General features: G+C 32.9%; 1 protein-coding gene across 3 annotated transcripts; it reads left to right on the top strand.

Annotated features, from left to right (window-relative positions):
- Positions 1-37,473: 37,473 nt before the first annotated feature.
- On the top strand, positions 37,474-44,484 carry LOC110634139 (cadmium/zinc-transporting ATPase HMA3). 3 transcript variants are annotated; one of them, XM_058139125.1, is made up of 10 exons: positions 37,474-37,770; positions 38,008-38,249; positions 39,130-39,387; positions 40,265-40,362; positions 40,868-41,123; positions 41,201-41,338; positions 41,621-41,948; positions 42,033-42,235; positions 42,320-42,525; positions 42,760-44,484. In XM_058139125.1, the coding sequence occupies exons 2-10, from the start codon at positions 38,027-38,029 to the stop codon at positions 44,272-44,274; spliced, it is 3,225 nt and encodes a 1,074-aa protein (XP_057995108.1). In that variant the 5' UTR covers positions 37,474-37,770; positions 38,008-38,026; the 3' UTR covers positions 44,275-44,484. The 3 variants fall into 3 exon arrangements, with proteins under 3 accessions (XP_057995108.1, XP_057995110.1, XP_057995109.1); XM_058139127.1 differs by lacking the exon at positions 37,474-37,770 and adding an exon at positions 37,804-37,821; XM_058139126.1 differs by lacking the exon at positions 37,474-37,770 and adding an exon at positions 37,806-37,926.
- Positions 44,485-72,089: the final 27,605 nt, after the last annotated feature.

Here is a 72,089-nt window from a genome sequence, read left to right as displayed (position 1 = left end):
TACACCTCTCATTATACTGCTATTTTAATTCAAAGCATGTCAAAATGACACTTTTTAACATTAAAAAAAAAACATGTTTAATGCATTTTATTTTCCTTGCTTTCTTTTCTCCCCATTCACATGTTTTCATGCTTATGATAGTTATATCATCTTTCAATTGGAACATTTAACATTTTCATCTGACCAGGTTTATCATTAGTTCTTTTATCTTTGACTATTAGAAGGCCTTGAGAGTGTGTGGCAACTTCAAAAGTTGATTGTGAGCTACTGTGACTGGTGAGGAAGTAATGGGGCATCTTTAGTATGATTTTCAATCTTTATGTTGCATATAATTTCTAACAGAGAGATAAAAAAAAAAAAAAAAATCCTATTCTTAGAGTTTTCATCTATAAGTTCAAGTTTTTAGATTGAGACGTTTCTTAATATAGTACTGGAGCTTCTCAAACTAAAAAATTCAGAGTTCGAATCCTATAGCTATCCTCATTTATTAGTTGAATATTGTAATATAAGATAACGTGGGTATGTGATTGTTCATGTTTCAAGCTTAGAGAGTTTTTGCATGCGGGGTATAGTAAAAAGATATAAAATTATCCTTTAAACTCTCATTTACAAGCTTAAACTATTGGGTTGAGTGAATCCATGATAATTTTCAACAATAGAATTAGACATGCTTATATATTGAAGAATTGAGAAGGTAGAGGTGTAGAGGCATATTCAACAATTTTACGTGGTGGCCCATAAATTTTTGTATCATGCAATACATAATTATTCCTTGATATGCTGATATTAAATTGTTTATTGTGTTGCAGTGAATATGTTTTAAATTTCTTTGTCTTTGATCTCAAACTCAATGTTATTTGTGTCATGGATGGTGTAATATTTCATTATTGGTGTCTTATATAGTAATTTGTTTTCATATAAAGTAAAATTACACAATTACAAAAAGTAAAGTGAATTAATATAAATTTATAACTAATCTTATAAGATTTTTATAAAATAATTATTTTTTTAAAATAATTAATTATGAAAAATTTATTAACTTAATAAAAAAAATAAAATTTTCTCATATAAAAAGACATAATATATTTTTTAAAATTTAATAAATAATATTTAACAAATCCTAAACCTACTCTTATAAATTTTTTTAATAAAATTTATGACATATAATTTATTTATTAGATTTTTAAAAAATTATTAAATTTGTTTTCTTAAACAAGAAATTTTACTTTTTTTTTTGTTAAGTTTATAAATTTTTTATGACTAACTATTTTATGAAGAAAAAAAATTAGTTTATCAAAATTTCATTGCATGAATTATAAAATTTTATTAATTGTTTTGCAAGATACTTGTACATTTCATCTCTTACCATCCTTGCATCCTGGTTTGACACATCTTAATCAGGAATGGATATGATCATAAGCAGCTCAAGTTTATGTTTTAACCAATCATGATCAGAATTAATTTACAAAATTCATAAATGTATGATTATGTGTGTGAAAATCATAAATTATAAGAGTGGAAATTAAAATTAATTAATACTAGGAAAAAAATAAGTTTACTGAACTCTCTATGTAGGATCTATATGGCTGTGCCTATCTCATAGTTAATAATATATAACTACTAATAAAGCCCTTAACCCTAAAGTTGCAATTAAGCCCTTCATAAAACTTTTACTTTTAATACAATTGGAGTAACAAGCGCTACAATATTGAAATAACCCACGATATACTGTTAGGAAAAACTCGAAGGACCTTCAACAAAAGGGTACCTATACTTAAAATCAATATAAGTGAATAAGTAGATAATTCCTACGACTGCTAGATAACTCTCTCTAAGAAAAATATATATATGAAATAATAAATTAATTATAAAGTTAGGACCATTATATATGATGTTGTATATATTATTTATTATATTATATATTATCTTGATGTTATTTATTATTTTAATATCAAGTATAAATTGATATTTAAAAAGTGTTGCTGAAGTGTATATTTATCATAATGCTAACTTCAATATCATCCAATTTAAAAGGTGAACAGACCAAGATGAGGCCAAAGCAGGACATATCAGATTGTTGGAGCTTCGTTTTCCAATCTCAAATTCAAGTTTTCAGAGAGAGATTTGCTATGAAATGTCTCTCTCGCTCCCCAATCTTTGTGATGATGCTTAGCAGTGATAACCTTTCCAAGGATGGAGATAATATGATGGATTCAATCCTTTGTCCTACTATTCCCACAATTTCAAGAGTCATGTACCATGGTGTTTTTGAATTTGAATCTTCCTAATAATTCTCCCACCTTGGTGCATGCTGCCATGCCCTAATTAAATCATGGAGAGGCTAAAACCATTGTGGAATCGATTGTAGGTAGGATTTATGTCCTTAACTTTCTTGCTTTATCATGGAAAGGCCAATGATAACTTCTCATGGTAACTCTCCTCAGGCCTTCATGACAACTTATGTAAATGGAAGGCCAGCAAGCTGAGTCCATTTAACTCTGCTGAGTTAACTCAGCCTCACCCAAAACTTGAAGATAAATTGCTCAATTTTCACCACTCTTACTCAAATGATAATTTCACAACTCACTCCAACCCACTGAGTCAACTCAACTGAGACACCCACCATGGAATGAGCAAAAATAAAGATTTTTTTTTTCCCAAGGGTCCTAATAGACTTTTTTTTTTTTGTTACAAAAGAGATTAAAACAAAAAACTAAACAGATCTAAAGTAAGCAACACCCACAAGATCATGCATAAGCCATGGAACCAAATCTGCAGGAGGAGTATCCAGCACTTCAACACCAAAATCATGAGTATGAAGATGCCCTGCTACCCAATCTGCAGCGTAATTCGCATCACGCAACACATGATAGAAAGTAACATTCCAATCAGGAGTTAAAAGGAATTGAATTGCAGAAATAATTGATAAAACAGCACCTAGAGGCTGAAGAACTCCCGCAAGAATTTGCACAGCAATAAGATTATCGCTCTCAATAATTATATCATTCAGCCCAAGACTTTTGGCAAGCTTCATACCTTCAAGGATAGACCATAATTCAGCTCCCAAAACTGAAGTCTTCCCAAACATAGCCTTGAACCCCTTAATCCATTGGCCATTCGAGTCTCAAATAAGCCCTCCGCCACAAGCTATACCACCCGAATTTGGAAGAGAACCATCAGTATTTAATTTAAACACGTTATCAAGGGGACAAGTCCAACTCACGGTCATTATTGTCTTCATACATGAATCAATTTTTTCGGGTAAATGAGATACCACAGAATACCAATCTTGTGCTTTGCAAGTCATGACATGAATCATAGAGTCAAGGCTCAAATCATTCTCCCCAAAAAAAGAACAATTTCGCCTACCCCATATAGACCAACATATGAAGCCAAAAAGAAAAGGCCAGTGCATATTCTGCACTTCACGGTCACATTTACTCAAATTTTGAATAACCCAGTTCCGGAGATCAGTATTTGAAGAGAAGAACTCAGCCCAGTCATTCCTCGGAACAAAGTGCTTCCAAATATAAGAAGCCACAACACAATCTCTCAAAACATGAAGCCCTGATTCCACCCCAGACAAACAAATATCACAAGAATCCACCACACATAAATGCCTTCGAAGTCTCTCATGATTTGTTAATAAGCGATCATTAATCGCTAGCTACAAGAAATACTTGATTCTCTCCGGGCCCTTCCACTTCCAAACCCAATGCCAGTTACTGTCATTAGAGAACTCAATATTCCCCAAAAGGTGTTGATAAGTGGATTTAATTGTAAACTGGCCTGAACTTGAAGATGCCCAAAAAAGTGAGTCTTCCACCTGAGAAGACAAAGGAGGAGGAATAGCTGTTAAATAGAGAATACTAGAGGCTGGCAGGAACTGACCAAACTTTCCCCAATCCCACTGACCTGCAGCTGTAACATAGCTAGCAACAGTCTCATTCAATAAATCCTTAGGGATTGGTTGAATGGCAATTCGTTGAAGAATTAATCCATCAGGCAGCCAGGCATCCAACCAAAATCTAGCCAATTTGCCATTGCCTAATGACCAACACACCCCATTCTGAAATGAAGACCATATCCAAACTATATTCCTCCACAAATTCAAACAGTTATAAGCTCGTGAACATTGAGGAAGAGGATCATCACCCACCTTGTACTTTGACCTGATGACTTGGACCCATAAAGCATGAGGATTTGTGGAAATTTCCCATGCTAACTTCAATAAGAAAGCATTATTAAGCATTGAGAGATTGCAGAAACCCAGGCCTCCCATGTCTTTGGGAAGTTGAACACGCTCCCAACTCACCAAAGCTATCTTCTTTTTTTCGGTAGAAGCACCCTAGATAAATTGGCGGCATAATTTATCTACATCATGACACACAACTTGTGGAATGCAAGTAATCTGTATGCTGTCAATAGGAATTGCTGCAAGCATCGAACAAGCTAAAGTCACCCTACCTTCAAGAGATAATTTTTTTACATCCTAGCTGTTTAACTTCTTTTTGACCTTGTCCACAATGTATTGATAAGTGGCCTTAGTAACTCGAGAGTGAAGAAGAGGGACTCCAAGACACCTCCCTAAATCATCCGTTTCTCTTACACCAAGCACGTTACACAAGTTGCGTCGAAGACTATTACTCACATTCTTAGAAAAAAAAAATGAGTTTTTGAATAATTTACTTTTTGACCAGAGCTAAGACAAAAACTCTCCAGAACCTGACGAATAACATGCACTTGATCTACTGAGGCCTCGGCAAACAGAATAAGATTATCAGCAAAAAAAAAATGAGACAAAGAAGGACCCCCTCTATTAAGAAAAATTGGGCACTAGGAATGGTCCCCAGTAGCCTCCAAAATGCCATGAGCTAATCTTTCCATGCATAGAACAAAAAGGTAAGGAGATAGGGGATCCCCTTGTCTCAACCCTAAGGAAGTAGAAAAACTATCTGTTAAACCCCCATTCCACACAACCCTCATCTCCGCACCAGAAATACATCTCATGACTATTTCAACAAAAGAACTAGGAAGGCCCACATCTAACAAGGTATCTCTAAGAAACTCCCATCTGATTCTGTAATAAGCTTTTTCAAGATCAACCTTCAGCACCATGTGGTCCTAACAGACATTTTAATATGGAGAAGCAATATCGAATGAGCTCCCTTTGTAGAGTACCACCCTCTTTGGTTCTTTTGTGAGAAGTAGCGCTAAATCCAATGGTCATTCCACAGTCATCAGTTCTTTTGTTCATAACATCCATAACCTAGTCATTGCTCGCCTTAACGTTAGCAGACCATGCAAGCTCCATCTTCACACAAGAATTATGGCGTCGCTGTTGGCAATTCCTGTTATTGGCTTGGGATGCTGACTATGATTACCAATTTGTATTTTGTTTCTTCAGCTTAGCTTCTTGTGTAGATCTAATAATCATAGGCTTTTTTTTTTTTTTGGTTTTTTCTTTAGGTGGAACACACACAGGATTTAGGGATTAAGGCTGTGCACAGTTCTTGGAGAAACCGAACTGAACTGAAGAACCATACCAAACTGAATTTATTTTGATACTTTGATTCGATTCTGGATCTTCACTAAAAATTGAACCGGAACCGTACCAAAACCATACCGAACCGAAATTGAACTTAGAACCGAATTTATACATATATTTTTTTACATGTATTATATACTTTCAATATAATTATATATATTTATATATGTATATATAATTATGAACTAAATGCAATCTAATATTATATTTTATTTTTTTATATTTTCTTAATAATTTTAGTTATAAATATACTATTATCTTTTATATATATATATATATATATATATATATATATATATATATATATATATATTAATTCTTAATTATATTTGTATCTTATAGTTAAATATTATATGATTAATAAATAGTTAAAATATATATTATATGATATACTATTATATTATATAATATATTTAATCTTAAGTTATATATGCACTTTATGATTAAGGATTATATAATTTAAGTATAGCTAAAAGATATATTATATGATATATTATGTATTAATAACTTAATTCAAAACTTGAATGCTAATTCAAGTATAACTTTTTAAGGAAATAATTACAAAAAATTATTTTAAGAACCAAGAAGTAAAACTGTAATCGTACCGAACTGAATAACAGAGAACTATACCGAATTGAAAACGAAACAATGAAGAACCAAAGCAGAACCATACTAAAATTTCGAAATTTCGGTTTGATTCCAGTTCTTTGACAAATCCCGAACTGAATTAGAATTGAACACCCCTATTAGGGATAAGACTCAACATCTTGGTAAAACCATCGTAATTTTACTAGAACTCCTCATTCCATATAAATTCCTCACACACACATTCTACAATCAACGTGAGATAAAGACCAGCCTCTAGGCACGTCCATGCAAGCACAGATCTCAACCATAGCGTCACACACCGGTCACTCTAAATCGCTCACCCCTCATGAAGCCTTTTTTTTTTTTTAAATCTTTAGGTAAAACACATGCATATGCATCAAGAAAAAAAAAATACTATACTGCCAAATTCATTGACTGGGGGAAACATTTTTCTACTGTTGTCTGCCTTGGAACATATTCTACATTGTGACCAATAGAAGGCCTCCATGTGGACAGAATATCACTTCAATTAATTAAACCCAGAAATCAAATTATTCAAATTAGCAATTCTCAAAATACAACTTCTGCACTATTTCATTTCATAAAAAGACTCTCAAAGGATTTGGTTCAAGGGTGAAGCGTTCTGGAATCGTTCTAGAATGCAATACCATATCGCAATACTCACCGAGCGAGCATCGCCAGCATCGCTATAGCCAGGAGGTTGCCGTTACAACTGCGGAGAGGCTAGGCGTGTCCATCACTCTGGTGTTCTGAAGCTCTTGTTCTTATGTGAATTGGATCTAGATCTCGAAGTAGAAGGTCCATACCATATGAGCTGCCGCTGTTTTCACAAATATTACACCTCTATCATCACTCTTATTTACAAATCTGCCATTCTCCATTTTGATCAGTTTTTGTTCTGGGGCGTTCTTGTTTTCTTTTGGGGTTTTGATCTTTTGTTTTGTGTTCTTAGTTTGGCTTTGCATTTGTTGAATTTGAGTGTGTTTGGTTTGGTTTATACAAAGAAATTAGTGTTTAATTAAATTTATAAATTAAAAAAATTATTTAAAATTACTCATAAGTAAAGTTATTTTATTTATTATTTATTTATTTATTATATTATCATAATAATTTTTAAAAATATCATTACTATTCTCTTTTCAATACTCACAACAATCAATAATATATATTTTTTAGTAAGAATCATTTAATTAAATATTTAAATTATTTAAAAATTAATTTTAAATAATTATATTAAATAAATAATTATTTATTTATTTTTAAATTAATTTATAAAAAATATATTTTAAATTAAAAATAAATATCCAAATCAAATACCTCCTTTGCATATTGATTTTATGTTATGAGTTATTATTATTATTATTATTTTATATTTTGATTAAAATAATAAATAATTTTTTAATACTTAAAATATCAAAATCAATATTTTGTTATATTTTTTAATTTTTGTCAAATATTAAACCTATTTAAAAATTAAAAAAATATATAAGTTAATTTAAATAAAAAGTTTAAAAGTTTAAAAACATTTTTCAACTTTACTCCAAACAAAATTAATTCAGTACGAAATGATTTATGTAGGGGCCAGAACCTTTAAGGAGCTACAGGGGCCACGGCACCCCACAATAGGGATAGCTTTGAATGGCCCAATATTTTTCTTTTAAAACAGGCCCATATTAAAATTAAGGGGTAACATGTTGGGCCACTGCTGAATGAAAATAGGCCCATTGTATGTTCGGCCTGGCATCTCTTTGCTGGTTAAACCTAGTAAAAAAAGAAGTCTCCGACAATCATTGTCTGTGATCTAGGAAGCCTTCCCCCACTTCCTCCGCCCACCCCCCCTCCCATCAATGGGTTGGCACTGCCCTTGGATTTATGATTTTGCTTTGAAATAATTTCAGAGCAATTACGATCTGATTTTGATTTGGTACTAAAAATTATCAATTTATAATAAATTTTAGATATTATTTATTTAATTTCTAATGTAAAAAATTAAAAGAACTCCATATATATATATAAATAAAAGAAAACAATCTTTGAATCGGGCGATTTAAACTGGCCGGTTTTGATCCTGATTCAAAGGAAGAGGACCCATAACTAACTCTCTATATGATAGTTCTAAACCAATTCATAAATTAAAATTATTGACTGAGTCTGATTTCGGTCTAATTTATGGATAGAACCGGCTCATGACGTTCGACAAAAAAAACCCAACTCATGACTAGAGGGACTTTATTTTTTTTTATTATTTTTTAATCAAAGATAATAGGGAAGCAGGAGCTACAATGGCATATTGGCCGATATACAAAGAGCGCTTACTCAAAAGGGTTGGAAAAAAAAAAAGATGGATTATGACGAACCCTAGAAGCTAAGGAATGAGTTCCTTTTATTGCAATTCCTTGTAGTGAAAGAAAATGAGATATCTTTAAAGGAAGACGACAAAACTTTGATATCTCCTATAACCGGGTGAATGCTGAGAGGAATACATCCAACCTTGATAGCATTTATCATAATTTGAGAATCGCCTTCTATCACCAAACTATGGAAGTCCTTCGCTTTAGTTAGCAGAACTGCTTTGTGGCAAGCTAGGCATTCAAGGACAAGGAGTGTTTTACATAGCCACCCCCTAGGAAGATTCTGATGATTTCTGGTGATTGTAGTAACTGATCCCAAGTTCTCATCTTAAGGGTGAGCACTATTCAATTTGAACCGAATAAAACGAACAACACCATCCTAATTAATTAATTTAGTTCAATTTTTATAGTAATTCGGTTCAATTTTGAAATTTAAGAATTTTTTTTTTGGTTTAATTCAATTAATCCACTTTTTTATACATTTCGATTTAATTAAATTCGATTTGAACTGAATACTCAGCCCTACTTACTATTACTTGCATTATTGCCAAAGGAAATCATGATAAGGTTGAACGTTGATAGCTATTGGACTAGTGGTCCAGCAATTAAATGCCTAATTTATAATTTCAAATCTTGACGATTCATTTTTCATTTACGTATTTTCAAATTATATATATAAATAAATAAATAAATAAATAAATAAATATATATATATATATATATATATATATATATATATATATATATATATATATATATATTAATACCAAAAATATGATGTAAACATCTTCAAATGGCAATAGCTTTGTTGTTTTGGAATGGAAAATAAGTAATTTCATCCTAAATAGGGAAAAACAGTATTATTGTTGGATTTGACCAAAATTGCAAATCATTTCATGTGATTGGCACAAAAAATCCCAAATGGAAGAGTTGTCAAATTTTTTTGAATCAAAATGAAATCATCATGTTGCCAGTATCATCACCATCATTAGACAAGGCTTTAACTCTTATCGAATTGCATGTTGAATTCAAGATAAACAAATTTAGTGGAAAATGTTGAATTTAGTGCAATTTTTGAGGACGATGCACGTAAAGTTAAGACTCTATGGGTTATGACGCATGCCACCCATGAGTTTATGTGCGATAATTTGGACATATATTCCAATGGTGGTGCCCTATGACATTAAAAATCACAACAACATTATCCCTTTTGGTGCTTGTTTTTTTCTTGTGTATTATTGCTCATCATAGCATTAGCACTTCCACCTTCAACCTCAAGCTTGCATATTCTTAGTTCTTATATATACAAAATTCAAATGACAAATCATCTTCAAAATCATTGCCTCCCATTTTTGGCCATGAGAATATTTCTAATAATAATAATAATAATAATAATAATAATAAATCATGATTAAATCTTGAATCTTCTACTTGAAGAAATTAGTCCATAATCTTTATTATTATTATTATTATTATTATTATTATTTTGACTAAATTAGCTCAGTTTTTAATAAATTTGGAATGGTATAATTAAATTAATAAGTTTTAGATTAGTGATATTAAAATTATCTCAAATATTATTAGACTACAAATTTAAACTCTGATCGAAATTTAATTTAAAAAAAAAGAATACAATTAAATTTTTGTATCAATAAATTGAGTCATTGACAATCAATAATGGAGTCACTTTAGACACAAATAAAAAATAAAAAAAATAATCTTTCTAAGTAAAAGATTTAAAATTTAATTGAATATCTTCTAAAAAATGAGAGATAAATCTATCTTTATCCAATTAAGAATAATATCATGGTGAATTTTATAATTAGATTTTGTTAATTTATTATAGTTTTAAAATATAAATATATGAGTCTTATTTATTTTATATATGATCCTCATCATATATTGTAATAAATCGAACCTAAAAGTTAATTATTTTGCTAGTGTTTTGAGATGGGATGAGGCAATATATGTATAATAATGTCTTATGCCTATCTATCCCAAAGATTGTGCTTATTTAATATCAGAATAGATTAATTAGTAATCACACTTTTAATCAAATGGTTAATTAATATGAGCTCTCTTCCATGATTGTGATTAATTACTGGTGTGAGCCTGAGCCATTGTGTACATATAATTTTTTTAAAGAAAGTGAAAAATAGAGTTTTCATTAAGTAAAAATAGAATACAAATAAGAAGAACAAAATTTCATACTACTATAATTTTATATTAAAATAAATTTAAGATATATAAAATTTAATAATAATTATCTTGATTTGAAAAATCTAATTATGTTAATAGAGTATTTAAGTTGGCTATTAATAATTAGCATACTTTATCTACCACTGTTTAATTCTATAGCCTTTCTACAAATTTCTAAATTTTCTATTCTTTCTTCTCTCTATTCCATTCTTTCTTCTCTCTTCTTTTATTTTTTTTTTTTTCACAATTCTGCAATTTTTCTTACTTTTCCTTTATTCTCTTCACTTTTTATTGATTTTTTATCATCAATTTCTTCCTTTTATTTTCTTTTCTTCCCAAATTTCTTCATTTTCTTCCTAAATCTTTAATTTTTTTTCTTCTTTTTCGTTCATTTTCTTCACTTTTCTTTCACATTCTTCCTTTTCATTTCATTTTCTATTATTAGTTTCTTTTTTTTTTCTTTCATTTTCTCTTATCATTTTCTTCATTTTTATTATTTACCTTTTATTTTCTATTTTCATTAATATAATTTTCCCTCAATTCATTTTTCACCATAAGTTTTTTTTGTAATAATACTTTTTACTCTCATTATAATGTATCTATAATAATTATTAGTGAAAATTTATGTATCAATTAAAATTTATAAATCAATTATAATATTAAAATTTTAGATTTTAATATTAAAATCTAGTATTAAAATTAAAAATTTATAATATTATTAAATGACAAGCAAATCAGTAATGGATTATAAATTAGTTGCAAAAAGCAACGGAAGTCCATTGTTAAATTTGTTACAAATAGCAACGGATTATTTTTTTTAATCAAATTTTCTATTTTTTTAAAAATATTTAAATTAATAAAGAAAAATATTGTTCATTGCTATTAGCTACGAAATTATTTGTTGCTAAATTCGTTGCTTAAGTGAATTAGCAATAAAATTTATTGCAACGGACAAAAATTAATTACAAACTCGTTGTTAAATTATTTAATAATGAATTTTTATGAATTAATAATAGAAAAAATCCATTGCTAATCTACGTTTTTTTTTGTAATGTTAGATGATAGGGATCATTAAACTAACTTTTAATACTACGGATTATTAAGTCATTTAAATTGAGTATGAATATTTATAATTGAATTACATGTTAGACGTGTTTGAGTAAAAAAAAAAAATTGCCACTTATAAATAAACTCATTTTTTGAGCTTATATATATTTTATATTTTATTTATTGAGTTATTATTTTTATATGGCTCCTAACCCTTGGATCATCGATCTTTCAATATACATGCAATGCGTGACTACAAGTTTACAAAAAGAAATTAACTTAATTAAAGTTAAATTCTCAGATTAATTAGTTTTTTTTATTAATAATATTAAAATTATTTCGTGAAATTATGATTTTTCAACTTAGATGATCAAAATATAATTTTACTTAACATTTAATATAAATGATAAATCAGCTTTCTCTTTTCTTCTTTTCATTCTATTTTTCTCATTCATATTTTTTTTATTAGTGGCTGCCATAAATTGATTTTATTTATTTATTTTGTTATTTTTATTATTCATTTTTCTAATAATTTTTTAAATTTGTATTCTTTTGGAGCAGATTTAGATTTCTCTTTATATTTATGTATTATTTTTTTTATAGTTTTTATCATTAATTATTATTTTTTCAATTAAAAAATAATTCGGTTATTATCGGTTACCAATTCTTGAGAATATACAAATGTGAAATTTCTACATAGGATAAAGATAGGATGAGTGAGAGACATATAAGTAGAAATAATCCATACACTCATTGCCTTAAAGTTTTGAGTTGTATTTGGTGTCAAATTCATGAGTGTATTCTTTCATAAGGCCTATTAAGAAGGAATCTTCCCAAGTGTCGAATCCGATCATTGTCCTTTGTACCAAATAAACTACACTTATTTAAATAATTATCAAGCTTTACATACACTTACTCTACTACCAAATCCAAAACCTCCAACCAATCAAAGTTTTAATTAGTCTCTCTTGTATTAAAGTTGCATGATCTCCATCTCCAATCTCCATTACTGTTTGAGTCCTAAAGTCCTGCCAAAAATCATCTCAAGCTTTTGTCAACAATGAGACTTAATTTGCTGGCATTGTTGTTGTTCTTCTTCTTTATCTTGATTCTAAAATTTTTATTCATGCATGATCTTGTTTTGAGAGAATCTTTGCTGGCATATACTTTATATTTTTTTTTCCTGGAAAGTATATGTGTTGTGAGAAAATCACAAATGGTGGGAAAATGGTAGGGCTACAATCATGATAGCTTTTAAGAAAGCCAAACATTAGTGGAGTCCATGATATATAAAGCTTTTTATAAATGTATCAATTATTGTGTTAAGGATACAAAAAAGCTTATAAGAATTTCAGTGACATCTTTGCTGTATATCATGGATCTTTGGGTCAATCAAATTCCATTTTCACACTATTATATTTCTCCACTTTGCATTGTGGAGTTTTTTTTAGTATAATCATTTCTAATTGGTATTTAAATTTGAGACATTACAGTTTTAGAGATAACTTCATTATTAATAAAATAAAATTCATTAGTGATAGTAATTAAATTTTAATAAAAATAAAATATATTTATATTTGTTCACACTTTAGTTAAATATATTTTTACTGAAGGAGCATGTTGAAGAAATTAAAATATATTGATGTATTATTGAATTTTTATTTAAATATTAAAAAATTCTTATCAACACTAATTAGGCTTGTTATATAGTGAGGAAAAGAAGAGAAAAAAAGATAGGAAAAGGAAAAAATTGAAATAAATAAATTTCCTTATTTTTTTGGGAAGAAAAAAAAGAAAAATTAAAAATTTAATTTCTATATTTTATAAGGAAAAAAGTTGTGAGAATTTATGTGAAAAATGCTCAAAAAGTATTTTGAATTATTTTCTACTCAAATTGGATAGAAAAAAAATAGAAAGTAATGTTAATTTTTCTGTTTTCCCTTTATGCCTTCACATGCATTTTCAAAAATCAATATTTATTTTATTTTATTTTAATTTTATAAATTATTTTATTATAATTTTTAATTTCAAATAAAAAATATACATAATTAAAATATTTATTTTAATATATAGCAAACATGTGAGAATAAATTAATATAATTTTATTACAAATATAATTATAATATAGATAAATATATTATATAAAAAAATTTGTAAAATTATATTATAAAATTGTTTCATACTATTCAATATAATTATTTTTAATGTAATTTTATTCATTAAATATGAACATAATAATAGAAATATAATAATTTTATCATCTACTTTTTAATATAATAATTTTATCTTTTAATTTTTCTTTTCATTAAAATATGAAAAATACACAAATCACTTTATTTTCTTTTCTTTTCTTTATGAAAAAGATTTATAAGTAAAATAATAATTTTTCTTTCTATAAAGATTTTGCTTTTCTTATAATTCTACTCATTTTTTTTTTAAATTCTTTTTACAAAATAGGCTGTAAAATACATATTTAATCAATTAAAATTTATTAAGACAAGAATGAATTAATTAATTAATTAATTATATATAAATGATTTTATTTTTTTAAAATTAAATAATTTTTGACATATATAATAATAGTTTTTGAGAACATGAACCTAGCCTAAACTCCTAAGCTTTGTTTAATTTTTCTTGGTAGAAGACAAGAAGAAAATCTCTAGGAAAGTAATTAAGTAGTACAATGTGCAGTACAAAGGATTGCATTCAGACTAGCTAGCACATTACAAAAATAAAATGTTTAGCAAAAGTATCTTTAGAAATGTTGGAATTAGAGATATGCCAATGGAATCTTTATTTATGGGATTGATGTGGTTAAAATGACAATTGATAATCTCACTTTAAAAAAAATATATATTTTTTTAGGGATATACTTAGATATTCTTAATTAGTGGCTTTGTATCATCATAATAGAAATATAAATCTATATGTATAGATAGGGTATTGCTTATTCTCCCTTAAATAATAGAGAATCATATTCATTTTTTGAGTGGTGAACATGCACCCAATTGTTGACATAAACATATTAAACTTTGTTCTTATTCCTCATATATATATATACATTTATTGGCTTTACAAAATGATTTATAGAGCTCTTCAAGTAAAAATATTAATTAAACTTCAAATTTGATTGTCCTCCTCTTTTTAATTTAATATTTCAATATAAACTAAAATAGACTAAATCTATTATTTTTTTAAATTTAATGAGTAATTTCATGTGAACCAATTAATTAGATTTTTATAAAAAAAATTATTAGATTTTCTATTTGATATTAATATTGAATTTTACTTTTTTTTTAAAAAAAATTGATAGAGAAATTATTAGGTGCTCTTAGTACATTTATAGTGTCTGTTATAATTATGTGAGGTTTATTTTCTATATTATAAGAAGGATATATATTTTTTAAGAGACTGAGCGTTATTTTCTTGTGCTCCAAGAATATCTTGTAATTCTCATTTTAATTGTTTTTAAAAAATTTAAAAATTATTTAGTTATTTTAAAAATTTATAATTAAAATATATTAAATTTGATAAAAAAATAAGTTTTAAGTTATAAATTTAAATTAATACTTTTCTCAACAATAATTCAAATTTTAAATTTTTTATTCAAGTGGTAATTGATTGATAATTTTTGGTGTGTTAGCTATCCTTATCATATGATATTGACAATATATTTGAGTCAAATATCCAAATTCATATACACATCATGAGATACACATTTGGGTATCAAAATGTAGGGTGAGAATTGATGGGGCATGTAAGGAATTAGAATAAAGAATTTCAGAAATAATAATAATAATAATAATAATAATAATGTAAAATTATATTATTTAAAATCAATAATTTATATTAAAAATAAAAGTAAATTTCTTATTTTAAATTTTAACAAAAACTTAAATCTATTTGACCCAATTCGATTATCTAATATGAATGTATTAAATAAGAATAGCACAGGATTGAATTTATTCATTTATTTATTTAAAGAATGGAGATGAAAAAAGTGAGAAAATATTTCATTTTAATATACATTTTCTATAATTTCTAATTTTGATCACCTGTTAGCTGGTAGAACCATGTGACTGTCATGGGCTGCCTTGTTAGCTAGTAGAACCTTGTTACTATCATGTGAGTTGACTCAAAATTTGGCATGTTAGAAATAATAATAATAATAATAATAATAATAATAATAATAATAATAATAATAATAATAATAATAATAATAATAAATTAAAAGAATAGAATTTATTAATAAAATTTAAATTGAAGAGTCAAATTGTTACTAAAAAATAAATTAGAAATTAATTTTTGGATTTTGTTATACCATATGGACTTTAATTTACTTTAAATAATTACTTTTGTAAAAACATTTATTTTATTTAGAATTATATTTTTACATGAATAATAATTATAGATTCTTTTATTATAATTTTTAAGAAAAAACTATATTTTTAAATGATCTCATATAATTTATTTTGATAATACCTAATCGTATATAAATTGTTTACAAATAAATTTATAATTTATAAGTTTTCTCAAAAAAAAAAAAAATGTTTAAAAATTATATTTTCAAATTAAATTTTCATTTCAACTAAATTATTTAATTTTTTAAGAAATTAAGTTAAATTGGAATTATAATTTTTAAGAATATGTAAAAAAATATAAATAAATTACACATTTAAATGATTGATGTATGATTATGTATTGTCAAAATAAATTATATTAAGTGGTGTAAATTTTTTTTTTTTTGAAAATCATGTTAAATAATAAGAAAAATATTACTATAAGTAAAATAATTTTTTAAAATTATATGTCATAATAAAAAAAATTAAGAATTTAGTAAAACTTATGTTTTTAACTATTTTTTACTATATGAGAAGTATATTACTATCTATTAACTATTTTTTAGTATTTTATATTTAAATAATTATAAATATAAAATATTTCATATATTTATAAAATATATAATTATTTAAATATAAAATAAATAATTATTTAATATAAAATTTCAATATAGTTAACAATTAACTGTCAATTTAGATAGTAATAATTAATTTATTAAACAATTTAAACTTTAGAAATTAAATTATTATTTATTTTAAAAAAATAAAGAGTAACATGTGATTTTTTATAGTAAAAATTAATTAAAAAAATTTTAAAAATATTACATCACCATAAAAAGGGAATCTTTGACCATGTGATGCAAACAGGAGACATGGGGAAGAGGTCTCCACTATGTCCCTTCCAAAAAAGCAGGCAGTGGAGCAAATAAGAATAATAATAATAATAATATCAGAGTAGTACTACAAATACATGCAAATTCTACTATAAATTATTTGAATCAAGTGTTGTTTGAAATTGAGTCAAAGAGACATCATATGCTCCAATTGCATGCAAAATCTTGTAGAAGATCCTATAAAGTTTGTGTATTTAAATTGCATGTTCCTTCTAAAGAGTGCCCAATTTTATGTCTGAAGTCATTGTAGTTAATGTGGCTTACCATTGGAAAACAAGCTCACACTTTTTGAATATCTCATGTTTTGAAGTGGTAGGGAGATTTGTTCCCATTTTAGTACTTCACAAAGTGGAAAAGAATAAATTTTGATTATTTTTAATTCACTTTACTCTTTTGTTTGACAATTTAAAAATTTATTAACTCTCTCCTGGGTGTATGTATATATATATATATATATATATATATATATATATATATATATATATATATATTATTCCTGTAATAAATTTAGACTTTAATAATATTTTTTTAATATTATTTAATATATAATATTAAACTAATAAATAATATATATAACATCACGCATAATAACGTTAACATTGTAAATTAATGTAAAAGTATTGCTAGAAATTTTAGGTTATAAAATTTATATATATAACCAGGTATGTGTTGATAATTTTTATTAATAATGTATTTAAAATTTTTAATAATATATAAGGTATATTATTAATGTCTAAATTTATTATGGAGTGACATAGTTTTAATATATTGTAATTAAGCCACATAATTTTAATTTTTATATCCCCATTTAAATTTGAATAAATTGTATCGAAAAACTAACATTAACCACTCCTCTAATGATATTCAATGAATTTTTTTTAGATGTAAGTATGATCCTTTAATTTATAGATGATAATGTATATTGGTTTATAAAATATAAAAATAAAACATATGTTAAGAAATATCAAAATATAAAACTTACTAAAATGTCATTACTTCCTTTAATATGTTCTAGGGGAAATTATAATTCAAATAAGATTATGAGGTTAAGCTTATAACAAAAAAAAAAAAAAAGGATCCTAAGCTTTAACTCCATTTACAAAGAGGTAAAATTACCTAAACATTGTAAAAAAAGTTAGGGTAAATTATAATTTAATTCTTAAAATTTAGTAAAACTTACAGATTAATCTCTGTATTTTTAAAATCCTTCTATTTAGGCCTTGACATTTAAATAAACATACAGATTACTCCATCCGTCTAATTATCTGCCCAATTTATCATCAATTATACAAAAAATGTCAAAATAATATTATAAATTTATGATATAAATTTTATTACAAAATAGTCCTCATATTTTATAGTATTTATTATTTTGATTATAATTTTATTGTCACGACCCAATTCCATGGGTTGGATTGACACTAGGACTTGGGCCAGCATAAATTCCCCGAGGCCCGTAGTAAGCCTCACTATTCTCAAACCCATAACTAGGACCAAAATCAAGGCCCAACATGCTAACAAAATAAAATAAAATGTTATAATTTATTTTGGGCCAACCCAACCCGATTTTTATCAGGAAACTAAAATAGGGGAGTGCAGCTCAACCCTAATACCTATCATGTACAATCTATTTAATATTATTAATTTTTTATTAATTAATACAATATACACATAAACCAATATCATAGCGGAGCTTTAGTTATTAAAAAAATAAATAGAAACAATAAACTATTAACTAAAAAGCACAACCTGCGGAGAAAAATACAGGTTATACTCGAATAAATAAACTTGCTCCTCCTGCAACCTGGAAAAAATATTTGAATAGGAATAAGCGTTCGACTCAAAGAGTTTAGATATTGATTATAGATGCAATTTTTATAACTATTTAAAACTAGTGCAATCCTATTATAAAATGCACATCCAACACATAAAATAAATAATTCACCCAATATTCACGCAAGAAGTTAATTTGGAGCTACTTACACACCTAGTGTATCACATCAAGATATATATATGTATATGGTAGTTGATCCCCTATACAGGTCTCTTTATCCAATACCTGCCAGTAAGGTCAACTCAAGTCGGACTTTCGCTTAATAATCCAAGTGCGGGGGTCAGTGAGATTAATTCAAAGCTGTACTCACCCCGACTTATCCATATATAAGGATCGAGTTCTAGTGAGTCAAGCTCCAACTGCGACTACCCGTCCTACCCATATCCTTATACACACCATACTTACACTAACATACACACACAGCTCCAAATTATCCTCAGAGCAGCAATCACAAATAAATAACAATAATTAAATATACAGTAACTAAAATATCCCTAATATATTAACTATTTATGTGCATAATAGATTATTTATAGAATGCATGAGCATACCAGTATATAATTAATATTAAAATTACAAAAATAATCAATATCCAACTCACAGGCTAGTCAACTGGACTGCAGCTGGTCCGGCTGGAAGGAGAAGACGGCCGGCATCAATCACCTAAATATAAACACTGACCTCTATCAAAAGACTGACAAAATTAAGTAATTAATTCAAACTATAGAATTAAAATAAATCCTAAACTCTTGCCGAAATTTCAATAGAGTCTCCCCTACAACTAGACCTAACCTCCTACAAGAAAAATGCAACAATAGCAATAAACAGGGCCTCATGCCTACAACAATAATTATAATGCCTATTCGGGGCCTACAAGAATTCTAATCTAGGTCCAATTCTCTAAACTCTAGCTTGAGTCTCTAACTCCTCTACAATCCAAATAATTATTTTCAGCACTTCAAAAATCATGAAAATATTCTTGGAGGTCCTCCACATTGTCTTTGTATTAATTAAAGTCATTTTACTAAATATTTCTAAGCCATAAATATTTTAAAGATTTAACAAGCTAACATAAGCAAAGAACATACTATACAATTTGAATTAGGGACTACCTTTATAAATTCTACTACCTGAAACACATCTAGAACTTCTAAAAATGCTGGAAATAACTGTAAACATGACCCTTTTCCGAGACAACCTGCCGGACACCCAAACCAGGTCAAAAACTCGGTCCCGAGTTCAAGTGAGTTATCACTGATCCGATCGTACCTAAACAGAGCTAAAAAATTATTAACAATTATCACATAATTATATTTAATTTATAGGCATAAAAAAGGATCAAAAATCTCACCAAGCAATCTGAACTGTTCAATGATCGCCTTTTTCAAACGATATTCGATCAGAGTAGGGTCAGTTTCATCTCGAAGATCGCCATGTGCTAAGTCCATCGGTGGTCTGAAATTGTCAATTTGATGATCGAATCACAGAAAATCTAATCGAAAAGTGGCAAAACCCATGTTTTATCTCTCCTCGTTTTGCATGAATCTAGTGGCTGCTGGTGGTGAGGCTGGTCGAAAAAGCTTTCCCAGTCAGAGAGGAATCGATTGGGACTGGTGGTATCACCGGGCACTGGCCAAAACGGCCAAATTTTGACCGGAGAAATTCTTTCTCTCTCTTCTCTCTTTCTCTCTCTCTGTCCCTTGTTGCCATGAGCCACTGCCGTCTGGTGGTCGACCGGGTGTGGAGGAATCCGTCAATGCCTCGACGGTGTTGCTACTGGTTGGCCAGAAGGGAAAACAAGAGAGAGAAAAGGGGGGGGGGATTTGTGCAGTTTTGAATTTTTTTTTTTTAAACTTTTAATTACACTTTCAATTCCTAAACTTTTTGGGTATATTCAAATAAGTTTAAAATTCTTTTCAATTGGGTCCCAAAATACAAATATGTGTATAATTAAATAATAAAGAAAATACAACAACAACAACAACAACAACAACAACAACAACAACAACAACAACAACAACAACAACAACAACAACAACAACAACAACAACAACAACAACAACAATAATAATAATAATAATAATAATAATAATAATAATAATAATAATAATAATAATAATCATCATCATCATCATCATCATCAAATTAATAACAATTAATCAAATCTTAAAACCAAGGTTAATAATAATGCAATACTATATTTTGTTAATTGTTTTAAATATTAATATTTAAAACTAATCATTTCAATTGAAATTGGACTATTAAATAATTTTATAAAATATGTGCAAAAATAACATTAAATATATAAAAATGAAAGTTTTACAAAAATTATAAATTAATTAGATAATATTAAAATAATATTTAGATACTATATAAAACTATAAAATTTATATTTTAAAATTCAAGTTATTACATTTATCATTTTATTTTATCAATATTCTAAGTACATTATATATTTGAAATAAAAGAATTTAATTGAAAATTTTATTATTATATTATATTATTTTAAAATAAACAAAAAAAAAAAGAAAAATCTGGATATTTTTATGTCTATATACATTCAGGTAAGGACAAATATATAGTTTATTAGAATGTTAACAACTAAATAAGTTGGTTTTAAAAATATATGTACTAATATGTAGATTTTACTCCAAAGACTAAATTATAATTTACTCTAACATTGTTTAAATAATTTTCTCTCTTTGCTAATGGCACATAATGTAACATCCTCCCGGTAGCAACTCCGTACATTCTACTGTTCCGTTGACCGATGTCGGTCCGGACAGCTAGAACGACCAGAAAAATATTTAAACTAAAGTGAGGGACCATAATTAACTCAAATGTTAATAAGAAAAATTTAGTAAAAATTTTAGAAATAAAATACAACTAAGTCAAATGAGCCGGTGCCCAAGCGAAGGGTAACCAGAGGGAAGTTGCGGTTCTCGCAACGAGGAGCCCTAGACCCGGGGGAAAAATTTTAAAATAATTTTTGGGACTCCAGAGAAGGGTTATTGAGGTTCCTATGGCATTAGAATGCCAAGAAAATATTTAGAAAAATTTTTCAATCGGTACAGACAATTTTGACCCGTTAAGCCAAACGGAGGGCATTTTGGTCATTTCACCTTCAGAGACGATTTTTGGCCGACTTGTCCAGTTGAGTAAATAATTATTATGACATAAAATATGAATAAACATTACTAAAAATGAAATTGGAAATGAGTAGTGGATAAAAGAAAAGGAAAATGAAATAAAAAGCAATTTATGACATCTTGATGATGTCATTTAAAAGCCATAACCAATCACAATTAAGTAACCATTTGACTAATTAATAAAAGAGATAAATAAAGACCAAGGAAGACCAAAAAAAAGCAGCCATCTTCTTCTTCAAAACGTGATCCTCTCCTCCATAACCCTCCATGGAAGTTTTCTTTAATTACTTCCATTTTCCCATGAATTTGCACTATAAAACCCTAAGTCCCTTCACTAAAAACTTGTCTCTACCTCTTGGGAAGTGTTTGGCAGCCTAGAAAGTGAAGGAAAGTGAAGTTTAATCTTGGAAAATTCTGCCATTAAAGAGGTTAGTGCTATACTTTCACTCTCACTCCTTTAATCCTTGTTAGAGCATCATTTTAAGACAAGAAATTGTAAGAATTTGAAGTAAATCATATGTGTTAGGGTATCTTCAATTTTTGGCAGCCCTAAGAAAGGATGAGTTTGATTGTTTTAATGAACTTAGAGTGGCTAGAAATGATGTTTAAGGTATGAATATGCATGGATGTTGAACTAGTATGCTAATTAAGGTTTATGTGTAATTTGAATTGGACATTAGGGTTTTGAGAAGTGAAAAATTGACTTGGCTTAGGAAATTGTTAGAGCACATTTTAATGGTCAATTAGTGACCATTTTAGGTAAGTTGACCACAATTTGGACTGAAAAATAGTATGGCAAAGTGAAGATGTAGGCTGCCCTAGGACAACAGCAGAGGGACTGAAATTTCAGTCCACTTGGACTGCCATAACTTGGGCTGTGTTAGTCCAATTGGTGTTTGGCCAATTGGACATGAAACTAGGCTTATAATGACACATTTTTGCTGAAGAAACCATGCCCAAAAGACCAAAGCAAGAGGACCAAAACTTGGCCCCAATCCGGATACCCTGCAACTGATTCTGCAGAATGACCAAATGAACAGTAACTGTTCATTTGGCCATAACTCACTGTAGATATGGTCAATTGACCTGAAATTTTTACAGCAACAAGTTAAGACATAGACAAACAACTTTCATGAAGAAACCTACCCCAAATTATGACCAGAACCTAACCCAAATGGCAGTGGCAGTCACTGTTCATGTTACTGTAGATATGGTAATTTCTGCAGAAATGAAATCCGGCCAGCTGTGGTTTTTGGACCATATCTGGAGCTACATAACTCCAAATGGAGTGATTCAAAAAAGGAAATTCAACTAGACAAAATAAGGAACAACTTTCATGTTTGCCATTTCCTCAAATTCCCACTGCAACAGTGCCCAATGGAACAGTAAATTTGGGCTACAAAAACTGAAAATTCTGCTTCCCTTGGTTTAAGCTTAGAAATGGTATTAATGCTTAATGCCAACAAGTTTTCAATACAAAATGTGGTATGTTAGGAGTGTTAAAACCAATGCACATATTTTCTATCCAAAAGTCAACATTTTTGTTGACCAATGAGGTGAATAGTGACACCAAAACTTGAAATTCAAAATTTGAAATTAGAAATGCATCTAGGGGACTTTAAATTGCAATTGGCAATTAATACTAGCAAATGTAAAACTCAAAATGTGGGAGCTTGGTGTAATTAGAATCAACATATTCCTTAAGTATGAAAAAGTCAACATTTTGGTTGACTAGTAAGGTGAATAGTAATCAAAATGAGTAACAAACTAAGATGAAGACCTAGAACCAATTCTAAGCTTAAATGCTTAGAATTGTATGGCAAATGTGGACTATGTATCTTAGTCAAAATTGTTAAAAGGAAATTAAGACCATAAATTTGAAATCCATGAAATATTCATGGATTACTTGAAACATGAAAAATAAGTCACCTGATTGATGTGAATAGATAGTTAGGGCTTATATGCCCATCACAAATGAAATTCATGAAATATTAATAACTCAACTTGAAATATAAAATTGTGACTACATAAGTAGATTCTTAAATGTATAAATGAGAAAGGAAAAAGTTTTGAATACAATGGTACAGGTGAACCATTGTTTAGAATTGTGATCAATATGAATAACATAATGAATGAATAAATGAACTATATAAATGTATGAATGAGACATTAGTTCTCATTATTGTAGAGAGGAGAAATAATTTGAGTACAATGGTATATGAATACCATTATTGTGAATTGTGATCAATAGAAATGATGTAAGGAATGTATGAATATTATGATGAATGTATAAATTATGAAATTTATCGTGAAATAATAAAGACATAAAACACAACATATTAATATTTAATGATATTATGTGCCCTTATATTGCCTAGACATGTGTGTCAGATTGGATAGTTTGGCATGCCAATAAGGTATTGTTTTAGCAGTACTGCGAAAGGCTTTATGCCTGTATTTATGGCTTTATGCCGCATTCATGGCATTATGCCAGCATTCATGGCTTTTATGCCTGATTATGTGTATCATGGCTTGTTAGCCATACTGACTGCATACGTGGTTGACGTTCTGCGTCCCATGGTATGACGGCCCGAGGCACCGCGGTGTCCAGTGCCAACGACCCGTTATCCAGTTTAGTCAGCCTGTCGTAGGTTACTTGGGCAGTGTAATTTATTGAAATAAATTAAGACTATTAGTAATTAAAAATATTAGAAATCAAACAAATGAGTTAATAAGACTTCAAAGGATTAGTTAGAATTATGAAATGATCCAAACCACATAAAAATTGTTAAGTAAAATGATAAAAGAGTTGCAAAAAAATAGGTATAACTTAACTAAATATTTTAAATGTACCTTCTATTGCCATATGAATATAAATTGAGTATTTTTATTAATTCTGTATATCGTACATTATCATTGTGAATTTCGGAATTAAACGCTTCCAAAGCGAAACAAATGAGAACAAAAGATAATTAACATTAGACACATTGTATTAAATTAAATTTTTTCTTAAGTATTCAAATTATGCTTCGTTCTTTCTTTATTTGTATATATTATTTCTTGTTATATTATTGCACCACTAAGCAGAAATGCTTAGCGCGATGGAATTGCTTCCTCGCGCAGGTACTGAAGGTAAAAAAAAAACCAGTAGACTATCGACTGAGATTTTTGGAGTCCAGATCTGCAGAAGTGTTAGAAGAGTTCAAGATTGTCACCTCCTTAGCAATGCATGTTGATAGGGCTCATTTTATACATGTTATGTATATTGTTCATTTCTAGCACATTGTAAATTATTTGTATATCTTGTACAAAATAAACTCATGTAATTAACCTATGAATTATGGGAGCTACTCAAAGTAAGTATTTTAATATGTAAATTAAAGCAGTTTGAAAATTTTACTTATGTGATTTGAGCATGAATGAGATTGTATGGATTCGAAGACAGATTTGAAATATATAGATAATGCATGGAAATGAATATGAAATTGAGATATATGAATGAGATGTGAATTATGAGAAAATTATGATAATGATTGATGAGATAATTATGATTAGCATGGATAAAACTTTATTCTGAAAATATTGTTGAAACTTTCAAACAGGTAAATAGTAAAATACGTCAACTGATAATAAAATAGGGGAAACTCCGCTGGTTTCTCCGTCGAAAAATATAATTAATATTAAAAGATAATGAGATCAAATTATGAAAGGAATAAAGTAAGATAAGATAGGGTGCTCCGGCACCGAATGTAGCACACTTTGCTCGGCTACACTGTAGTCGGGTGAGGGGTGTTACACATAAGCCCAAGATACTTTTTAATTAAAAAGTTAACTTCATGATCCACTTGAAAAATGTGTGATACCACAGGTAGGTTTTTGTAATTTCTCTAATTTTTTAATTATGTTGACAAGACATTTAAAATTATAATGTATTCGAATACAAATATTATGTATTCATGTACATGCTTAGGTTTGTTTTAATCGAGTATTTCACACTTATGTAATAAAAGGAAAAATAAACAAAGCTCAAATCACCCCTTAAATCTTTAAGCCAAAAATAAGTTTTTCAGCACAATTAGTCATCACCATTTTGTTTAGATTCAAACTATTCATTTTGCCTTTGCATTGTATATAGATTAATTAATTTATTTTAATAATATAAGTTAATATATATTTTATTATATTTATATTTTCATAACGTTATGGTAATTACAACTTCGCCTGGATATGGCAGATGAAACTTCCCTGCAGGATTTGAGCCTTTCATTAATGACCACCTTGCATTGACATGACACAGGGCTTGACCTAATTGGCTAAGGGGTAATATATCATCCTTAACTCATTTGCTCCAGCATTTACTCGTCTCCTTTTTCATTTACTGTCTCTTAGTCTTAGTCTTCCTCACCACTCTTGCTAATTTAGTGATCGGAATGTCAAGTAGGAAAGATTCACTTTGCTCTCTAACTCTCTCTCTGCCTTATAGATAACCCATCCCACCTCCAAAGGTCAGAAGGATCTAAAGCTCCTGTAAGAAAATGGCATTTTCTACTTCATGCTTCTTTAAATCCTTGCCATATGACATGAACTAATTTGCCTATATCAGTAATATCTACATGTTCTTTTAATGAATTTTAGTACAAAAGGTTAGGAATTCAAACTCTGATAGCTCTATCTCTGTTTAGTATTTTCAATGCGGCATAGACAATTGTTCAATAGTTCGTTAAAGACTTTTTAATAGTTGTTTATAGACCTAGCCCTTATCTAAGGACATTCTTTTGCAAAGCTTTAATATGTTATTGTTGTAAAATGGTGAATGATAAATTTCACTCTTGGTCTTTGAATTTAAGACGATGTAATATTGATATCCTTAAACTTTAATTTGTAATACAAAATCTTTTGATAATAATTTAGTGAAACCTGAATAAAGCTGGTTTATTAACTTGAGACAATTATAAAATAATCGTAGGCATTTATAATAAGGAAATCAATTATTATAGGTTGAAAGAATTTTTATGTTCACTAAATTAATGTTAAAAAAAATTCTATACTACAAATTGAAGTTTAAGGACGGTATTGCTACATTGCCTTAAATCCAATAACAATGAATGAAATTTACCCAATAGTAAAAGTAAATGTATCTTCTTAACAGATCGCCCCAAAACTTTAAGGGCTGCTATAACTTAATTTTAGCCTACTAAATTTTTTCAATGGCTATTGAATTTAGGGTTGGCTAAGGGTTGATTCTAATCCGACTTCGGAACTGAATTGGCAATTTTGGTTTAAAGTTTTGGGGACTAAAATTAAGCCATCAAGGTTCTCTTTACTTTTGATTCAGTTCTAATTCAATTTTCATCGATCCAATTTTGATTGACAAATTTAATTAAATTTATCACTAAATTAAAGTTTTATTACTTTTGGTAACTTTTATTTTAATTTTAAAACTTATCCAATTGTATGTCATGTGAATTTTTTTTTTAATATCTTTAGTGGGAATTTGATTAATTAAAATTAAAATTTATTTTTTATTAAATTATGATAAATTGAATTTGTAATTATTATGAAAATTAATGTGAAATTCAATTATTATCAGAATAATTATTTGCCTTGTTAAAAATTTAATCAAATTGAATTTTACCCATTGATGCATATTTTACAATTTTACAACTTATGAGTTTTCCTTTTAAAACTTAGGAATCTCCTTAAATTTAAAATACTCTTCAAGATTTGACAACCACTTCATTCAATCTTTCGTATAGAATTCAACCTCCACTAAAATAAGTAATATTTTGTTGACAAGTTTTAAATTAATGATATTATAATTATTTTTAAAATTATAAAATATTAAATTTGAGTCATAATTACAATAAAAAATTATATTTTTTAATAACAAAATAAGTAATTTTTTCCTTTATAAAAAAAATAAGTGATATTTTAAAAATTAAGAACTTGACTTAATTCAGTAACTGAACATATATACTCACCTGATAAATTCAGATTTGAATTTCTATTTTTCTAGTCTTTATACTAAAAAGAAATTGATATGTCTAGTGCAATACCTACCATATCCACTATCCAAAATAATTTAGTTTTTGAAAGAATCTATCTTCCCATAGTTATCTTCATTATAGAAAAGGTTACTTGCAAATATCTCTCTCTCTCTCTATTTTTTATAGTTAAAAAAAGGGATTCATAATTGAAAGTTACATATATTATCAAATTATACCCATAAAACCCCACTCTAGTTCCTCTTTAACATTAATAATCTCTAGTGATTTGCACTCACCTTTATTTTGTAACCATATTTAGTGTAAATATAATATAGTGAAGTTGATTTGAGATATCACATTCTTGCATTAAGAAGCACAATTGACTTGAGAAATATTGGAAGAAAGTTTTGTGTGAGATTTCAGATTTGAGCACTCTCATTATTGGGATGTCTCACACTGAGAAAATATAAAGAAGAAAGGATAATATAAATAATTGAATTGTAAAATTAAGGTTCTATTTATTTTGTGAAAAATTATATATATGGAAAATATTTTTCATGGTTTTGTTGTTTGGCTGCAAAAACTAATAGTATGCATTTATTTATATATGTATAAGTGTTTTCACATTTCAATAAGATTATCAAAGTCTACAAAAATGAAAAATAATTTTCTTTTTTATTATTTTCTCTTTTAAGAAAGGAAGTTATTTTCCTTCAAAATAAATTTGTTTTTTCTTTAGCCAGGAAAATATTTTCTATTGAATCATTTTCCTAAGTGTCCTAAATGGTAGAAAATATAAAAAATATTTTTTATAAAATAAATGAAGCCTAAATTAATATTCATTTTGATGTCTAAAAGAATTTAATTAAATTATTTATATAAATATATATTAAAATAAATTAAATGGTATATTTTGATGAATTTAAGAAGATAAAACTTGGGAAAAGGGAAAGACTCCTTAATTGTCTATCATAAAAACCCACACGTCTCTTCTTGATATTTATCATGAAAATCCCCATTGAAAAAGAAAGTGGGAAAGTTTTGTTGCAATAAAAGACACCTCCTCTTATTAAGGATATTAAAACCCATTCTTGGATCTTTATATGTAAGTTTTTAATTTTAACTTAATAATTTTTTAATATGATATCATAACTTCTCAACCAATTTTAATAAAATTAACTATTTAATTCTTATATTTTAAAAAAATATACTATTCAGTTTCTGTATTTTACTTCTGTTAAGATATTTAGTCCCTTCATCAAATTTTCTATTAGTCAACATTTGTCAAACTACTATTTATTTTCTATATTTTATTGAAAATAATTAGTTAGTCCCTGTATTTTAAAAAATAATGCTATTTAGTTTTTTCATTTTAATAGAACTAATTAGTTAGTTCATTTATTTTGAAAATACAATATTTTAAAAATATATTCTTAAATGAAAATAAAAATTTTATTGTGTGAAGAATAAATATGAATTTATATATATATATATATATATTAGTATTTTCATCAAATCTCTTACACATCATTTTTGTATTTTCTCTATTAAAAACTAATTTTAGATATAAAAAATAAAAGAGGCGTGAGACTAAAAAATTAACATAATCAAATTACAGGGACAAGATAATGTGTTCTTTAAAATATAAGAACTAACTAAATAATTTTACTAAAATAAAAAAATTAAATAATAATTTAACTTATATTAAAATATTTGATAAATAAAAAATTTGACAAAAAATTAAATAATTAAAAAAAAGGGCTAAATAGTGCATTACTATACCTTGGAGAAGGTTGTCAATTATGTGTAGCAATTGATTTATGAAGTAATTCCAAATTCCAAGTTGGCAGCCATATGTATGATAATAATCCAAAAGGAATAGCTTTAGGCAGATTGGGTGTCTGTTTCACATTGCCGCAAATTTAATAAATGTTGTAACCTTCCCCAGTTCAGCACTTGGAATTTGCTTGACTATGCAACTCTGTCATTAATTATTTCATTCCCTTTCTTTTATACAATTATTAAAATTTAAATTTGAAATTTCATAGCAATAATAACGATTTTAATATCACTAAATTAATTAAATTATAAAATTTAATAATTAAAAATTTTAAAAAAGTAAATTTTAGTGGCCTATATATATAAATAATTGATTGACTATTATATTATAGAAAGCTCACGAAATAAAGAAGTGCATTAAATTTCGTGAATTTTATTTGAGTAATTTTGAGAGTAAAAAAAATAATTAATTATTGTATAATTATTTTTTTTATAGTAAATTTATTAGTAAAATAAATTTATGCTGAATCATGTTAAATTTTATATTTTTTTAGTTTTGTGGATGTGATTTTCACATCAGCATGTCATAAAATTTTTTTTGCCCTTCTTTTAAATTTTTATTTAATCATATCTATTTAACTTTTTTTTAATTACTAAATTTATATAAATATAATGCTAAAAATAATTACTATATATATATATATATATATATATATATATATATATATATATACATTTAATGTGAATAATGTTTATACATTGCACATAGATCTAACACATGCATGTTAAAAAAGGATATAATATATTTAATTAATTCACTTTGTTCTCCTTATCTCTTATTAATAATACTATTGTTATTTATTTTATTATTTATTTTATCAATAAAATCTTAATCTAATGATAAAATTAGTTAAAAATTATTCTTTGAAACTAAAATATTGAAAACATTGTATTTATTACAATTTCCCATAAAAAATGATTTTTTTTTTACTATATTTAAAATGGAACCAGAAAACGTATCATATCTCTTCAACCAAATCTTACCACACTTTTAAAAGAGAATATTTTACTTATCATCCCATTCACACACTATATATAACCTAATTACATCAATCTCAAATTATTATACATAAAATTTATATTCTCATTAAAAAAAATACTATTAATTGGACACCATAATAAATATAGACTTTAATGACATGTCTCATTTACTGATAAAAATTTAAAATTTATTATTAATAAGAATTATCAGTAAATACTTAATGATATGTATAAATCCGTTAAACTAAAGTTTTTAATATCATTTTTATACTAATTTACAATACTATTATACATGATAATATATATATATTACTCATTACTTTATATGTTATTTTAATATTTAAATATGTAATTTTGATGTTATTTATTACTTTAATATCATGTATAAAATGATATTAAAAAGTGTTTGTAAAGCCTAAATTTATTTTGGAGTGTGAATTGCATGCCACTGAACCAGTTTGTTAAGTTGTTGATCTCCACCCTCTTTATTTTTTTAATTAATTAGTTAATTATATGATTATTTTAAATGAAAAAAGATATGCCAATGAAGTGGGATTCTTCAACTAATGCAGGCGAATGCAAAAAATTAGCCAAAATGACCCAACAAGAAAAGTTTATTGGGTAAATCTCTCTTAATTTTAGGTCTTACAACAACATTATCTTTTTTTTTTTTTTTTGAAATTCAACATTTCACAGTGCAAGAAACGACTCAAATACTAATGAGTTAACTCATTAGTATATTCTTAACTTTCATTTATAATACGAAATTTTCTGAAAATTAATTTAAATAATAATAAAATCATTATTATATGAGATAATTAATTTCTTCATTATTTTGCTCATGTGATATGTCTTTTTTTAAAAAATTAAAATGAATTTATAGCACTTTACTTATTCACCTTCTTCCTCATTAACTTTTTAGGTGTGTGCAATTGATCGATTCAATTTCAAAATGAATCGAGTTGTAAAATTCGATTAACAAAAGGTATATTTTAGTGAACTGAACTAATAATTACCTTTTTTTTTTACCAAGTTGCTTTTAGCACCGATTTCCTTTATCTCTTAAAATTGACTTTGTAAAAGTGACCGATTTAAGAACATTTAAATCTATAAGGTAATTCTCCTCTATAGGCATAGATTCTAACCTAGAATTGAACTTCCTAGAATTGAACTTCCATCCTCTAGGTTTTTAAGGCCTTGAAACATAATTAGGAATGTTAGGCTAGAAGGCTTTTGATTGTTAAAGATCCTAAAGAAAAGAAACACTTAAAGGGGTAATGAAACTTTCAATTGTTGAAAGTCTAACTTTCAACGGCCGAAAGTTCTTTCTAAAGACCCCAATTTAGATAGTAGGTTGCACAGCCTAGCCATATAATCCCTTCCTAAGACACATCTTCATGCAACTTTCTGTTGCTGAATTTAGAAAAACCTAGAACACACTTAGTGCTAAACCAATTCAAAAACATGCCTCTCTTTCACAAGGTTTTGGCAGTAGAAAGTCCACTATTGACTACTGAACCTAGAGATTTTAGAGAAACTACATAAATTTTCTATAGTTACAAAAAGGCCCAAAACTTCAAATAAAACCTTAAATTGCCTTCCTAAGAGGTTTAACAACAACTCAACATATCTAGTAACCAAAGAGAGCATAGAAAGCTCGTATCTTCCCAAGAATTCCAAATACTTAAATTTCCTTACACAAGATATTCCAACCTAAAATCAAGGGTCAAATACTTTTTACTTTCCTTCATCATTATTAAAAATCAAGTATCTTAAAAAAAAACTCCCAACATTATTCCTTGTTGCAAAACTACTGAACCATAACATGTACATACTAACTTATCATTTAATTCAAATTTCTACCCAAACACCAATTCAACTCAAACATTATCAAACCCACACCCAACCCCCTACCCCCTCCGAAATCAATAAGCAAAGCCTTAAATCATCAAATTCCAACCTCTAGAACACATGCAAAAACTCAATTAAAACCTATAGCCTATAAATTACAAAACCCAAATTGCAAGCAACAAAGATTACCCTAAACCTTTAATTAAACACAAAAAGAAGAGACTTAAAAGAAGGGAAAGGAAGATCTACCTCTTGGTTCTTGAATCCATGCACACTTGAATAAATTGCATGTAAGGGCTCCATTCATTCGATTTGAGCTGGGTATTCTTGGGAAGTTAGGATTATGAGAGGAGGGCAGAAGAGATAGGGGTCAGGTGAGAGAAAATTAAGTTTTTCTTCAAAATTTTCAATTGTAATAGCCCATTTATAACCTTTACTTAAAAGGGAGTTTCGATTATTGAAACTTCATTTTTGACACTGAAAGTCCCTCTATTTATTTTTCTTCTTCTCACCTCCCTACACCCAAATTTATTAAAGCCCACCAAGCCTTAAACCTTAAAGGTCTCAAAGCTAATTTTTAAGGTCTTATAAGCTATGCACAACACCTCATACCCTTATTGCCAACTTGAAACACTGGTTTCACAACCCTTTATTCTTTTAGAGATTCTGTCAATGGTAGGGATTCGATGATGGCTTTTTTGTGGGTTTTACAATAAAAATGAAGTTTTGTGAAACCAAAGTTCCCTTTAACATTTTATGACACTTGACAAGCAAATTCAATGCATCCACATCAAGAATAGATATCAATCAATGAATTACTTATCCTAATATTGTCCTTAAACTCTTGGTTAATCAATGAATTACTTATTTTAATATTGTCCCTAAACTCTTAGCTCAACACATATCAATATATCCATAAAACTACACCAAACTCACATAAATATACAAAGGTAGACAAAGCTACATTTCTTTAAACCATTCCAATTCTTGCTCATATTTCTTAACGAATCAATCAATGAAAGCTGTCCAAGAATTGCATCCCTTTCAAGCATTTCATTGAACAACTCAATTGCATTTCCTATCTCCCCATACCTCATGTATCCATCCATAATTGTGTTCCAATACACTTAAATCTTGTTTTTTAGCTTATCAAAGCACAATCTTGCTAGTTCTGCCTAACCACACCTTTACATACATGGGAAGTGCCCACCATCATATTGCACATATTAAAGCACAATTTTGTGCATATGAGTGAATCAAAAGGCCAAAAAGAATGCTTTTAGAGGGAAATCCAAATAGCTAGATAAAAAGTTGTGAATGTAATGTGGTTGGGTTCAACATTAGAGAGAAGCATTGGGGTGAATTGTGAGGCTTCTTTGAGTATTTGGCTGTTATGGTAGTGGTTGGAAATAGAGTTGGTCCATGCAATAGTGAGGTCAATGTGTTTATTGGATTGTTGTTTAAGGGGAAAATTCAGTCATAAAATGGGATATAAGTTACGGTTAGGTGTGATTTTGATATTGGGTTAGGTGTGACAATGGCAATATTGGTTTGGTGTTGGAATATGGAAGGAGTTAGATGGTGTTGGGTGCAAATGCAAGGGCAACTATTAAGTCAGTGATAAAGAAATAAAAAAGAGAGAAGATTGGAGTGACTATTGAATTAGGTTGATTGGGTTCCAATTCCTGGAACTCAGGACCTAAGATTGGACCATAGGGTCCTTGATGATGTTTTGGGTTTGATTCTAATTGCAGTTTAATTTTGCTTTTTGTTTGATCTTGATTGTGATCCAATCCAATGATTGAATTTTTTTTTTCCATTTTTCCCTTCCAGTTGGCCTTGAATGGAATCGATAAGTTCCTGTTCGGTTCAAAATAAGAGAGAAACGATATGGTTTTGATCAAGGGTTAGACTAGGCTGATTCTAGTATGGTTTGGCTCTGAATTGGACCATGGTTGTGCCTAAACTGACAGTGAATGAAGAAGAGAGTGAGTTCGATGGGGCACAATAAAATATATTTTTTTAAAGTACCTACCACATCAACAGATTAACAAAAAAACTAATTATCTTAAGTAACAAGAGTTTTATTGTTACTCAAATTGATATTCATGAAAATATGAGTTACAAATTAAAGTTTAAAAGTGATTTTGTCATAAAGTCCAAAATTTGAAGACGACCAAATTTACCCTATGCTCATTGAATATTGATAATGTTATTGTGGTTGTGTTACACAAAAATTAGTGGGTGGTAACTATAATATTTGGGAGAAAATAATTGGTAATTTAAGAAACAAGAAAAAGTATAATTTAGTACCCTATACTTTGGCATTCAATTCAAGGATTGAAGAAAGTTTCATTGCAAATCAATAATTACAATACCGCATTGTTAGTACTTTGGGGATTAAGTGGCTAAAACCATTAACCGCGTTAATTGTGTTATCGTGTTATGCTGATATTAGCACAATGTTTGATGTGGTATGATGACATTAATGCCATGGCAATGCTACATAGGCAAATCTTTGAATTGCAAAAGGCTGAAAGTAGAAGTCCCTATATTGCAAATAAAGTAAAGTTCTAATCTTAAATGCTAAAAGCATAAAATTTTGAAAGTAAATGAAAAAATTAGGAAAGAGAAAGGAAATAAATAAATAAATAAATAAATAAAAAGTTAGGAAAGCAAAGGGTGGCATGAGAGGGATAGAGATATATATCTGTGTATGTGAGAGAGAGAGAGAGAGGGAGAAAGGCATGGGAGAGTCACTCTATATCTTTCTCTCATCTTCATATCTCTCATGTTGTCTCTCTCTCCCATTCATCCCTAATTTCCTATTTACCTTTCTCTCTCTCTCTCTCTCTCTCTCATCAAGTCACTATGTTCTATCAATTAGCCAAAGTGAAAGAGAGAGGAGGAAAGTTTGATAAAAATTAAGAGATAAAGGAAGAGAGTTAGAGAGAGAGGCAAATAGAAGATATAGAGGTATAGTAGAGAAAGAAAGAGAGATACGGACACTCTCCCTTGCGTCTCTTCCTATATCTCTTTCTACCACTCTATCTTTTTGTATCTCTCTCACACCATATCTCTTCCACTCTCACCCTCTCTCTCTCTGTCTCTCGCATCTATCTCTCAATTTTTATCTAACTCTCCTCCTCTCTTTTTCATTTTGGCTAATTAACAGATAAAAAATTACAAGAGAGAGGAATAAAGAGAAAGAAAGATAGAGTAACTTGCTGTGAGGGGAGAGAGAGAGATAAATAAGAAAAGAGAGAGGCGTGGGAGGGAGAGATAAAGTGAGAGAGAGAGAGAGAGAGAGAAAGTAACTCTCCCATGCCTTTCTCCCTATCTCTCTCTCTTCGTGTGTATCTCTCTCTCTCTCCTCCCATGCCACCTCTCTTTCCTAACCTTTTTTTTTCAAATTTCTTCCCTTTCTCTTTTCCAATTTTTTTCCATGTACTTTCAAAATTTTTATGCTTTTAGCATTCAGAGTTAGAACTTTATTTTATTTGCAATTTAGGGACTTTTACTTTCAACCTTTTGCAATTTAGGGATTTACTTCTATGGTATTGACCTCATTATGCCACATCAGCATGGTTAATGGTGTTAGCCACTTAATCCCCAAAATGCTAATGATGTGGTAGTATAATTCTTGATTTGCAATGGCTTTCTACAATTCTTGAATTGAAAAATTGCAAAAGTATATAATACTAAATTATACTTTTCCCTAAAAAATTTATTGAAGATAAAGATAAAGTTAATTAATTTGCGGTAAATACAACAAAATTTATGAAACATCATCAGCAGCAAGAAAAAGGTTCAGAAAAGCTACTTTGATGTATTAGGACTTTGCTGCTCCTCTGAAGTTCCTTTGATTGAGAATATCCTCAAGTCTCTTGATGGTGTTAAAGAATTCTCAATTATCGTCCCAATAAGAACAGTTGTGGTTGTCCATGATAATCTTCTCATCTCTCAGCTTCAAATTGGTAATCTCCTTCTTAATTACGGACACTCTCCGTTGCCTCTCTCCCTATATCTCTTTCTACCTCTCTATCTCTTTGTATCTCTCTCACACCATATCTCTTCCACTCTCACCCTCTCTCTCTCTCTCTCTCTGTGTCTCTCCCATCTATCTCTCAATTTTTATCTAACTCTCCTCCTCTCTTTTTCATTTTGGCTAATTGACAGATAAAAAATTACAAAAGAGAGGAAGAAAGAGAAAGAAAGATAGAGAAACTTGTTGTGAGGGGAGAGAGAGAGATAAATAAGAAAAGACAGAGGTGTGGGAGGGAGAGATAAAGAGAGAGAGAGAGAGACAAAGTAACTCTCCCATGCCTTTCTCCCTATCTCTCTCTCCTCCCATGCCACCCTCTCTTTCCTAACTTTTTTTTTTCAAATTTCTTCCCTATCTTTCTTTTTTCCAAATTTTTCCATGTACTTTCAAAATTTTTATGCTTTTAGCATTCAGAGTTAGAATTTTATTTTATTTACAATTTAGGGACTTTTACTTTCAACCTTTTGCAATTTAGGGATTTACTTCTATGGTATTGACCTCATTATGCCACATCAGTACGGTTAACGGTGTTAGCCACTTAATCCCCAAAATGCTAATGACGCAGTAGTATAATTATTGATTTGCAATGGCTTTCTACAATTCTTGAATTGAAAAAGTACAAAAGTATATAATACTAAATTATACTTTTCCCTAAAAAATTTATTGAAGACAAAGATAAAGTTAATTAATTGGCGGTAAATACAACAAAATTTGTGAATTCTAAACCCAATAAAGGGAAAAAAAAAAAAATCCTGATTGAGCACATATGCCTATAAATATAAGAAACAAGCGTTGATGTGGATTCACATGTGGATTTCAATTGTGCACTCTGATTCTCCACTATACTTGTGTCTCGTCCACAATAGAAAGATGAATCCATTCCCACAAACAAAATCAGCAACTTTTGCCGTATTTAAAAAAAAAAAAAATTATATCTTGATTTCTTGAATTTTTTAGATTCTTTTGGGCTGCAGGTCATTCCAGCCTACCCCCTACTTGTATATAGCTTCCTATTTAGCCACCATTCCTCCACAATCTACTTCAAAAGCAAAACTTCAGAAAGAAGTTGGAAATTAAGCTCTCCCTATTGTTAGAATGTAGTTTGCTTCTCCAACTCTCTTTTGGGCTCTATTCTATATATGTGCAATGTATTTTGCATGTTCTTGCTAGCTTTCCCTCATTTAACTCTTTCTTGATTTTCTTTTACTTTTACTTCCTTTCTTTCTTTCCTTCCTTTTTGGCATGTTTTCCATGTGTGCTCCTCTCTCTTATCTTTCTCAGAATGAGCTGTTTGCTGAGATATTGATGATCAAATTTCTTTGCTTTGGTTGCAGAGATTAAGAGGAAAAGAAAATGGCTGCCCAGGACAAAAGAACGGCAGCAAACATCATCAGCAGCAAGAAAAAGGTTCAGAAAAGCTACTTTGATGTGTTAGGACTTTGCTGCTCCTCTGAAGTTCCTTTGATTGAGAATATCCTCAAGTCTCTTGATGGTGTTAAAGAATTCTCAATTATCGTCCCAACAAGAACAGTTGTAGTTGTCCATGATAATCTTCTCATCTCTCAGCTTCAAATTGGTAATCTCCATAGCCCATTTGTCTCTCAAAATCCTTTCTCTGTATTTTCTTTCCTCTTCCAAATACCACCTTAAATTGATGTTATCGTTTCAATGGATTTATATACTTAGAAAATTCAAGTTTTAATCATCTTGATGATGGTGTTTCTGATTCTAAATTACTTCAATAATTATAAAAGGAAAAAAATGTACAAAAAAAAAAAAATAATAATAAGATAAAGGTGGATCAAGATGATATGTCAAAGTCATTAGGTGGGGTCTTGCCTTTGGTGGTTGTAATTAGTGAATTAGATGCCTTTCAGCTACCACTACAGCATGTATAATTTCCAGCAAACCTAACTTCAAAGTCCAAAACTGTTAATTTTTACGATAATATTTTTATTTGGATGGAGAGCTAATTGAGGAAAATAGAAGGTTAAATATAATTATAAATTTTTTCTTTAATTATGCTAATCTTTTATTCTCTGATGAACATCTATTTATAATAAATAGATTGATTTCTTGTTGCTGATCCTATTTTATATTAACCCATTTAGCTTTTTTTTTTCTATCATATAATTGATAGAAATTTCTGGAGTTATATGACCTTTATACATGATGAATAGATTTCCCATGTAATTATAAGTTGTTCTCAATAATTGTGTGTGAACAATACTAAAGTTTCAGAAAAAAAAAATGAAAAACATTATTAAAGTTCATTATCTTGTGATGACAATGAAGGCACTCTACTCGAAAAGAGACCGAAAAGCATAAAACCCTGTTTTACTTTTGAATTTTTGTCCTAATAAATTAAAAATATAGTCTTATTTCTTATATTTATATTTTTGGCTTTTGTGCATTGATTATCATTAATTAAAATCCAATTAATTTGTTTATTCCAGTAAAGGCCCTGAATCAAGCACGACTGGAAGCAAATATTAGAGTGAATGGAAACACCAGTTACCAGAAGAAATGGCCAAGTCCATTTGCTGTGGGTAGTGGTGTTTTGCTTTTGCTATCTTTGTTGAAGTATGTTTATCATCCTCTTCATTGGCTGGCTCTGGGATCTGTGGCCATTGGAATCCCTCCCATCTTCTTGAAAGCCATTGCTTCTATCAGGAATTTTAGGTTTGATATCAGCATTCTTGTTCTCATTGCAGGTAATTATATTATACTAATTAAAATAATTAATATTCTCCCTTTTTTAAATAATTTTTTAATTGGGTTTTCATCATTTATTTTTTTTTATTTTTTTCGTTTTATCGTTCGTCCTGTTGCAAAGCAACTTCCTTTGTTTGTCCTTCCCTTTCATGCCTTCACAATCACTTACAGTTGGGGTTGGGTTGCCTTTCTTGAATCAGCTGATCCATCTTCCCTTACTAGAAAAAAATTCATTTTCATTACGTGAAGAAAAAAAAAAGCAAAAAAAAAAAAAGGGAAAATTCTAGAAACTGAGTGAATTTATCATATTTGTTCATAATTTAGTCGAATTTGAAAAACAAAATTGTCTATATTAAATTACATTAGGCATTGAATTTTCTTTTTCTGCCAGAGAGAGAGAGAGAGAGAGAGAGAGAGGTAGAATTGGCTTTTGTATTAAAGTTCATTGTCCACTAGGCTGGCAGAATTTTGTTTTGTTAGGAGTATGACCTGAATTTGCTTTCTTTCCACATAAGATTTCAATAACCATTTGGCACTTCTTCAAGTTGGTCAGCCAATGCTTTGCCATTACATGTCAGAGGCCACGATTTTCATACCAACACATCTTACCTAATTAAAATACAAATCTGAAAGCAGATCACAAATTGAATTTTTCCTTCATAATTTGATCTCAGTTGCTTCTATTGAGTGTCATTTTGATATTAATTTTATGATTTAAGTTTAATTTTTGAAAGGACTTTTAGAGAGTTGCTCGTTGTTATTATATACCATTTATATTCATATTGATTGAAAATTTAATTATTAGCCAACAATTGTTATAATTGTATATAATAAATTTTAAATTGTCTTACCCAATCATGTATTACTTCTTGACAGTGATGGGGACAATAGCTATGAATGATTATATTGAAGCAGGAACCATTGTCTTTCTCTTTACTATTGCAGAATGGCTTGAGTTAAGGGCAAGCCACAAGGTATATTTCAGCAATCTATAAAGTGTGCCAACAACATACGCTTATGGTAGTCATGTGATGTTTGTTCTAGACAAGTATGTATGGGAACATGTGGAAATAGCCATTCAGCTTGTACATTTCTAATAGTGTAGGATATAGGCCCACTATACTTCCAAGGGGAGAACTCAAGTTAAATTCTTGGAGAATACATTATTGGGAGGGTAGCCATGAACCATGAAGTGATTAGTTTTTTGTAGACCATAAAATATACATAGAGGGATACCCTTATACATCAAAAAAGAGAGAAGGAAATAATAGGTTGTTTCAATGTTAAGCTACTAAAATAGGGACTACCAAGTCCTAGTCGGAACCAGTTGTACCAAAAAAATGTACTGCTAAAGTATATAATTGGAGTTCTCTTTACCATATAGACAAATTGATTTAAAATAAGATAAATAGAGTTAAAATTCATAAATTATATTTGCAAAATTGGGATCTTTAATTCTGAAATACAATATGGTTTCAGGCTAATGCAGCAATGTCATCATTGATGAGCATAGCTCCTCAGAAAGCAATCATAGCTGAAACAGGAGAAGAAGTGGATGCTGATGAGGTAAAGTTAAACACTATTCTCGCAGTTAAAGCTGGCGAGATCATACCAATTGATGGAATTGTTGTAGATGGCAATTGTGAAGTGGATGAGAGAAGTCTAACTGGAGAATCATTCCCAGTTCCTAAACAAAAGGATTCTACCGTGTGGGCTGGCACTATCAACCTTAATGGTAATACCAGACTCTCTCTGCTCACCGCTTTTGAATATTTTAAGGTTTTTCAGGCTCATGGTATTCATAATTTTTAGGTTACGTTAGTGTTAAAACTACTGCTCTAGCTGAAGATTGTGTGGTAGCTAAAATGGTGAAGCTGGTTGAAGAAGCTCAAACCAGCAAGTCTAAAACTCAAAGATTCATAGACAAAATTGCACAGTATTACACTCCAGGTTAGTCATTTACTTCCTTAGATGTATTTTTGGTTCTTGTGGCAATGTAGTATTCAAGTACCTTCCATGCAGCAAGTCTAAAACATTCTCTCAAATTATTCATGTTCAATTTAGAATTAATACTCGAGTTAAGGTCTTGAGTTCGAGTTCATTAGAAGTTAAATGAATAAAAGAACTTCTTTGTGTTACCTTCACATGCCATTTAATATACTTTTTTTTATTTTTATTGTTTCCTTCAGAAAACAGAGTTCTCATTTAATTGTTATGTGTTGTATTTGGCAGCGGTGATAATCTTATCAGTTAGCTTCGTAGTAGTTCCTCTGGCACTAAGAGTTCATAACCGTAATCACTGGTTTCACTTAGCATTGGTGGTCTTAGTAAGTGCATGCCCATGTGGTCTTATCCTCTCCACGCCCATAGCAACTTTCTGCGCACTTACGAAGGCTGCAACATCTGGTGTTTTGATCAAAGGTGGAGACTATCTCGAAAGACTTGCCAAGATCAAGGTAATGGCTTTCGACAAGACTGGAACTATCACAAGAGGCGAATTCATTGTGGAAGATTTCCAATCTCTTTGTGAAGATGTGAGCCTTGACGCATTGCTTTACTGGTAAGGACTGCTGCCTTCTTTTCACTTTTTTTTTTCTCCTGGAAACTGGGATGTAATTTATATCTGTGTTTGAAAATTTTGTAGGGTTTCATGCATTGAGAGCAAGTCAAGTCATCCAATGGCAGATGCGCTTGTCGACTATGGAAGGACTCGTTCAGTAGAGCCAAACCCTGAGAATGTGGTGGATTTTCAGAATTTTCCTGGAGAAGGCATCCATGGGAAAATTGATGGGAAAAAAATTTACATTGGAAACAGAAAGATTGCTCTAAGAGCTGGGTGTGGAACAGGTATAAGTAGTTCTTTTGCTAAGAAACTATTTACAAATTGTTCATTCATGGTGTTCATAAATCTATGGTATTTTGAATTTGTAGTTCCAGTGCCAGAAGAAGGGGATATGAAGAGAGGAAAGACCATTGGATATGTGTACTATGGTGCAACCCCTGCTGGAATTTTCAGCCTCTCTGATGCCTGTAGGACTGGTGTTGCAGAGGCGATCACTGAGCTGAAGTCATTTGGCATTAGAACTGCTATGCTAACAGGAGATTGTCAAGCAGCAGCAATGCATGCTCAAGAACAGGTGCACCTAATTTTCATCTTATTTGCTTGTCATTGTTAATTGATCACTCTATCAGTGTAAAATTAGCCTTATATAATCTGCGGTTAATTACACTAAATAAATGCTGCTAATTCAAGCTTTCTACTATACATATAAATCTACAAAAACCTTATTTTATTAATAAATGAATAGAAAGGTATTTGTCCATCGTTATTGATATGCTTACGAAAGATTTCAATGATGCTATGTTTGCAGCTAGGACATGCTCTTGAAGTAGTCCAGGCAGAGCTCCTACCAGAAGACAAGGCCAGGATTATCAAAACATTTAAGAAGGAAGGGCCAACTGCAATGATTGGAGATGGATTGAATGATGCCCCTGCATTGGCTACAGCTGATATTGGTATCTCAATGGGAATTTCAGGTTCAGCACTTGCAACAGAGACAGGGCATGTCATTCTTATGTCAAACGACATCAGAAAAGTACCCAAAGCAATCCAGCTTGCGAGAAAAGCTCATAGGAAAGTAATTGAGAATGTCATTCTGTCAATATCTATCAAGTCTGCTATCCTCGCCTTGGGATTTGCTGGTCATCCTCTTATTTGGGCTGCTGTCCTTGCCGATGTTGGCACCTGTCTGTTAGTGATCTTTAACAGCATGTTGCTTTTGCGGGGAAACCATAAACAAGGTAGAAAATGCTGCAAATTATCGGCTGCAGAAAATACTAAAAAATGTGAAAATAAAAATTCATCTCATCATCACAAGCCTTGCTGCTCTAAAGAAAAGGTTGCGAAAGCGTGTCAACCTCAAGAGTTGCATACCTGTGCTTCAAAATGTGAATCGGATGATCTAAACAAGAACATATCTTGTGGGAAGAAGTGCACAAATTTGGCTAACAGGCAGCAGCAGAATGAAGTGATGCATTGTGGTAATGGAAGCTGCAATACAGTCGACTTAGAGGCGAACAATCCACACCAACATGCTTGCTGCCAATCATCAGCTGCAGAAAATACTGAGAAATGTGATGTTAAAAATTCATCTCATCATCACAAGCCTTGCTGCTCTAACCAAAAGGTCGCAAAAGTGTGTCAACGTCAAGAATTGCAAATCTGTGCTTCAAGATGTGAATCGAATGATCTAAACAAGAACATATCATGTGGGAAGAAGTGCACAAATTCAGCTAACAGGCAGCAGAATGAAGTGAAGCATTGTGGCCTTGGAAGCTGCAATACAGTTGACGTGGAGGCTAACAATCCACACAAACATGCTTGTTCAGGCTCTCATAATTTGAGCTTGGGCACGACAAATAAATGCACAAGTTCAGCAGAAATGCAAGGAAAATTCATTGAAGGAGATGGACTGCATAAGGAAGAACATTCTCACCATAGGCATTGTGATCAAATCACTCATCATTGTACCTCTAACCATTCAAACCATTCTTCTGACATAGAAGGTGTCCAAAAGATGACCAAAAATGGTCATTGCCACTCCAACCTCTGTGATGTTTCTTCAGAAAACGCTATTGAATCAGGTTTCAATCACAGGCCTCACCATTTCGATCATGTTGTCAAGAATTGTTGCAACAGCCACACTGGCATTGATATTCAGCAGGGCATGAACTGCAGTGAAGCAACAACCATTCAAGCTTGTATGAGCCTGGAGAAGAGAGAAAATGGGGGTTGTTGCAAGAGCTATATGAAGGAATGTTGCAGTAAGGATGGACGATTTTCAACTGGTTTTGGTGGAGGCTTGTCAGAAATTATCACTGAATAGAAGATTTATAGCTGATTAATTCTAAAGAAGATCAACAATATCTTTAGATGGTTATATTTGCAAAGGAAGAATTCAGGAAATTTTTGTGAAATGAAAATGGGACGAGCCTATCATCTATAGTCAATGAATCAAATGAAGATGTTTGAATGATTAAAATTGTATGTATATAATATTAATATACTGCAAATGGGTCATAACCCATTTAAGTTTTTGTTTTTCTAGTTTCTTCTCCCTGCATGGTTTTAGGCTTATGCTGGGCTTAGCAATCCTATACTTATCAGGCTAACAGTTCAGTGGCCTAGTATTTCAAGATTTAAATTCTGACTTGTTTACCCTAATCATAATAAAAAAAGAAAATTATTTAGGTAGAGAGATTTGGGGATCGTGGACTCGAATTAACTCTGCCCGATTGAGAATTATATCTTCAGTTAGGCAATGATTAAAAAATATGAAGCAATGACAATATATAAGAAGGCTATACTTTCTTTCCTCACCATTACTTTGAAAAATTTGCATTAACAATTCCCTTAAAAATTTCCTTCTTCTATGGAAACTTTTCTTTGCTTCAAACAAAAGGGAAAGGTTTCTCCTGTAATTTTCAGTGATTTTCGGCACTAGGGTGAGAACCTTGTCTGTATTATTATTATTATTATTATTATTATTATTATTATTATTATTTCGCCGCAAAAAAATGTAAAACATAAAATTATGCTATATATATATACACACACACGTAAACGGCATTTTAAATAAGAGTTGGAATAGTGACATTTTTGTAATAATGTTTTTGGTAAATGTCATTTAAAATTTAAAAGTAACATTAAGGTCTTGCTTAGTATAAATGAATTTCAAAAAATAATTTTGTTAAATTTATTTGTAAATTTAATATTTAAATATTTAATTTAAATGAATTTTTTTTTTATAATTTTTAATAATCAATTCTATGAAATTTATTATAATTAAATCAAATTCTATCAAATTAATAGAACTTACAAATAAATTCCAAACTTAAAATTATATATATTTTAAGTGATAAATATTACCCTCTAAATATTACCCTCATTGTATATCATTTTATTTTATTTTTTCTTTTCATTTACGTTCTCTCGTTACAAATAATTATTGATACAGATAAGAACATAGATGCAAACACATACATATATAGACATAGACATATACAAAGACACAAATATTGACAGACACGGAGATATAGATATAGACATACACAGATATACAAACAGATTTAGACATAGACTCAAGCAAAAATAGACAGAAACACATTTACATATATATACAGATAAACATAGACATTGACTAAGCAAATACAGACATATACAAAAATACAAATGGACAAACTCAAACACAAACATAGGCAAAAAGATTGATGCAGATTGTCGCAAGGGATTTTGCGGTCGCCTGAACGAACCCTCACCGAAGTGGGAAAGAGTGAGGAGTCGCCACCTTAGTTTTGAGGGAAACTAAAGAAAACCGTTTGAGAAGTTAAATTGAAATGAAACCACATCAAGACAGAGATTCTAGGTTCGGGGTCCGTAAACGGGTGAGGAAGGTGTTAGGCACCCCACCTCGTCCCTCAATAAGGGCAAGTAGATTTAACTTCGCGTTCTTCATAAATTAGTTAGGAGGGCTTGGATGGAAATGTTAATCCTTTTGTCAAAAGGAATATTTGATTTTTCACTAAATTTGGATTACCCATATACATAAGTAAATGAGACAACATTAGTGAACTGACGTCGCACATCATGTTTGGTTTTGGGATTATTTTGCGTACAGGTTAACATTTGGTGTGAGAATCAGATAAGAACTCTCATCCGATCTCTTTTAAATATTTATTAAAATTCTGAGTGGAGATCGGATAAGAACCCTCCTCCGATCTCTTTTGAAGCATTTAAAATTTAGGATTGAGAATCGGATAAGAACTCTCCTCCGATCTCTTTTAAATATCTATTGGAATTTTAAGTTGAGAATCGGATAAGAACTCTCCTTCGATCTCTTTTAGGTACTTATTAAAATTTTGAGCTGAGAATCGGATAAGAACTCTCTTCCGATCTTTGTTAAATATTTATTAAAATTTTGAGTTGAGACCGGATAAGAACTCTCCTCCGATCTCTTTAATACTTTGATGGGGATAGGATAAGGACTTTCCGACCTCCTAAAATTTTACATATCGTGGGAGCCAAAGGTCGAGGGTTTTGGCATTCGAAGATTCCGAGGGCCAGAAAGAAGGTTCTTTTTAACCCTTTGACACCTCAGGATTAGACAGGGGACATTAAACCGAACTTCATAGACCTCCTATGTGGTTGCCATGCCAATACCTTTCGACGGGCAATACTCGATCTATTTTCTTTATTTAACTGAGATTCGGTTTTATTTCGCTTTATGGCGTTTAACCCAATCACATTTCGTACTAGCCTAGTAGTTCAACTTATCCATTTCCCTGACTTATTGCTCAGACCTTCTATTATTTTAAAGGAGCACTTAAAATACCGTTGTTTACAGTTTATCCAACTACTTGCAGGTTGCTCGGGGCTAGAACTCTTGCATTTAGAGGTAACAAGGAATGATAAAAAAACAAACTGATCGACTCAAGAATGAACTCGGGAATAACTTTCTTCGTGAAATGTAAACTTGGTAAAAATTATAAACGTAAAAGCAATAGAAGTACGTGAAATGAAAAGAACACTCGATAAAGCTACGATATAAACACTTACCTGTAGGGAGCCAAATCTACTGAACCGACAACGAAATCACCAGACGTGAAAGGACGGCGAGCTGATGGCCCGATGACTAAAGTTCACCGTGAAATGAAGGATATTTTGCTAAAATGGAGTGAAAATGAAGATGACCAAGATAGACAGCGAGAGTATCACAGGATAATGAACGGCCTGAAAATAGAGTTTCAGTATTCAAAAATCCCCTTTTGCAAGAAAATACTTTAGAAAACTAGTTTCAAAAGTCTTTCCACTAGCAGAGTAACAAACTGAATTAATTCTCAGAGTTCTTCCACTATAATTACCACCTCTTCAATATTTTTCCGTCCGTCCCTTGAACAGTTTTTCATGCAGGTATTTATAGGGACCGGGTGCTTCCCCCTGAAGGGTCAGGATCTATCTTGAGGGAGATGGAGGGTCAGGATTTCAAAGGACATGATCGGATGCTTGAGAATTAAAGCGAATCAAAATGAACGGCCGAGATCATTCTCAGGATACCTGTCCTTTTCTTCTTCTGATCTGACGGTCCAAAACTTTGTTGACCTGGGCGATCCGAGGGCTGGGAATAAAAGGCGCCGGTCTTGTCGTCTTCCTCTTTGATCCAACGGCTCTGGACTCGTCCTTGCAAGTGAGACCAACGGTGGAGATTGGGATGTACAGGACTGTCATGACATACTCTGGCATCTGTCAGCATTGTGGGCGATTCTCAGGCGTGCGGTGGAGATTTCGTCTGCGATGCTTTAACTACCTTGGCTCTGATTCTGACGACGGTTATTGGGATTTGTCTTATTCTCTTTGCCTTCCGATCTTCCCTCTTTTTGATCTCTCTTACATGCTCTGTTTCCAATCTTTCATGCTGGTCTCCCATCTTCCGATCTATTATTCCAATCTTTTCCTTACTCAGGTCCGGTCCGGTCAAAGCATTAATTCCTCCTCGATTCCCGAAGCGTCCGCTTCGTTTTCTGCTTAGCAATAAATGCCTGATTCTCCCCTATATATACCCCTGTCATAAGAAACTTTCCTCATTCGGTTTTCCTCTCTTCCTTCTTACTTTCCCGTTCTAACTGTTCCGGCAATAGTTCCGGCCATGATTGTGGCTTTTGATCCCTTTCCGATGGACTTCCTTATTCCCCGATTGAAAATTTATGATCCCGGTGAACGGGAAATTATGATAACTACACTTAATGACCGTGAGAGAACTGGACTAACTTACCAATCTGGATCGAGGACCTCGATCTTATTGACCTCGAATCGTTCGACTGATACAAACGGCGAACTGATTTCGGGCGAGAAGACTGCTAATATTCCTCTCAACACCGGTGACTGCCCCTTGGCGTTCATCTGGCTCCTCTCTGCACTGGGTGTTCCGACAGCGGATCGGTTTCGAGCGGTAACATCGATGACGACGTCTCTCATCTTCATGGGAGTCATAGTCACCCCATCTGAGCTGTACATCTATCCGATGTCAACAGCCAGTCTCCTGGTCAAACACATCTTTTGACTCAGCCACGAGACTAGGCTTTGACATAGGCCTTTTAGATAGGATGTTCCACCGGTCTCTAGAGATCGCCCAAATGATGTAGTCAGACCTTTAATGTAATCCGATCCCTAGAGATCGCCCAAATGATGTAATCCGATCTTTTGGAAATAAAAATTTTATTTTGTCAATTATCATCTTATTATTATTGCATTGATTATTTTCCGATCTCTGATGTGTTTATCCGATCTGGTTCCTAACTGAACAACCCTTAACTGATCCGCAATTCGAAATATTTATCTTAATATGCCGATCTCTAATTAGCCGTTCTCTTTATGGAATTCGGAATGTTCGAGAGACGTGTCAGAACAGCTGGCGAATCCCGTTAACCGATGCATTGCCTGGGATATCGTGAGCATTAAATGCTCGGACGAGTATAAATAGGGGTTAGCCAGTTTCTTACTTATGCCATTTTTTGTCTCTCGCAAGCAATTCCAAAACTCTCCCGATTTTCAAGCTCTTCCGACTCCGTTCAAGCTCCGGTAAGGGTTTTAATCCTTCTTTTAGCTTTAAGTTCTTTGTTTTCCTTAAAAATGAGCGGCGCCGAAGGTCAGAGAGTGGCAAGCCCACCTTCCGTCCATGTTTCATGGTCGTCTGATGAAGTAGAGGTGGTTGGGCCAAGCGCACGACCAGAACCTTCTAGGGTCTCCGTTCCAGCTCGGGGGCGAACCGCACCATCGAGGCTTGTACCTTCTTCAGGGAGGGAGAATCTTCCTATGGACGAGCTGCCATCAATCTTGCAAGAAACCGATCTGCAGTCATTTAGCCAGGAGTACAATATTGAGCCTGATTCATATGAACTTATCCGGTGTCACGGCGATCACCGAGCCGATCACTTCTTTGAAGAGAATGACATGGTTATGGTATACGAGGAACAGTTAAAGGCCGGTCTTCGGTTCCCTCTGGACGACTTCTTCAAAGAGGTCCTAAAATATCATCGAGTGTGCATTGCCCAAATTCACCCTAACTCGTGGCGGATCTTGGTAGCCTTCCGAGGCCTGTGCCGAGCTAAGGGAATCAGACCTACGGCTAAGGTGTTCGCCGAACTGCACAGGCTAACTCGCCGAAAGGACGACGAGCACTGGTTCTTTCAGGCGAAGCCTCATTGTGGGCTCTTTACCGATCTGCCCTCCTCCCTTAAGAATTGGAAGAACCGCTTCTTCATTCTGAGGAGCAAAGATCCGAAATGCTTTGAGGACTTCCCCCGTAGCTGGTGGCACCAGGGGCCCTTGATTCCGAGGCGTATTACCCTGAACAAGGAGGAAGGCCTAATAGTGATGGAACTGAAGAATCAAGCTGCCACTCAAAAGTACTCCTGTTTAGATGCGGTGACTGCCGAGCTGCATCATTGGACGATGGAGTTGATCACGGGGGAAAATCGCGGGCTTCAGCTCTCTGATCTTGGCATCGGTATTTTCTATTTCTCAGATCTTTGGACCTTAGCGATCTCACTGACCTCTTTTTTGTGCAGGTATGGCGGGTGGTGAGGGTTCCAAGAAGCGGAAGAAAGAAAGAGAGATCTCCCGGAAGATAAAAGAGATGAAGCGTTCGGAACTGCTTCGAACACCCGGCCATGAACCTGGGGAGATACAAGGAGACCCGCCTCGATCTTCGGGACCACCGATCGGAGAAGCTGTCCGATCTCCTCCTCGACGAGAAGAGCCGCCTCGACCTCCTCCAGTTGCTCCAAGCACAGAAGGGGGTCCTTCTCAACCTTCTGCGAGGCCCTCTTCTCGTGGCGCTCAAGTGCTGATCGCTTCCCTAGAGAATAACCGGACTGTTCGGGAGAACCCAGGTTTTGCCAAAGTCTTGGGGTCTTCTATCTGCCTTCGGGAGGATCGGGACAGACTGTCTCCGGACAATCTTGACGACATCCTGACCCGATCCATGAGTCTGAATGTAGAGTGCACAGTGAACGGACATAGTCCGGGAAAAGGCTCACCCCCTGGGTAAGGAGGTCGAGAAGAAGAGTCAAGAAGTGGCATCCCTCCGATTCCAACTCTCGTCCGCTCAGAACTATATATCCGAGATCGAGGGGCAGATGAAACTTTATGAGGATAAGCTAGCCGAGCAGAGTCATGTTCTGGCCGAAAGGGATCATGCTCTTGGAGAAGTCCAGGCGCTCCGGGCCAACGAAGCTGCTCAGGTCGCTCACCTTACTGAGGAGCTTAAGGCAAAAGATGAAGAGATGGTGACAGGAATAGCCGGGGCTTATGTGAATGCTCACAAGGATCTCTTGGCCGAGCTCCGGAAGCGTTACCCAGAGGAGGACTTCTCTTGGATGGCCGACCTGGCTCCCGGAGGCGAGGGTGAGGATAGTGAGGAGGAGGCTGAGGGTGTAGATCAGGCTGGGGGTGATCCTCCAGCTGAATAACTTGTACAAATTTTTGAAATGAAATGAAATGGAATGCCTCTTTTTGTTCGATGAATGGTTGTGATCGGAAAATTTCTAAATTATTAAACACTTGATTGTTTGAGCATCTTGAAATAACTGACAGTGATTATCAACCCAAGTGTGAGAGATCGGAAAACGCAATGAGCATAAGATCAACGCTAAACGAAACTTGATTAAAATTGGAAATTTGGCTTGAGCATTTAAGATCGGAATCATCCTTAAACCGGAACGGAGCCTTTAATTATTCTTAAACTTTTTGAAAGGGAGATCGGCAATAAAACTGGCAAGAAAAGATTGTCAGTTCAATTTCATTTGTCCAAAGAGATCCGGAATATACTTGACTGGTCCGGAGATTTGACAATGGGTTTGAGAGATCGGTGAGTGATTTAATAGACTGGTAAGGCTTTGATTGATGTGAGGACTTAGCATTGATTCAATTCTTTGTGAGGAGAGATCGGAGATGTGGTTATCTAGCAAAGAGAGATCGGAAATGTAATTGGCTGTCAAAGGGAGACTTAGTACTGGGGATCGGTTTCAGAGTGTATTGATTCTAGAGATCGGCCAAAATATGGTGTCGACAGCTGCCCCTCTTTACATAATTTCTATTAAAGGAAAAAATTTTCCCGTGTAGGAATTATGTAAAGATTCAGACCCATATTTTGGACGATTAGGTGTTCGAAGTTAGGGAACTAAAGCATACCTAAGTTAGTGACCTAGAGATCGGCAACAGAAGTTAAAATACTAGAAAATTAAAATCAACTTGGATCAAGGAACCAGAGGTTGATAACAGGAAATTTAAATTGCTGAAAATTAAAAATCAACTTAGATCAGGAAATGTAAACTGCAGGAAATGTAAATTGCAGGAAATTAAAATCAACTTAGATCAAGGAACCAGAGGTTGATAACAGGAAATGTAAATTGCAGGAAATGTAAATTGCAGGAAATTAAAATCAACTTAGATCAAGGAACCAGAGGTTGATAACAGGAAATGTAAATTGCAGGAAATTAAAATCAACTTAGATCAAGGAACCAGAGGTTGATAACAGGAAATGTAAATGCAGGAAATTAAAATCAACTTAGATCAAGGAACCAGAGGTTGATAACAGGAAATGTAAATTGCAGGAAATTAAAATCAACTTAGATCAAGGAACCAGAGATTGATAACAGGAAACGTAAATGCGGGAAATTAAAAATCAACTTAGATCATGGAACCAGAGGTTGATAATAGGAAATGTAAATTGCAGGAAATTAAAATCAACTTAGATCAAGGAACCAGAGGTTGATAACAGGAAATGTAAATGCAAAAAATGTAAATTGCAGGAAATTAAAATCAACTTAGATCAAGGAACCAGAGGTTGATGACAGGAAATGTAAATGCAGGAAATTAAAATCAACTTAGATCAAGGAACCAGAGGTTGATAACAGGAAATGTAAATTGCAGGAAATGTAAATTGCAGGAAATTAAAATCAACTTAGATCAAGGAACCAGAGGTTGATAACAGGAAATGTAAATTGCAGGAAATTAAAATCAACTTAGATCAAGGAACCAGAGGTTGATAACAGGAAATGTAAATGCAGGAAATTAAAATCAACTTAGATCAAGGAACCAGAGGTTGATAACAGGAAATGTAAATTGCAGGAAATTAAAATCAACTTAGATCAAGGAACCAGAGGTTGATAACAAGAAATGTAAATTGCAGGAAATGTAAATTGAAGGAAATTAAAATCAACTTAGATCAAGGAACCAGAGGTTGATAACAGGAAATGTAAATTGCAGGAAATTAAAATCAACTTAGATCAAGGAACCAGAGGTTGATAACAGGAAATGTAAATTGCAGGAAATGTAAATTGCAGGAAATTAAAATCAACTTAGATCAAGGAACCAGAGGTTGATAACAGGAAATGTAAATTGCAGGAAATGTAAATTGCAGGAAATTAAAATCAACTTAGATCAAGGAACCAGAGGTTGATAACAGGAAATGTAAATTGCAGGAAATTAAAATCAACTTAGATCAAGGAGCCAGAGGTTGATAACAGGAAATGTAAATGCAGGAAATTAAAATCAACTTCGATCAAGGAACCAGAGGTTGATAACAAGAAATGTAAATTGTAGGAAATGTAAATTGCAGGAAATTAAAATCAACTTAGATCAAGGAACCAGAGGTTGATAACAGGAAATGTAAATTGTAGGAAATTAAAATTAACTTAGATCAAGGAACCAGAGGTTGATAACAGGAAATGTAAATGCAGGAAATTAAAATCAACTTAGATCAAGGAACCAGAGGTTGATAACAGGAAATGTAAATTGCAGAAAATGTAAATTGCAGGAAATTAAAATCAACTTAGATCAAGGAACCAGAGGTTGATAACAGGAAATGTAAATTACAGGAAATTAAAATTAACTTAGATCAAGGAACCAGAGGTTGATAACAGGAAATGTCAATGCAGGAAATTAAAATCAACTTAGATCAAGGAACCAGAGGTTGATAACAGGAAATGTAAATTGCAGGAAATGTAAATTGCAGGAAATTAAAATCAACTTAGATCAAGGAACCAGAGGTTGATAACAGGAAATGTAAATGCAGGAAATTAAAATCAACTTAGATCAAGGAACCAGAGGTTGATAACAGGAAATGTAAATGCAGGAAATTAAAATCAACTTAGATCAAGGAACCAGAGGTTGATAACAGGAAATGTAAATGCAGGAAATTAAAATCAACTTAGATCAAGGAACCAGAGGTTGATAACAGGAAATGTAAATTGCAGGAAATGTAAATTGCAGGAAATTAAAATCAACTTAGATCAAGGAACCAGAGGTTGATAACAAGAAATGTAAATTGCAGGAAATGTAAATTGCAGGAAATGTAAATCAACTTAGATCAAGGAACCAGAGGAAATTTAAATTGCACTTACAAAGCAAGCCTGATCCGGACACAAGAAGTTCTCCCCCGATGAAGTGTACTTAACAGAAACCCAAAGGCCAAAGATTAATGGAGGACGAGGTGCAAGACTTGACCCATGACCCCACTTTTCAAATGCCCTTCTTCTGTTTTCGATTTTTCCCCGAAAAGCGCCCTTGCGGGTTTTCACTTTCCCTTCGTGTATATGACTAGAAATGCCCTTTCGGGTTTTCACCTCTATTTTTTTTTTTTTTTTTTGGTCATTCCCTGCAAATCTCATAGTAAAGTATGTGAGGTTATCAATTGTTAAATCCTAATCTTATGGCAAAAATTTTAACTAATTAATAGCGCATAACGAGATTGCAGAGGGATAATGTTAAAGAATAAATATAAGAGAAAGATAGAAGCATAGGGAATGAAGTATGACTTTATTACGGTTTTAATAAAAACAAAAATAGAGTTTCAAAGAGGAAGGGTACAAGGATAGATCTCACATATTCCTTGTGGCTGGCTTTGAAATCCCTTAACTGCCATTATTTCAAGTTCTCTGAAGCCTCATGTCACGACGGTTTATTTCCCTTCTCGGTCTCATGCTTCTTCCCTTATTTCTCCCTTTTGGTTCTTGGGATGCCCTTTCGGGTTTTCACCCCTAGATTTTTTTTTTTCCGCTTTTTCAGGACGCCCTTTCGGGTTTTCATCCTTCACTCGTTTTACAGAAAGCGGCCCTTCGGGGTTTTCGCCTTCTTTCACACATTTTGCTAGGAGCGCCCTTTCGGGTTTTCACTCCTACTCTTTCTTTTTTTCTTTTTTTTTCTTTTTTTTCAGGCATAGTATCTCTTGACGGTGTCAGCATTCACAGGTCTCGGAAACTCTTCACCGTCCATGTGGGTCAAGATCAAGGCTCCTCCAGAAAAAGCCTTTTTAACCACATAGGGTCCCTCGTAGGTTGGCGACCATTTGCCCCGGGGATCGTTTTGATTCGGCAGCACTTTCTTCAGAACTAGGTCCCCGGGTTGGAATTCGCATGGGCGAACGCTTTTGTCAAATGCTCTAGCCATTCTCATCTGGTATAACTGCCCATGACATGCTGCTGCTAACCTTTTCTCATCCAGCAAGTTTAACTGATCCAACCTTGACTGGATCCATTCTGACTCATCAATTCCTGATTCCTTCAAAATCCTTAGGGAAGGAATTTCAACTTCAATAGGTAATACTGCTTCCATCCCGTAAACCAGCGAGTATGGAGTTGCCCCGGTTGAGGTTCTTACAGAAGTCCGGTATGCGTGGAGAGCGTAGGGAAGCATATCATGCCAATCCCTATACGTGACCGTCATTTTCCGGATTATCCTCTTGAGATTTTTGTTCGCGGCTTCCACCGCTCCATTCATCTGGGGACGGTATGGGGAGGAATTGAGATGTCGGATTTTGTATTGATCACACAATTTTTGAATCTTTGGACCATTGAGATTCTTGGCGTTGTCAGTGACGATTTTATTGGGGAGACCATGCCGGCAGATGATATTGCTTTTGAGGAATTTGAGAAACGTGTTCTGTGTGATGTGCGCATAAGATGTCACCTCGACCCACTTGGAGAAATAGTCGATGGCTACAAGGATGAATCTGTGCCCATTGGATGCCTTGGGATTGATGGGGCCAATCACATCGATGCCCCACATTGCGAAAGGCCATGGTGAGACGAGATTGAACAACTTGTGAGGTGGCACATTTATTGGATCGGCATAAATCTGACACTTATGGCACTTTCGGAAATACTCGATGCAATCCTTTTCCATTGTAGTCCAAAAATATCCCCGTCGCATGATTTGCTTAGCCATCATGTGTCCATTGGCATGGGTTGCACAGTTTCCTTCATGAGTCTCGAAAAGGATTTTCTTTGCCTCCTTTGCATCCACACATCTCAACAATTCGCCGTTGGAGCTCCTCTTGTATAGGGTTTCTCCACTGGGGAAGTATCCCAGTGCTAATCTTCGGATCATTCTTCTTTCGTTTCTGCTGGCCCCTGGAGGGAATTCTCTGGTTCTGAGGTAGACCAGGATGTCATGATACCAAGGCTTACCATCGGGCTTTTCTTCAATCATGAAGCAGTAAGCTGGCTCATCCCTTGCTTTAATCCTCAATACTTGAGTTGTCTGCCCTTCCTCCATTTGGGCCATAACAGCTAGAGTAGCTAAGGCATCAGCAAATTGATTCTTGTCTCTACTAAGATGAGTGAAAGAGATCTCTTCGAATCTCTTAATCAGCTCCAGTAAGTACTTCTGATATGGGATTAGCTTCGGATCCTTAGTTTGCCATTCTCCCTTGACTTGATAAATTATCAGAGCTGAGTCTCCATACACCTCCAACTTTCTGATTTTCATCTTGATAGCAGCTTGTAGACCCATTACACAAGCTTCATACTCTGCGACATTGTTGGTACAGTCAAACCTCAACTTGACAGCTATCGGGAAGTGTTTTCCATCCGGGGATACCAATACAGCTCCGATTCCATTCCCGGATAAATTGACTGCTCCGTCAAAATACATTTCCCATACATCGGTTGGCTCCTCTTCTTCGCAGTCTACTTCATTAATATGCTCATCAGGGAACTCAAAATCCAGAGCTTCATAATCCTGGATAGGATTTTTCGCTAGGAGGTCAGCGATCACGCTACCTTTCACCGCTTTCCGGGTCATGTAGACTATGTCGTATTGGGAGAGTATAACCTGCCACTTGGCTATCCTTCCTGGTACGAGTGGGCTTTCGAATACGTATTTGATAGGATCCATCCTGGAGATGAGCCATGTCTTGTGATTCAACATGTAGTGCTTGAGGCGGTTTGCTGTCCAGGCTAACGCGCAGCAAGTCTTTTCTAAGAAAGAGTACCTTGACTCACAATCATTGAACTTCTTGCTCAGGTAATAAATAGCCCTCTCCTTTCGGCCGGTATCATCATGTTGTCCCAAGACACATCCCATCGAGTTCTGTTGGACCGCCATATACAGGATAAGAGGCCTCCCTGCCACGGGTGGAACCAATACTGGTGGGCTTGACAAGTATTGCTTGATTTTCTCAAAAGCCCCTTGGCAAACCGAATCCCATTGGGTGGAGTTGTTCTTCCGGAGCAGTTTAAAAATAGGTTCGGCTTTTGCGGTGAGATTGGAAATAAACCTTGAAATGTAGTTCAACTTTTCCCAGAAAACTACGCACCTCCCTTTCTGTTTTTGGGGATGGCATTTCTTGAATAGCTCAAACTTTGTCTGGATCTACTTCTATTCCTTTCTCGCTTACTATGAATCCCAACAACTTTCCAGATCTCGCTCCGAATATGCATTTGGCAGGGTTCAGTTTCAACTGGTATTTCCTGAGCCTTTCGAATACCCTCCTCATCACCTGTACGTGGCTCTCTCTTCCTCTGGATTTAATGATCATATCATCCACATATACTTCCACTTCTTTATGCATCATATCGTGGAATAATGTGACCATTGCGCGCTGGTAGGTGGCACCAGCATTCTTTAGCCCGAAGGGCATGACCCGATAGCAAAATACTCCCCATTGAGTGATAAAAGCGGTTTTCTCTTTGTCTTCCTCATCCATTGGGATTTGATTGTACCCAGATGCTCCATCAATACACGAACACCTGCCCAAACCCGCAGCATTGTCAACTAACACATCAATGTGAGGGAGAGGGAAATCGTCTTTCAAGCTTGCTTTATTAAGATCCCTGTAGTCAACGCACACCCTGACTCTCCCATCCTTCTTCATCACCGGGACGACGTTAGCTACCCATTGGGGATATTTGACCACTTCTAGGAACCCAGCGTCATACTGTTTCTTGACTTCATCCCGAACTTTGAGCAGTGTGTCGGGATTCATTCTCCTTAACTTCTGCTTTACCGGGATTGTCCCCGGAATTAGGGGAATTTTGTGCGTCACTATCCGGGGGTCCAAACCAACCATATCATCATAGCTCCAGGAAAATACGTCAAGGAATTCCCTAAGCAAACTGATCATATCTCCCAACTCTTCACTCTCCACTACCTTAAGTTCCCTTTTTACTTCTTCTGTGCCTAAGTTTATGGTATGCGTTTCGTCTCCACAAGGCACTAGGGAGGGTTCATCATTTTCACGTCTTTCTTCTGTAAGGTCTTCCTCAGAATCACTTGAAGTAATGGCAGTTATGGGGATTTCGAAATTAACCAGAGGAATTTCTGAGTCTATTGGATTATTAGGTGTTAATTGATGAATGGTCCTGAATGAATAAAAATAAAACATATTATAAGGATGGAATTCAAAAGGAAAGAAAGAGAGAATTGGATTTAAAATGCGCTATTAATTCATTAACGTTTATGCCATAAGAAAAAGGTCCATTTACAGTATTACACTTGTCACCATGGACAAAATGATCAAGTGTTGATAACCAAAGGTACTTTACTCGAAATTGAGTACAGGGATGTCCTCTGCCGTCCAGTTGTCTAGTTTCTGCCCCTCAGCTATTGGCGAGACCAGAGCCTCATACAAGGAATCCAGGTGGATGACATCGATGGATGGTTCATCGGGGAATTCTTTGCTTTCATCCCCAGGTTCTATCATATTCACGCCACTGCCCGTACCATGATTGGGCAATGGGTTTGAGGTAACATTGGGGAGGGAGCCATTTCCCTCAATTTTCAGCCACCCGTTCCGGATTAAGGCGTGCACCCTTCCCCTGAGTGCTCCGCAGTTGTCAGTTGAGTGCCCTTGTGCCCCTCCATGATATTCGCAACGGGCAGTGGCATCATACCACTGGGGTATGGAGGCTGAATTGGGTCTAAGGGAACTGGTACTATCTGGTTTATACCGACAAGATATCGGTATATTTCACTGAGCGGGAGGGGAAGAGGTGGATCAGGGTTTCTTGGGGGCCTTGGGTTGTTTTGTGGTGGTCTTGGTTGAGCAGGAGGAGGAGGTCTGGGTTGGTAATTTGTAGGCGGGGGATATTGTGGGCGTGGGTGTGGATAGTTTGGGACAGGAGGTGGAATGTTTGCGATTGTTTGGCCATGAGGGGGAGGATATGGCCGGTAGTTATTCTGAGGTAATGGGGGGTAGTTATTCTGCCGGGTGATGGAATGCACATCACCTTCCTTCTTTTTGCCAAAGCTGGCAGTTCTCTTTGCAGGATTTTCAGCCAACTCCTGCAGTCGCCCCATTCTTAAATTGGCTTCAATTCTTTCACCAGCCTGGATGATGTCTGAGAAGCTGTTGGAAGTGTTCCCAATCATCAAGTTGAAGTAAGGAGCTTTTAAAGTCTCGATGAACAGAGAGCATAACTCATTGTCGGTCACCGGGGGGTGCACTTCTGCTGCCTTTTCTCTCCACCTCTGGGCATACTCCTTAAAGCTTTCCCTGTCCCTCTGTACCAGGTTCTGGAGGTCCCTCCTTGTGGGAGCCACATCGCAATTAAACTTGTACTGCTTGAGGAAAGCATCTGCCAAATCTTTCCAGGAGCGTAGTTTGCTCCTGTCCAACTGAATGCACGACCTCAGGGCCGCCCCTGAGAGGCTCTCATGAAAGAAGTGGACTAACAGCCTATCATCATCCGTCAGAGCGGACATCTTGGCAATATAGGTGGCCAAGTGAATGCGAGGGTCTGAATTCCCAGTATACTTGTCGAAATCAGGGACCTTGAACTTAGGCGGCACAACCACATCAGGGACCAATCTAAGCGATGCCACATCGACTGAACCATACATATTCAGTCCTTCGATTGCCCTTAATCTCTCCTCTAGAGCAGATAGTTTCTCGCTTTCTTTTGTCTTATTTTCCCCTCCCACTGCATGAAACGCTCCCCCAGCCGGGAGATGAGGGGTGGAGTGAACTGGAGGGATTAGAATGGAAGGGTATGGGTCGGTGTTTGGAACGGTTGGGTAATGAGAGTAAGGTAGGTCATTATTCATGGTAGCCGGATTGACAGTGATTGTCGGGTCCGGAATAGGCGACTGAAAGGTAAAAGAAGTTGAAGCTTGGTGCGGATCATTTGTTGTAGGTGGTGGTGGAGGTAATGGTAAGTTTGGTTCTGAAGCATGTTTATTCTGGGACATTTCCCTCATTAGTCTCATAAGTTCTGAGACTTGATCTTTCAGCTCGGAGACTTGCCCCTGTAGGTTCTGTACTTGTTCCTGATCTTCCATTATCTTCTTTGTCCGAGATCTTGTTAAGTACACTCGCTTGGGTTGAACCGTGTGCTTGGTCAGACTTGCCTTGTTTGAAGCAATATTGATTTCCTGTAGGGAAAAAGGTTTTAATGAATTTCGAATTTTGTAAAAAAACTAAAAGTCCTGGTCCGGACGAAGGATACAGTGGCGTTTGGGAGCCAAAATGAAATCTGCAGAAGGATAATTGCATCAATTTTATCATGGCATCGTTCGATAGTCTGATTGTGAATGACTGGATTGAATGCGCGTTTATGGTACTTGTCCATATGGCGCATTCAATTTTTCGCATAACCCTAGCGAGGGGGTTCCTACGGGAGTCATACTATTCATTCACAATTTTGCTAAACCATGGCCCGAACAGCCTCATAGGTTCAACGGTGGTTTAGCATTCTGTTCTGGTCTAAGAACTTCTTCTGCCGACTGACTCGAGGATGCCATGATAAATATGATGCCTATCCCTTTCACAGACTCTTGGTTTGGTGATGCCTGCGGAAAAACTCGTTAACAGGATAAATTCAGGTAATCTCGTATTATATTGTCGGTAGAGTGGTACCTACACATTTATCAAGGTAGGAAAATGTGCAGGTTTCCTTAACAATATGATTCAAGATTACCCTTAAAAGTAAGAACAAAGTAAAATAAACAGAATAGGGTAAGAGTAAATATGCCCCTTTTGTCCTAGCATAGGGAGACTCCTGATACCGGATGAGTGCTACCTAATTGGATAGTTCTACCTTATAAGGTAGCTTACTACGGCTTTCAGCTATCGTGATAGTTTAGCTCAGGGTCTAATTTTCTAAAAGCCACAGGTTCCCAAATTGCCCCTACTGTAACAGTAGAGCCCCATTCAATAACCATGATATTATCGGGAAAATTCCACGAGTATCACAGTGGATAGAACGAGTTTCAATCTGAGCAGAAGCCTTCACGGATACTAACGGGGTAAAACCCACGGGTACCGCTACATGACCCCCTCCTACTTTCCTAAAAGGGTAAGAAAGCCCGGGTATAGGGCCGAAGTGTGTGAGGACATCGTGTGAGTGTTCAGTGTGTGAAGGGACACCTTTACCTCTTCCCAATTCAGGGGGATTTTATTCTTCCCATTTTTCTTTTTTTTTTGAAACGAAGAGCACTGTAGGGAATAAAACAAGCAAAACAAGCAAAACAAGTGGAACAGTTAGTAGGAATAAACAAAAATTAACACATAAAATATTGCCGGGTGAGCCCACCTAACTATAATTTGATTGAAAAATTAAATCTACTTTTGGACCTCTAGACCGGGGTTAAATCTCAATTGAATGTCCCCAGTGGAGTCGCCAAGCTGTCGCAAGGGATTTTGCGGTCGCCTGAACGAACCCTCACCGAAGTGGGAAAGAGTGAGGAGTCGCCACCTTAGTTTTGAGGGAAACTAAAGAAAACCGTTTGAGAAGTTAAATTGAAATGAAACCACTTCAAGACAGAGATTCTAGGTTCGGGGTCCGTAAACGGGTGGGGAAGGTGTTAGGCACCCCACCTCGTCCCTCAATAAGGGCAAGTAGATTTAACTTCGCGTTCTTCATAAATTAGTTAGGAGGGCTTGGATGGAAATGTTAATCCTTTTGTCAAAAGGAATATTTGATTTTTCACTAAATTTGGATTACCCATATACATAAGTAAATGAGACAACATTAGTGAACTGACGTCGCACATCATGTTTGGTTTTGGGATTATTTTGCGTACAGGTTAACATTTGGTGTGAGAATCGGATAAGAACTCTCATCCGATCTCTTTTAAATATTTATTAAAATTCTGAGTGGAGATCGGATAAGAACCCTCCTCCGATCTCTTTTGAAGTATTTAAAATTTAGGATTGAGAATCGGATAAGAACTCTCCTCCGATCTCTTTTAAATATCTATTGGAATTTTAAGTTGAGAATCGGATAAGAACTCTCCTCCGATCTCTTTTAGGTACTTATTAAAATTTTGAGCTGAGAATCGGATAAGAACTCTCTTCCGATCTCTGTTAAATATTTATTAAAATTTTGAGTTGAGACCGGATAAGAACTCTTCTCCGATCTCTTTAATACTTTGATGGGGATAGGATAAGGACTTTCCGACCTCCTAAAATTTTACATATCGTGGGAGCCAAAGGTCGAGGGTTTTGGCATTCGAAGATTCCGAGGGCCAGAAAGAAGGTTCTTTTTAACCCTTTGACACCTCAGGATTAGACAGGGGACATTAAACCGAACTTCATAGACCTCCTATGTGGTTGCCATGCCAATACCTTTCGACGTGCAATACTCGATCTATTTTCTTTATTTAACTGAGATTCGGTTTTATTTCGCTTTATGGCGTTTAACCCAATCACATTTCGTACTAGCCTAGTAGTTCAACTTATCCATTTCCCTGACTTATTGCTCAGACCTTCTATTATTTTAAAGGAGCACTTAAAATACCATTGTTTACAGTTTATCCAACTACTTGCAGGTTGCTCGGGGCTAGAACTCTTGCATTTAGAGGTAACAAGGAATGATAAAAAAACAAACTGATCGACTCAAGAATGAACTCGGGAATAACTTTCTTCGTGAAATGTAAACTTGGTAAAAATTATAAACGTAAAAGCAATAGAAGTACGTGAAATGAAAAGAACACTCGATAAAGCTACGATATAAACACTTACCTGTAGGGAGCCAAATCTACTGAACCGACAACGAAATCACCAGACGTGAAAGGACGGCGAGCTGATGGCCCGATGACTAAAGTTCACCGTGAAATGAAGGATATTTTGCTAAAATGGAGTGAAAATGAAGATGACCAAGATAGACAGCGAGAGTATCACAGGATAATGAACGGCCTGAAAATAGAGTTTCAGTATTCAAAAATCCCCTTTTGCAAGAAAATACTTTAGAAAACTAGTTTCAAAAGTCTTTCCACTAGCAGAGTAACAAACTGAATTAATTCTCAGAGTTCTTCCACTATAATTACCACCTCTTCAATATTTTTCCGTCCGTCCCTTGAACAGTTTTTCATGCAGGTATTTATAGGGACTGGGTGCTTCCCCCTGAAGGGTCAGGATCTATCTTGAGGGAGATGGAGGGTCAGGATTTCAAAGGACATGATCGGATGCTTGAGAATTAAAGCGAATCAAAATGAACGGCCGAGATCATTCTCAGGATACCTGTCCTTTTCTTCTTCTGATCTGACGGTCCAAAACTTTGTTAACACAGGCGATCAGAAATTTTGGGAATAAAAGGCGCCGGTCTTGTCGTCTTCCTCATTGATCCAACGGCTCTGGACTCGTCCTTGCAAGTGAGACCAACGGTGGAGATTGGGATGTACAGGACTGTCATGACATACTCTGGCATCTGTCAGCATTGTGGGCGATTCTCAAGCGTGCGGTGGAGATTTCGTCTGCGATGCTTTAACTACCTTGGCTCTGATTCTGACGACGGTTATTGGGATTTGTCTTATTCTCTTTGCCTTCCGATCTTCCCTCTTTCTGATCTCTCTTACATGCTCTGTTTCCAATCTTTCATGCTGGTCTCCCATCTTCCGATCTGTTATTCCAATCTTTTCCTTACTCAGGTCCGGTCCGGTCAAAGCATTAATTCCTCCTCGATTCCCGAAGCATCCGCTTCGTTTTCTGCTTAGCAATAAATGCCTGATTCTCCCCTATATATACCCCTGTCATAAGAAACTTTCCTCATTCGTTTTTCCTCTCTTCCTTCTTACTTTCCCGTTCTAACTGTTCCGACAATAGTTCCGACCATGATTGTGGCTTTTGATCCCTTTCCGATGGACTTCCTTATTCCCCGATTGAAAATTTATGATCCCGGTGAACGGGAAATTATGATAACTGCACTTAATGACCGTGAGAGAACCGGACTAACTTACCAATCTGGATCGATGACCTCGATCTTATTGACCTCGAATCGTTCGACTGATACAAACGGCGAACTGATTTCGGGCGAGAAGACTGCTAATATTCCTCTCAACACCGGTGACTGCCCCTTGGCGTTAATCTGGCTCCTCTCTGCACTGGGTATTCCAACAGCGGCTCGGTTTCGAGCGGTAACATCGATGACGACGTCTCTCATCTTCATGGGAGTCATAGTCACCCCATCTGAGCTGTACATCTATCCGATGTCAACAGCCGGTCTCCTGGTCAAACACATCTTTTGACTCAGCCACGAGACTAGGGGCTGATACATAGGCCTTTAGGAGGTTCAATGTAATCCGATCCTAGAATCGCCCAAAATGATGTAGTCGGACCTTTAATGTAATCCGATCTAGAAGAGCGCAAATGACTTGCAAGAAACCGATCCGATCATTTTAGCCAGAGTACAATATTAAGCTCGATTCATATGAACTTATCCGTCACACGCGATCACCGATCCGATCTTTTTTGAAGAAAGAATGGTATTGGTGTATGGTATGGAACAAAAGGCTCACCCCCGGTAAGGGAGGTCGAAGAAGAGAAGTCAGAGTGGCATCTCCTCCATTCCAACTCTCGTCGTCTAACTATATATATCGAGATCGAAATGAATGAAGGATAGATGAAGAGATGGTGACAGAATAGCCGGGCTTATGTGAATGCTCACAAGGATCTCTTGGCCGAGCTCCGGAAGCGTTACCTAGAGGAGGACTTCTCTTGGATGGCCGACCTGGCTCCCGGAGGCGAGGGTGAGGATAGTGAGGAAGAGGCCGAGGGTGTAGATCAGGCTGGGGGTGATCCTCCAGCTGAATAACTTGTACAAATTTTTGAAATGAAATGAAATGGAATGCCTCTTTTTGTTCGATGAATGGTTGTGATCGGAAAATTTCTAAATTATTAAACACTTGATTGTTTGAGCATCTTGAAATAACTGACAGTGATTATCAACCCAAGTGTGAGAGATCGGAAAACGCAATGAGCATAAGATCAACGCTAAACGAAACTTGATTAAAATTGGAAATTTGGCTTGAGCATTTAAGATCGGAATCATCCTTAAACCGGAACGGAGCCTTTAATTATTCTTAAACTTTTTGAAAGGGAGATCGGCAATAAAACTGGCAAGAAAAGATTGTCAGTTCAATTTCATTTGTCCAAAGAGATCCGGAATATACTTGACTGGTCCGGAGATTCGACAATGGGTTTGAGAGATCGGTGAGTGATTTAATAGACTGGTAAGGCTTTGATTGATGTGAGGACTTAGCATTGATTCAATTCTTTGTGAGGAGAGATCGGAGATGTGGTTATCTAGCAAAGAGAGATCGGAAATGTAATTGGCTGTCAAAGGGAGACTTAGTACTGGGGATCGATTTCAGAGTGTATTGATTCTAGAGATCGGCCAAAATATGGTGTCGACACAGATAGATACAAATACAAACACACATCGATATAGATAGACAAATACAGATGTAAACATAAATAGACGCAAATATATGTAGATAAACATAAATACAAACAGAGACAAGTACAAATGTAGCTATAGATAGTCCGTACATTTTGTGAGTTGAGGAAATGAGCTAAAAGCTCAATGAGGAAATAAGACTAATACTCAACTCAACTCAACTCAACTCAACTAAACCTTTATCCCAAAAATTTGGGGTCGACTATATGGATTCTCTTTCTCTACTCTAAACAATTTTGGATTAAATGCTCGGAAATATGTAATGCTTCTAGATCATGTTGTACTACTCTCCTCCAAGTTAGTTTAGGCTTACCCCTTCTTTTCTTTCTATCCTCTAACCTAATGTATTCTACTTGTCTAACTGGAGCCTCCGTATGTCTACGCTTCACATGATCAAACCATCTCAATCTCCCTTCTCTCAAATTATTCTCAATTGGCACCACTCCTACATTTTCTTTAATACTCTCATTACAGACTTTATCTAGTCTAGTATGGCTACTCATCCACCTTAATATTCTCATCTCCGCAACTCTTAGCTTAGACACATACGACTCTTTTAGTGCCCAATACTCAGTACCATATAACATGGCCGGTAGTATGGCTGTACGGTAAAATTTTCCTTTCAACTTATTGGAAGTCTTGTGATCACATAAAACTCCTGTGGCACGTCTCCACTTCAACCATCCAGCTTTAATCCTATGACTAAGATTCTCCTTACATCTTCCATCTACTTAAAGGATTGATCCAAGATATTTAAAGTGATTACTTTGGGACAGTACCACTCCATCCAAACTAACTCCTTCCCTATCACCAGTTTGGCTTTCATTGAACTTGCAATGTATATATTCTGTCTTCGTTCTACTTAACTTAAATCCCTTTGACTCTAGAGTACTTATCCAAAGTTCTAGCTTTCTATTGACTCATTCTGGTGTCTCATCTATCAGAACTATATCATCTGCAAACGTTATGCACCAAGGGATACTCTATTGTATATGTTTCGTCATTTCATCTAAAACTAATGTAAAAAGGTAAGGGCTTATAGTTGAACCTTGGTGTAATCCAACTGAGATAGAAAAATCTCTTGTGTCCCCTCCTACTGTGCGCACAATAGTAGTTGCTCCTTCATACATATCTTTCAACACTTGTATGTACCTAATAGATACCCTCTTTTGTTCTAACACTCTCCATAAAACATATCTTGGAATACTATCATAAGTCTTTTTCAAATCGATAAAAACCATGTGTAGATCTTTCTTCCCATCTCTATATTTCTCCATCAAGCTTCTAATGAGAAAGATCGCTTCCATAGCTGAACGACCAGGCATGAAGTCAAATTGATTGGGAGAGATAGAAGTATCATGACATAGTCGATGTTCCACAACTCTCTCCTACAACTTCATAGTATGACTCATGAGTTTAATTCCTCAATAGTTTGAGCAACTCTGTATGTCTCCCTTATTTTTAAAAATAGGTACTAAAATACTCCTCCTTCATTCATCAGGCATTTTCTTTGAGTTTAGAATTTTATTAAATAATTTTGTTAATCATGCCACTCCTATATCTCCCAAATACTTCCACACTTTAATTGGTATTTCATTGGGTCCATAGGCTTTACCCACTTTTATTCTCTTAAATGCTTTCTTTACTTCTAAAAATCTAATTCTTTTAGTATAATTCACATTCTTTTCTATTGCTCCGTAATCTATATTCACGTTATTACCATTTTGACTATTATTAAAGAGATCATCAAAATAATTTCTCTGTCTTTCTTTAATGTCCTCATCTTTCACTAACACTTTTCCTTTTTTATCCTTAATGCACCTAACTTGATTGAGATCTTGACATTTCTTTTTTTCTCCTCCTTACTAATCTATAAATATCTTTCTCCCCTTCTTTAGTTTCAAGTTTCTCATGTAACTTTTCAAAGGCTTGCGCTCTTGCTTGACTAACTGTCTTTTTTGCCTCTTTCTTTGCTATCTTGTACTATTCATATGCATCATTATTATCACACTTAGGTAATCTCTTATACCATTCGCTCTTTCTTTTCACTGACTTTTGCACTCCCTCATTCTACCACCATTTCTCTTTTGAGGGTGGTCCATGTCCTCTAGACTTTCTAATTACTTTTCTAATAAGACTAATATAATATTATATTAAACATACCTTAGTCAAAGCAATTTGGGGTTAATCATTCACATGGATGTAGCTTACATGCTAATCATCATCAAATAGTCCACATAATTTCATGGCTAGTTATATTAATATTAAATTATAAGAAAGGATAATTTAGTTTGCCATGGTTCTTATACATGACGATGCGAGTGCCCTTCTTGTTAACATGAGTACCCTTAGGAAGCATACATAATAACTCATGGGGCATCAGACAGTTTTAGTGCAATGATAAGGCACTTCTATCCAAATGTATGTCTTCCTTTTCCCTTTATTTACGTTTATGGATGGATCCTTTGTGATCCAATCCAGATCAGACAAACCCAAGAACATGAATGTGGTTTATTGAAGGTGCGGGAGAGAGAGGGAGAGGAAGGAAGAAATATAGAGGGAGAGAGGAAGGCAGAGAGATACAGAGGAGAGAGGGTGAGAGATAAGGGGAGAGAGAAATAGAGATAAGTGAGAGAGGGGAGAAGGATAGGGTAATATGGGAATAATTTTTTATTTGACAACTTTTGCATTATTAACTAATTGTAAAAAACTAAAAAATAGATGGAGGGACTACTCAATAAATCGAATTAAAAGTTATATATATATATTTTAATGTAAATTCAAAATACATTCAAAAACTGGTTAATAATGGCAAATCCTAACTTTAAAATGACTAATTTTGGGGGTTTTATTTTTAAATTTTTAATACAATTATTATTGTTGTTGCTTTCATGGGTTAGTTTGTCTCAAATCTTTGTAGTTCTATTCAATGTTAGACATTATTGATATAAAACAATAAATTAGTATTCGGGATGGCTTCAAAACAAAAGGGAAAAGCTTTCTCATATTTTACGTGTGAGTATGGGAGTGGGCTGAGAACTTGCTTCTGCTTGGCATATACCGGTCTTCAATTGTTCGATTCTCTTAACCCTTGCCTCATTATGTCTAGAGGATCTTTTCCCATGAGAAATTATCTTGATTCCATACAGGATGGCTTATATCGAATGGTAAGCTAATAACAAATGAATATACATATAAAAGTGAGTCCAATCAAATTATAACTACAGATTAATTTTTTTTAAAATAAATTTAATAACCGTAATATCATCTATATGATGCATTTTCTATTAACTTGTTATTCCATATCATCTACTTACATGCAATCACGATGGTACCTTATGATTTTCCCTTTTCTCATCGGAATAGGCCACTTGTGGTTTCTTTTTCGTAACAATTGATCACTGCCTTTGTAATAAATTAATCTATCGCTCCTAGGCACTTTCAAGAGTTTCATGAATCTACACCTTTTCACTCTGATTTGTCTTTTAATTGATTTGAGCTTTGAACCTCTTAACTTAAATGACCAAAGGACACCTCAAGCTAGCATTACCATCGGCCGCTTAGCTTTCCTCTATGTATGGAATCGGTAAAGGTCTTTCCAAGTGTCCTACCGGCTGCCCCAATATGCTTCTTGGAGTCCAATGCTTAGAATTCAGTAGGACCATATTCTTCTTGTTACAAATCATGACTAAGTAAGAAAATTGTCTTTGAGTCTCACTGGGTGTTTGAAATCATCCAAGGCCTCATTCCCTCGCCTTGTGTTGGCCAGAGTCTATTTAATATTTCATGGACCTATGTACATTGAGGTTTAATATGTGCTCAATGACTCGCCTTACTCTATTTAATATTTCATGGACCTATATACATTGAGGCTTAATATGTGCTCAATGACTCACCTTACTACTCTTGTATCATTATAAAATTAACAAATCTTTGGCTGAATAAAATTTTGATCCATTTATTAAACATATTTTAATATAAAGTACGTAGGAACATCACCTTTTCAATTTTTTTAATTTAGTTTTCATCATATCTCTTGCTTTTGAATAATAATTTTATTCAAATTAATTAATATTATTAAAAGGGTTATATCAATATTTTTATTTACATTATTTTTATATGTGTGTATGTTCATGTTTCATTAATTAATTTAATAGATAAAAAGTATAAGTTAAGAAATTTAATAAAATGAAATATTACCATTTTTTTAATAAAAATATAACTATTAATTTATATATTTAGGCTCTGTTTGTTTTACAGAAAATATTATTTTAAAAATATTTTTCATATTTTTTAATATTTAGGGCACTAAAAAAAAGAAAAATTTTTATTTATCATGAACTCAAGACATAAATATATAGGATCTATGGGATTCATGTATTTAATAGATGAGTTCCATCATATATTTTATGTCTTAGGCACATGATAGATCGAGTCTAGACATGAAAAATCTTTGAAAAAAATGAATCAATAAAAAATATTTTCTTAATCAAAAAAGAAAATTAAGTCATTTTTTTTTATTTTTTAAACTTTAATAATCTTAATTAAAATGTAATAATACTTATACATATATGAAAAACACATACCGTTATATTGTAATTAAATAATAAAAAAATATTTTTATAAAAAATACTTTTTAATACTTTTTTAAAAAATATTTTTTATAAAAAATATTTTTCTTTTTGCAAAACAAATAAGGTCTTAGTGTATACAAGCTTTAAACACCCGTGCGCATGGCTGTGGCTTTTATTTTTTTATTTATCATATTAATATAATTAACAAATAAAAAAATATTTATACTGAAAAACATCCAATTCTATTTTACGATAATATAAAATATTATATTTACATCTTATTAAAAAAAAATACTATATCAATAATTATTGAAATCACTTAATCAATTCAATTGAGGTAAAATTTTAATCATTCATTATATTGTATATTTTTTTATGTATATATAATTTAATTTAAGACCAATTAATATTAATAGTAGAAAATTTATTATTTACTGATTATGGTATAATGAATAAAATATAATTTTTTTAAAAATATTTAATTTTATAATATAGTTATAAAAAAGATAATAGTAGTAATGGTTAAAAAAAATTAATTAATCCATCTAGAAAAACCTAATTCTATTCATATGGAAGTGGGTTTAGCTTATAAAAACAATGTATATGCACATAATTTTAAATATTTTTTAACTATTAAAAAATAAATTAAATATAATATAATGATATTAAAGTTTAAGAGCAAATTAAATTTAATTATTAATTGTATTATATTATTTTTAAAAAATCGTTTAGTTTACTATTTTTATTTTTTAAAATTAGTTTAATAAGTTTTTAATTTGATAAAGATAGTCCTTATGAATTAAACATGTATATATATATATATTTTTTTTTTCTATTTTTCTTATAAATATTTGATTTTAATACAAAACTATTTTTTTTTCTTTCGTAATTCATTTTTCTTTTAACTTATGAAAACAACTTTTAATACTGAAATTTACAACATTCTAATTATTGATATTTTTAAATTAATAATATTTTATTTATTTAATGACATAATATTTTAAATTAAGTTATAAGTGTAATAATAACTCAGTTACTCTCTAGAGAGATTTCTCGTTAAAGGATTGTAAATAAAGTGTAAGAGTTAATGGGCAAAATGATAAGAACAAATACTTTTACCATTAAAAATAGTAAAAGTGTTTTCTATTTTAGTATAAAAGTATAATTTATATGTGTGTGATGCTATTTTCCCTCTCTTCATATTGGAAAGACACCTACCTATATATATTTTAGAAAGAAGAAGATAATATTAATGAAGGGTGACTGCACTGAAAGTTCAAGAATAGAACATTATAAGTGTGGTCTTTCGGTAGTTTGAATTCAATAAATACTTATAAAAAAAAAATGATTCTAAGGGAATTTGTAGTGAGAAATACTGTTGAGAAAAATGATCAAAACAATGAAAATGATGACACCTATACATATAAATCTCTTACTGAATCTTATTCTTTCCCCTAAAGTATCAAACATATCAATCATATATACTTGAATTTGGTGCCATACAAACTTTCAAATCATTATATTCTCCTTTTAACAACAAAATCCATATATATTTTTCCTGGAATTTTACCTGACGTTTGCAACATTGATCCATATTTGCTTCAGCTAGACCGATTAACTGTTCAGTCTAAATAATTAAATTAATATATATATTGTTTTTTTTTAACACACACACACATTGAAATTAAATTAAATTAATATATATATTGAAATTTAAATAATAAATTATAAAGGTGCATCTAACAAGTGCTTCTATAACATAGCAAATTAGTGCTTCTAATAATTTGCTGTAATAAGTGCACAAATTTAAGTTACACACAAGTATAATATAAAGAAAAAAAAATAAAAAATAGATGCAAAATATTTATGTGGTTGACTATAAAATATATGTTCGCAGGCAAGACAAAAGTAAAAAAATTTCACTTTAATGAAAAGAAACAAGTTAAAATTTTTTTTATCCCTCTAAATTCGATTAGGTTTCCCAAATCAAAAAAAAAAAAGGATTAGTAATTGACCATATCGGTTGTTAATCTATTAAAATTCGGTTACTAATCGATTTAGTTGCCAATTCAGTCAGTTACAATGAGGTTAGCTACTAAATCGATTAGCAACCG

This window comes from Hevea brasiliensis, chromosome 17 (genome assembly GCF_030052815.1).
Source record: "Hevea brasiliensis isolate MT/VB/25A 57/8 chromosome 17, ASM3005281v1, whole genome shotgun sequence".
Classification (NCBI taxonomy): Eukaryota; Viridiplantae; Streptophyta; class Magnoliopsida; order Malpighiales; family Euphorbiaceae; genus Hevea; species Hevea brasiliensis.
This window is presented reverse-complemented; position numbering and strand designations above follow the sequence as displayed.

Bases quoted from the DNA above. Each gene is read 5' to 3' on its own strand.
- LOC110634139 (XM_058139125.1), top strand. From the start codon at position 38,027: ATGGCTGCCCAGGACAAAAGAACGGCAGCAAACATCATCAGCAGCAAG. The intron at 41,124-41,200 runs GTAATACCAGAC...CATAATTTTTAG, and splicing joins TGGCACTATCAACCTTAATG to GTTACGTTAGTGTTAAAACT. The intron at 41,339-41,620 runs GTTAGTCATTTA...TGTATTTGGCAG, and splicing joins TGCACAGTATTACACTCCAG to CGGTGATAATCTTATCAGTT.